The sequence below is a fragment of the Protopterus annectens genome, chromosome 13.part0 (assembly GCF_019279795.1).
Source record: "Protopterus annectens isolate FY-2018-M chromosome 13.part0, PAN1.0, whole genome shotgun sequence".
Lineage (NCBI taxonomy): Eukaryota > Metazoa > Chordata > Ceratodontiformes > Protopteridae > Protopterus > Protopterus annectens.
The window spans coordinates 324,836,366-324,908,454 of NC_056747.1; positions in this window are offsets into that span (position 1 = coordinate 324,836,366).

Below are 72,089 nucleotides of genomic sequence, written 5' to 3' on the forward strand. Positions count from 1 at the left end.
CCCCCATCTCGTTGTTATCTACTCTTCCTCAGTTTGCATACAAAACATAACAAGTTGATCCTTATATGCCTTAAAACACCACACAATTCCTATAAAACTCAGCCATACCTATACCTATCCATGATTCCCCTACTTTAAGTTTTTATATCTTCCCAAACAAGACCACTTTCTGAAATTTGTATGCCAGTTGATGTTATTAAAGGTTTCCACACACACACACAACCTTTGCAGTGCAATTCAAGTTCCTACAAGAATTCCACCTTCCAACTCCTGCAGTGTTTTATCATAACACCTTATATTTACATGTGAAGGTGTAGCTTAAGGCTGTGAGACAAACAAGCCAAACCACAGTTAATACTTAACAGCATGCCCTCTGCTGTCATTTCACCAAGCAAAACTTGATCTGACTCATCTCCCAAAGCTTATCTGCTGTAAATAAACCTGTAGCCCCTATTCTGCCATATAACAACATGAAGATCTGCACCTCCAGACACCTTACTATTAGACACCTTTCTCTAATTGTAGAATCTTGCAATGTGTAGCCTTGTTATAGCCTTATTGCCCAGGTTTCTTTCTGCAGCTCACACCACTTCCTTCAAGCACATCACACACAATTTGTTAGTTGGTCTGGCAGGAGGAATTTAAAAACTGACCAAATTATTGCCCAACTTTAATGTTTAAGTACAATTTTTTAGAACGTAAAGCAAGAAAATAAAATCTGATATCCAGTTAAAAATTACCTGCTATAAGTGTGGTTTCCTTATCTGTCTCTACAATGGGCTCAGTTTAGTGCCTGTCTTCCACAGCCCAGCAACTATAACTATGCCTATAATATAGTCTGCTTATATAATGTGAATATAGAACTTTTCACAAATTGCAAAGAATACAACAAAATGTGAGTTTGTGATTGCATGAAATACATTCAGGAGTACGTGTGACATAAATAAAATGCAAGTTTTGAGTTAAAAGTAAAGCAGGGAAAGCCACGCTTAAAACTATCACTTTTATCATGTAGATAACTAGGCATAGAGTGGACAGTAATAAAAGGATTAAGTATAATAAAGCAGTTACAAAATATATGTTAATAAGTTAAAAAAACAAACAGTTTAGTGAATTTTATTTAAAATACGAGCACTAAATGAATCAGAGGTGGCAGTATCATGGATAAAGGAGCTTTAGTGAAACAAAATAATGAACTGTTTCATGTAATGTGGTTCAACAGTAAGGTATATCACAAGCACTGTATGAAAGCTGGCGAAGTGTCACTAGAGAATCGCAGACAGTTCAGTAAATTGTGTCTTGTGTTTGATACGACAGTGAGGTAGGTGATGCAGAACAGGTATTCCACTAAAAAAAAATAATATCTACTGACACATAACACAGCCTCAGCTGTATCCCTGGGACATTATGCTTTGGTTGATATGCTTAACAGACCTCCGGTCTGGTGGTTCTGTGGTATTTCACTTGCATGTTAAAGATCTCATGGAACATTTCTGAAAACACTAAAAATTCCTCTGGTGAATTAGCTAAATTTCTCCATCTGCTAACAGAAAAAAATAATAATCTCAGGTCACACTGAAAGTTTGCCTGACTAGCTAATAAAAACAAACAATATTAGTACCCTTATCAGCCACATATGCTGCATGTTTGTATGTCTTCTTAATTATCAGGGTCATTAATATATGCAGTAAGCCCCACAATGCAGTATTCCTATTCTAAAATTGTTGCAGGGACTGAATGATAAGCGAAAAATGTGGTAAACGTATTCAAACTAGCTGAACAAGTTTTGTTCTTCTCTTTCCTAACTACCATTCCTTTTAACCTCTGTCAGTACCTACAAAATAATGTTGCACACAGTTCATTGCCAAAAGAATCAGTTTCATGTTAGCTTTGGAGACACTTGCCACTTCCTGTACCTGTATTACCACAACATCCAGAAGGTTAATTGAAGTTGGAAGCCTTCAAACCTGAATTACCACAGACACTTAACTGCAACCTGGTTGCACTGCTCTACTGAGAAAGCTCTGTTAAGCATTTCACCCCTGCAGGGGTTAACTATGCTTTACTTTATATGCATACAGTGTATACAAAGGGTTAGTTCTCTGTCACTGGAACTAATTCAAGGCCTTGAGAACTGCAAGGTTTCTAGACGGTGTCGAATTTCATTTCATATGAGACAAAAAGGAAGATGGATGCTTGCTCCCCCCTCAAAAACACAAAAGCCTCTTCAGAATTGATTTTACACCAAACTCCAATTCATAAATTAGCATCCCGAAAATGATCTCCCACAATGGCTTGTTGGCAAATGGACCGTACACGTATCGTAACTTAGAAAATTAACGAGGGCTTGAGTGGAGCACAGTTCATGTGGAAATGATGAAAGTTTTATATAAAAAAGGCATTCTTATTCCTTTTCACAATCTTCTCTATAGGCATATAAGAAAGAGTATAACAGTTTTACAAATGGGTTCCTCAGTAGGAATTTCTTCAGGGATTCACTGGTTTTGACAGTTGTATTAAAGATGTGAGCTACCCTCTAAAGAGGAGAATGGAACATTATTGTGTTTCAAACAACAAAGACACCGAACACAATACGAAAAAATATTTCTTTCCAACAAAGTGCAGTAGCACTGAATGTGGAGTACAGGGTTATTTTTTTGGTTAAGTGTAAGCAAAACAGCTCTTATACTCGTTAACTTAATGACATTTAGATGGTGAGAAGCATTAAATGTTCTATTTCAACTCAGTTCCAGGAGAAGATCAACACTTTTTATAGCTTTCCTCTACAGTTTTCAGCATACCAGTGTTCAAACATGCCAAAAAATAAATAAAGCTGAAAACTATTGTCATTGAAAATATGTTTGGGAGAGTAGCTTCAGTCCTATTCTCCACTGCCCCCCTACATCTTACATAAAGGTGAATGCCCGCCACCTCTTACATAAGTCTGCTGAGTAAATGCAGGACATCACTTTACAGTACCTGCCAAGCTTCCTCTTACAAGTAGCACATAAAGAAAAAGTTATTAATGAATATAATGTACCATTTTAGGCCAATACAATGCAATATAGTATAAACTGTCCCAAATTATTAACATCCATGGTAGATGGAAGCAGGCAGTGTTATGTGTGGGGTCTCTATAAGATTACCACTGCTGATGTTCCATTTAAAACTTCATAATTTTCTGGAATATGTAAGGCAGCAAAATGGAATGGATATCTTGGAGCCACTTTTCCTTCATTATAGTTTGTGTCGACAATGTAAACTTTTTCGTTCTTTAATTCAGTTTGACTCTCTCTCATCCAAGCTGTCATTTTCCAAGGTAATAAAAGGGATCTCCAAATTGGAGTCTTCCTCATTGAAAACAGACAGACAGTTACTGTAATCTCTCATCAATTCTTTGGTTATCCACCAGTCAGATGGTGCATAGATATGATGCAGCTCTCCATACCATATATGTATTTATTTTTGTTAAAAAAGACAAATACACTATCTATTTTTCACACAGGTCCCAGAGGCCTGTACTATAGGCAAGTTAACACAGGAAAGGTGCGTGATACAGAACCTCCTTTCTGAGAAGCCACATGTGATATTCTTCACTCATATTTACTTAGTCATTTGCTTGCAGATGAGGGGAAGGAGACGTAGGCGACCTTAACTGGTTGGATTTAAGTATCTCACCGTCTTGCTCACCACTGAAGGTAGAGGCAGCAGGAGACTGACCAGTCGATGGGTGCAGTGTTGTCGGTAATGCAGGCATTCTACAAGGCTGCAGGGATGAAGTGAGAACAAGAAAAACATTCTCAATTTACCAGTCAGTCTATGTCTGTATCCCTTTGAATGAGCTTTGTGTCCTAACCTAATGGATGAGATCATGCATGCAAACAGCAGAAATGTAATTCATTGTCAGGACAGATAGGCTCACCTTCTGTGATTGCACGTGGAGATCAGCAATCCAGGAATAATTCAGAGTACTGCTTGACAGACGTTAGTTTAGTTGGTCTGGATACCTAGTGACAATGCCCCTACGATGTCTCCCAAGGAAGGAGTACCAGATATGCCCCACTGGTAGGTATAGCCATGGTAAATCCAAAACACATAGGAAGGATTATATTTCAACATGTTTGGGAACACCTGGAAATCCTGTAGGATGAGCTAAGAAATGTTGCTGGAGCAAGAGAAGCATTGTCTAACCAGACCAGCTTGCTACCACTATGACCATTATCAGGGAAAAAGATTTAGAAAGTGAATGGATTAAGGATATATAATGCCCATATAATTCAAAAAGAAAAAAAAGCATGTTGTATATGATGGATCTAATTTTGAAACACAGCTCAATAAATCTGAATTCCTTCGCCATTATCTGTGAAGTCTGACTTACTGGGACTCAGTTCAGCAACAAAGAACAGTCAAACTGGGCTTGAGCTACAGACTGGATTGTACATAGCTGTTGAAGCTGGAGTTGTAATTATAAAACTGTCAGTATAACATGTAGTCATGTACCACTGAGCAAAGGGAATGCTAATAAAACCTGCAGGAATGCTTCTTAGTCATGTAAAAACCTGCATGTTTTGCACAAAAAAGAAAAAATACTTATGGGATAAACATCCTTCTCCAAGTAATAAGAAAATGTATAATATAGCATATAATAATGTTACAGCAGAAGCCAGGAAGGCAAAGAAAAGTATGAATATAGTTTGTTATATTCACATGCAGGTTAATGAGAAATCCTTCTATAAAAACATAAGAAGCTATTTAGCAGGACAGCTCAGAAACATTCTGAAACAAATTCTGGATAAAATCACATCAGACACTTTGTCACATGATTAATGAAGAGGACTTATTTATTTATTCTTTGTTAACATGGGTAGAGAACTGATCTAGATGTATTGTTTTAGGTTCAGGAGTAATACAAACAAAAGAAAGCTATAATTCTAAGAAAAGAACAAACAACATAATGTAGCAGGCAGAAAATGGTTAATCTGACAGCAGTAAGTGCAGTAGTGTTAACATTGTATATACAGTAAGTACAGTATGCGCTCCCCTCCTGCAAGCGCAGTAGTGTTAACATTGTATGTACAGTAAGTACAGTATGCGCTCCCCTCCTGCAAGTGCAGTAGTGTTAACACTGTATGTACAGTAAGTACAGTATGCGCTCCCCTCCTGCAAGCGCAGCAGTGTTAACACTGTATGTGCAGTAAGTACAGTATGCGCTCCCCTCCTGCAAGCGCAGCAGTGTTAACACTGTATGTACAGTAAGTACAGTATGCGCTCCCCTCCTGCAAGCGCAGCAGTGTTAACACTGTATGTACAGTAAGTACAGTATGCACTCCCCTCCTGCAAGCGCAGCAGTGTTAACAATGTATGTACAGTAAGTACAGTATGCGCTCCCCTCCTGCAAGCGCAGCAGTGTTAACACTGTATGTACAGTAAGTACAGTATGCGCTCCCCTCCTGCAAGCGCAGCAGTGTTAACACTGTATGTACAGTAAGTACAGGATGCGCTCCCCTCCTGCAGGCGCAGCAGTGTTAACACTGTATGTACAGTAAGTACAGGATGCGCTCCCCTCCTGCAGGCGCAGTAGTGTTAACACTGTATGTACGGTAAGTACAGGATGCGCTCCCCTCCTGCAGGCGCAGTAGTGTTAACACTGTATATACGGTAAGTACAGTATGCGCTCCCCTCCTGCAGAGCAGTAGTGTTAACACTGTATATACGGTAAGTACAGTATGCGCTCCCCTCCTGCAGGCGCAGTAGTGTTAACATTGTATGTACAGTAAGTACAGTATGCGCTCCCCTCCTGCAGGCGCAGTATTGTTAACACTGTATGTACAGTAAGTACAGTATGCGCTCCCCTCCTGCAGGCGCAGTAGTGTTAACACTGTATGTACGGTAAGTACAGTATGCGCTCCCCTCCTGCAGGCGCAGTAGTGTTAACACTGTATATACGGTAAGCACAGGATGCGCTCCCCTCCTGCAGGCGCAGTAGTGTTAACACTGTATATACGGTATGTACAGTATGCGCTCCCCTCCTGCAGGCGCAGTAGTGTTAACACTGTATATACGGTAAGTACAGTATGCGCTCCCCTCCTGCAGGCGCAGTAGTGTTAACACTGTATGTACAGTAAGTACAGTATGCGCTCCCCTCCTGCAGGCGCAGCAGTGTTAACACTGTATGTACAGTAAGTACAGTATATGCTCCCCTCCTGCAAGTGCAGCAGTGTTAACACTGTATGTACAGTAAGTACAGTATGCGCTCCCCTCCTGCAGGTGCAGTAGTGTTAACACTGTATATACGGTAAGTACAGTATGCGTTCCCCTCCTGCAAGCGCAGTAGTGTTAACACTGTATGTACAGTAAGTACAGTATGCGCTCCCCTCCTGCAGGCGCAGTAGTGTTAACACTGTATGTACAGTAAGTACAGTATGCGCTCCCCTCCTGCAAGCGCAGTAGTGTTAACACTGTATGTACAGTAAGTACAGTATGCGCTCCCCTCCTGCAGGCGCAGCAGTGTTAACACTGTATGTACAGTAAGTACAGTATGCGCTCCGCTCCTGCAGACGCAGCAGTGGTAACACTGTATGTACAGTAAGTACAGTATGCACTCCCCTCCTGCAAGCGCAGCAGTGTTAACACTGTATGTACAGTAAGTACAGTATGCGCTCCCCTCCTGCAAACGCAGTAGTGTTAACATTGTATGTACAGTAAGTACAGTATGCGCTCCCCTCCTGCAGGCGCAGTAGTGTTAACACTGTATGTACAGTAAGTACAGTATGCGCTCCCCTCCTGCAAGCGCAGTAGTGTTAACACTGTATATACGGTAAGTACAGTATGCGCTCCCCTCCTGCAAGCGCAGTAGTGTTAACACTGTATGTACAGTAAGTACAGTATGCGCTCCCCTCCTGCAAGCGCAGTAGTGTTAACACTGTATATACGGTAAGTACAGTATGCGCTCCCCTCCTGCAAGCGCAGTAGTGTTAACACTGTATGTACAGTAAGTACAGTATGCGCTTCCCTCCTGCAAGCACAGTAGTGTTAACACTGTATGTACAGTAAGTACAGTATGCGCTCCTCTCCTGCAAGCGCAGTAATGTTAACACTGTATATACGGTAAGTACAGTATGCGCTCCCCTCCTTTATTTTATTCTTTTTTCCTTTTACTTAACAAAACAAACAAAAGAAATTGGATATTAGGGCTCGAGGGGGGTGAGGTAGGAGGGTAGTTGGGGGAGTTGAGGGATGGTTGCATTAAGCTAGCAGCAGTGGTAAGAATATGTAGAGAGATCTGAGTTGGGGGGCAAGGGATACTTTCAGGTGATGTCACCAGAAGGAATGGCATTCACATGTGGCAGTTTTCAATATACTTTACATTAGCCAAAATTAATTCCATTCATTCTATACCAATTTTATACAATTTATTGTGTGTTTTGAATAGACTTTGCATCAGCCAAAATTAATTCCATTCATTCTATACCCATTTTATACAGTTTATTGTGTCATGTCTTTTATAAAATCAGGTCTGTATTGAGCATATGTGCTGGCCTTATACAAGCATTGACCTCTTGGGATAATGTTTTGTTGAATACACGCTGTGAATATACAACATTGCCAATACAAGCTTCTTGCATGGATGACAAATTTCTCCATTTCATGAAGACCTGTTTTAAATCAGCCATATCATCCACTGGAACACCACCCAGACAGAAGATGCAACCAACCACCATCAGTCAGGATAAAACAGCTTATCTGTTAGACAGTAGAAGTGACCAGCCATTTTGAAGGAACACCAAAGCAATAGCTAACTACACCAAGGTAAATCAACTCCAGTAAAACAAAAACAGTCTCCAAGAGATCTTGAATAAAGCCAAACTAAACACTTAGTCCAACAGTTAATGAAGATGAAGAAGATTTTTTATTTCAATTCCCAACAGTCTTAGCATCAGCCAAAATTAATTCCATTAATTCTACACCCATTTTATTCAGTTTATTATGTCATTATTTTATCTGACCAGGCCTGTCAATGTCATACTTTAATACATACATACATACATACATAATTAATGACCTTATATAGAGATCCCTCAAGACCATATTTTGTTAAATATAGGCAGTGAATATGGAACACTAACAATAGCATTCTTTATTGCTTAAGACACTTCTTTCTGCTAAAACTAAAACATGAATTTTTGCCAAATATTCAGAAAGAAGATGACATCTTGCCCATATTGAAAGGTAGGGATGCAGGCAACATTAAAAATTACAGGTCCATTAGTTTAACTAGCCTACTAGGAAAGCACTTTGAAAAGGTAATCTTAAATCTAATTTTAAGTGATGTTTTTCTAGGTTATGACATCAGCCAACATGGATTTAGCTAGGGCAGGTCCTGCATTTCAAACCTTTTTAATATTTCTACACTAGTTATTGATGCTTTGGATAATGTTATAGCTGTGGAGATCACCTATATAGACCCAGCTAAAGCTTTTGACTCTATTTCCCATTCTATAATGATTTACTTTGAAGTCATATAGAATTAAAGTTTATATGATACAATGAATGCATAATTGCTCGATTGCTAGACAGCTGTATATTCCTAAGTTCTTTAATATCAATGGGGAATGCCCCAGTGGTCAGTGCGGGGTCCATTCTTTTTAACATCATTATGTCTACAATGCTATCTGAGGTGACAAATTTAACATCAATCAGGTCTACAGGAGCACTTGGATCTAATATATTAATGAGCTGATAGGAACATTATTAAATTCAGTAGCAACACAAAAAAAATATACATGTATGAACTAGTAAGCTGTTGTATCCTTATCCTGTTAACAAGTATGTGGTGCTTGTATCCCTGTTCTATTAACAATTAGATATTAACACTGTGTTTAGCTTCTAACGCTCTAGGGACAATGGTAGGTAACTCCCTTAGTTTTACTGTAAATGCAAATTCAGTGGTCAGGAGGTGTTTTATGCACACATAACATAACATAACATCATAACACAATTCTAAACACTATAACATCTATACAAAGACATATTAATATCCTTGTACAAATCAATTGTATATGGTGCTGGTCTCTGAGTCTATAACACTAAGAATATTGGCAAATTATAGAGAACTCAGAGATACAATTCAAGTCAACATCCCTCTGTAAAGAATTTAAAATGATTTCACTGAATCTTTATTGTATGCTATCATAAACTAAGAGACCATATCTGGACATACAAATGTATGAAGGATGAGATACTGCAAGCTGCTCTAGGAGTAACCTTTATTAACCACGGCTCAGGGACACATAGCATCACTCTACGTTTGTGGAAAGCTGCCAGAGTAATGAGAAGAGCAACTTTTCCCAAAATTCCGTGGCCAAACCATGGACAGAATAACAGCTGAGCGAAGAATGTTGGATGCACTTAAACTTTTAAACAGATATGCACACCAATTATATGAGGTTTGTGCCTTTATGGTGAAATCCACAGGAACAAGGACTGCTAATGACATTTCCTGAGGTCCTAAGCCAAGTTGTAACACTGCAAAATATTATTTTTTGTTATGTTCTGGTTTAACATTCATTACCCAGATGATCATGTTCGTTTCAGTTTCTCCACATGTTTAGAGTGTCTAATACTTTGGCAGGAATGGACCCCATTCCTAAGTCAGGGTACAAGTAAAGATCATGAAATTATATTGCTTGAGTCTTTGATGTTTGCTAAGAGTGCCATAAAGTGTCTTCTTAAATAGTGACATCATCTTACTTTCACCCTGACTGGATGCACTGTGTGGAAATGCAACTTCTGAAGTTTTAACTGTGTGCTAAAAGTGATTAAAAGTGAAATTTTTAATTGCATCCCAAAATTTTAATGCAGTTCAAGCTGTTGTTTGGCTTTTGCAAAGAAATGTTTTTATAGAAGGATAAAAAGGGCAGTGCAGCATGTTGCCGTGGCTGACCCTGCCATAACTTTGACGGTATAATTTTACAGCTAGCATACAGAGCTGATGACATCATTGGTCAAGACTCAAAAGAGCAGAGGAACAAATTAGATACAATACTTGTCATGATGGAACTCGCAGTGGTGGTGCTGCGGTAGCGTTGTCGCCTCACAGTAAGACGCTGTCCAGTTCGATTCCAAGCTAGAGCGTCTTCTGCACGGAGACATGCGTGAATGGGCGTACCTTCGTTGAAGGTTGTGCATCAGGGCTGGTAACTCGACACGTAAAAATCAACTACCAATCATTGGCGGACCGGAGTTCTGCTGTGGCAACCCCTAACCGGGAAAAGCCAAAAGACGCAACAACTTGTCATGATGGAAAGTTTTGAAAAAGAAACATATCAGGTAAAGCTTTCTGGTGAAGGAACACAGAAGGTAGATGGAGTCTGCTTTGAGATACAACAGCAAGAACAAAAAATATATATATATTTTTCTTATCCCATGTGGGATTTTATACAGCATTCTGATTATAGACCTATAAGAAGCTTTAAAAGGTGTAAATTCACAAATGTTTGTAAAATCCTTACTGCCAATCTATTTTCTTACATAATTTCGGCATCAGCCTGTTAAAACAAGTATCTTATGTTTTTATCCTGTGGGGGGTTATTTTTGCTGATGGATACTGTGACCACATGGAATAAAATACTGACTTTGTGAGAAGGAAAACAGTAGTAACAGTATGAGCATAAGCGTTGGTGCAAGGCAGCCATGAAAGCTTTCGTGAACTGGTTTGTACAATGGAAACCTGCATCTTCTTTTCTTTTTCTGGTCCCTCTGAGGATAACTCATATCAGCAGGACTTTTTTTCATTTGAACAAATGTTGACATTTTGTTTAATATTTCTGGCTTTGTTTCCCCTTGCTTGGCATGCATCTATTCCAGGTATCATTAAAATATGTGGGGGAAGGCATGGCCGAAGGCAGGAAGAGAGGAGAAAGGCTAGGACTGCAGTAGTGAGGGTCGGAACTTTGAATGTTGGCAGTATGACTGGTATAGGGAGAGAGCTAGCCGATATGATGGACAGAAGAAGGTTGGTATATTGTGTGTGCAAGAGACCAGCTGGAAGGGGGGTAAGGCTAGGTGTATCGGAGGTGGGTTCAAATTGTTTTATCATGGTGTGGATGGGAGGAGAAATGGCATAGGAGTTATCCTGAAGGAAGAGTATGCTAAGAGTGTTTTGGAGGTGAAAAGAGTGTCGGCTAGAGTGATGTTTATGAAGCTGGAACTCGATGGTGTAATGATGAATGTTGTTAGTGCATATGCTCCACAAGTTGGGTGTGTGATGGATGAGAAAGAAAAATTTTGGAGTGAGTTGGATGAAGTGGTGATGACTGTACCCAAGGGTGAGAGAGTGGTGATTGGAGCAGATTTCAATGGGCATGTCGGTGAAGGGAACAGAGGGGATGTGGAAGTGATGAGTAGGTATGGTGTTAAGCAAAAGAATGCAGAAGGTCAGATGGTAGTGGTTTTTGCAAAAAAGGATGGACGTGGCTGTGGTGAATACGTATTTTAACAAGAGGGAGGAGCATAGGGTGACATACAAGACTGGAGGAAGATGCACACAGGTTGATTATATCATATGTAGGAGGGCCAGTTTGAAGGAGATTGGAGACTGTAAAGTGGTGACCGGGGAAAGTGTAGTTAGGCAGCATAGGATGGTGGTTTGTAGCATGACGGTGGTGATGAAGAAGAGGAGGAGGAGGAGTGTGAGGGTAATTGTGAGGTGGAGTTCAGGGAAGAGTTAAGACAGGCATTGGGTGGCAGTGAAGAGTTACCAAATAGCTGGGTAACTACAGCAGAGCTAGTAAGGGAGACAGCTAGAAAGGTACTTGGTATGACATCTGGACAGAGGAAGGATGACAAGGAGACTTGGTGGTGGAATGAGGAAGTACAGGAGAGTATACAGAGAAAGAGGTTGGCAAAAAAGAAGTGGGATTGTCAGAGAGATGAAGAAAGTAGACAGGAATATATGGAGATGAGGTGCATGGCAAAGAGAGAGGTGGCGGAGGCTAAGGATAAGGCGTATGAAGAGTTGTATAAAAGGTTGGACACTAAGGAGGGAGAAAAGGACCTGTACCGATTGGCTAGACAGAGGGACCGAGCTAGTAAAGATGTGCAGCAGGTAAGGGTGATAAAGGATAATGAGGGAAACATACTCACAAGTGAGGAGAGTGTGTTGAGCAGATGGAAAGAGTACTTTGAGGGGTTGATGAATGAAGAGAATGAGAGGGAGAGAAGGTTGGATGATGTGCGGATAGTGAATCATGAAGTGCAGTGGATTAGCAAGGAAAAAGTAAGGATAGCTATGAAGAGAATGAAGAATGGAAAGGCTGTTGGTCCAGATGACATACCTGTGAAAGCATGGAGGTGTTTATATGAAATGGCAGTGGAGTTTTTAACCAGATTGTTTAATAAAATCTTGGAAAGTGAGAGGATGCCTGAGGAATGGAGGAAAAAGTGTTGTGGTACCGATTTTTAAGAATAAGGGTGATGTGCAGAGCTGTAGTAACTACAGAGGGATTAAATTGATCAGTCACAGAATGAAGTTATGGGAAAGAGTAGTGGAAGCTAGGTTAAGAAGGGATGTGATGATTAGTGATCAGCAGTATGGTTTTATGCCGGGAAAAAGCACTATGTTTGCTCTGAGATTTTTGATGGAGTAGTACAGAGAAGGTCAGAAGAAGTTGCATTGTGTTTTTGACAACTTAGAGAAAGCATATGACAGGGTGCCTAGAGAGGAGTTGTGGTATTGTATGAGGAAGTCGGGAGTGTCAGAGAAGTATGTAAGAGTGGTACAGGATATGTATGAGGGTAGTCTGACAGCGGTGAGGTCTGCAGTGGGAGTGACGGATGCATTTAAGGTGGAGGTGGGATTACATCAAGGACCAGCTCTGAGCCTTATCTTATTTGCAATGGTGATGAACAGGGTGACAGACGAGATCAGACAGGAGTCCCCGTGGACTATGATGTTTGCAGATGATATTCTGATCTGTAGTGATAGTAGGGAACAGGTGGAGGAGACCCTGGAGAGGTGGAGATATGCTCTAGAGAGAAGAGGAATGAAGGTCAGCAGGACTAAGACAGAATATATGTGTGTGAATGAGAGGGAGGATAGAGGAATGGTGAGGATGCAGGGAGTAGAGGTGGCAAAAGTGGATGAGTTTAAATACTTGGGATCAATAGTTCAGAGTAATGGTGAGTGTGGAAGAGAGGTGAAGAAGAGAGTACAGGCAGGATGGAGTGGGTGGAGAAGAGTGTCAGGAGTAATTTGTGACAGATGAGTACTAGTAAGAGTGAAAGGGAAGGTCTACAAGAGGGTAGTGAAAAACATCTATGTTATATGGGTTGGAGACAGTGGCACTGACAAAAAGGCAGGAAATGGAGCTGGATGTGGCAGAGTTAAAGATGTTAAGATTTGCACTGGGTGTGACAAGGGTGGACAGGCTTCGGAATAAGTATATTAGAGGATCAGCCCAGGTTGGAAGGTTTGGAGACAAAGCCAGAGAGGCAAGATTACGTTGGTTTGGACATGTGCTGAGGAGGGATGCTTAGTATATTGGGAAAAAGATGAAGCTACCAGGTAACAGGAAAAGAGGAAGGCCTAAGATAAGGTTTATGGATGTGGTGAGATAGGACATGCAGGTGGTTGGTGTGACAGAGCAAGATGCAGAGGACAGGAAGCAATGGAAACAGATGATCTGCTGTGGCACCCCCAAATGGGAACAGCCGAAAGAAGATGATGATTAAAATATGCTTTTGTTCCTGAAGGCTGGAAGGTTTTCTTTGTTGTTCCTATCCCTAAGCAGAGTGTTGTGACCTCTACTGATAATTTTAGACCAATAAGCCTTACTTGCATATTATAAAGTGTTGTCAGAGTGTTTTAGTAGGAATTGATATCTAATACAATAAATTATGGTACAGATATACAACAAGATGGTTTGGGCTGTTTGTTGTTCTTGCCAAACAAACAATTCTTATCAGTTGGTATGGGAAGCAATGGACATAGTACTCCCTGTGGATGTGATCTACTTATACCTAATTAAGGCATTTGACATGGATTCCCATATAGAGATTTTGGGAATAATGTTAAGTAACAAATGAATGGGTATGTTGTTAGCTGGATTGGTAACTGGTTGAGAGGCAGAACCAGCTGAGTTAAGACTGGTAACATAACCTTAGAAGCAAAGAGTATTTATTCAGAGATCCTTGGACCCCTACTCTTCTCTGTTTACACCAATAATCTAGCTTCTGCCACCAAACATGGCACACTCATACAATACGCAGATGACTCAACCATCATCTGCTCAGCCCAGTCCCTACCCAAACTGCAAAAAGTCACACAGGAAGCCTTTTCCTCTGTTGAAACTTGGTTATCCGATGCCCAAATAATACTCAACCCAAACAAAACTAAACTACTCATCTTCCAACCCACCAAACATACTCAAAACAACTCTCACTTTAATATCACAGCAAAAGACAACACCACTATATACCCATCTGAACACATCAAATTGCTAGGAGTGGAAATAGACAATAAACTAAAATTTGACATTCACATGTCCAGGACCATAAAAAAGTCCACAAAAAACTAGGAGCGTTATACAGAAATAAGCAACTTCTCACCAAAGCAGCAAATATTTCAGTAGCAAATTCCCACCTTATCTCCACCCTACTTTATGCCTCTCCAATATATACCAACCTAAGGCAATGCAATCTAAACAAGCTAGAGACCTGCTACAACAAAATCACCAAATTCGCCACAGGGGCATCCTACTGTAGTCACCACTGTCTCCCATTTGCTGAACTGGGCTGGCTTGAACTCCCTCACCTCCTTCAGTGGTATCAACTCTCACTCACCCACAAACTAGTAAACTATCCACTAAATGTCCCATCCCTCCAGAATCTACTCCAACCCTATCGTACCACCAGACCACTAAGATCCAGCAACAAAAATCACTTGCAGATCACTAAAGCCAATACCTCTGCTGGTGAAGCACTATTCTCTTGCACCATAGCCAAATTATGGAACTTCCTCCCACCCACAATTACCTCCATACCATCATGCACCCACTTCAAAACTTTACTAAAAGTGCACCTAAAAACATGCTGGCTATGCCCTTGCAACTCCCACGCTAATATCACCCACCCCATCCAACCACTACTTTTCTTTCCACTACACTAACTACCTTGATTATAGCAAGCTCAGATGCTCATAAGCCTAGTACTTATTATACAGCAGGAACTTCTTATTGTGACATTTGTTAATGTCTGTTATGTACTTCACAGATAAAGATTCTAGTTGTCTACTGATGTACTATGTTCTTAATCTGTAAATATGTTGTAAGTAATTGCCATGTTAAATTGTTAATCGCTATGCAATCCAATGTAACTACTGTCTGTTTATTTTAACTGTGGAGCTTTTATCCCCGGGCCTCCGCTGAAAATGAACCTACATCCAGTCAGACACTCCCGGTCAACAAATGTAAATAAATAAATAAATATAAATAAATAAGGGATGCCTAGGGGTCCATACTGTATCCAGTTTTATTTATCATATTTATGTGTTGCTTTTTACCATCAAGGGAGTAAGTTTGTGGACTGTTTGAAAACTGGCTCTGTGGTTACAAATGTCTTGGATCAGTATAGCATGAAAACTTATTTGGATAGGATAAGCATCTGATTTAAGTCTTGTGAAATGAAATTCAGTGCAAAAAAGTCATTCGTTTTGAAAACTGCAACTCAGGTTATCCATATGTCTTAAGTAATGTAATCCCTGAAAAGGCTGATTGTATAAGTGACTCGGGTGTTAAGGATTTTAATTTGCTCCACATTTATTGTTAGTGATTAAAAAAGCTACTACTACCTTAAAAATATCTTATGTACTGTAAAGTGTAGGGATGCTGGGGTCTTGCTTCCAATTTTTAAATCTGTAATCAGAATGACAGCTGAATTTGGTATATCATTTTGCAGTTACAATCAATTACACATTAGGAGATTACAAAGAATACAAAGTTTTCACAAGACAAATTGGTGTCAGGCTATAAAGACAGATTCATGAAAGTATCATTGATCTCTTTAAACTATTGGTTGATAAGGGATGAGCATATTATGATTTATAACTGTATGTACAGGCACATGTTTAGACAGGTTTACTACTACGTGGTCAAGGCTTGGAAGCTCAACATGAACATGTCAGAACTGTAGACACTGAAGGTCGGAATACAGAAGACCAGTAATAGCAAAGCCCAAATTTGCCTCCCTTCAGGACCCATGTTAGCACTTGTTTCTGGGTTCGGAGCTGTAGGATGCTTTCAGGATTCGAGGTTGCACCCGACATGGTGCATATTCGGTATTCTGTGTTTTGATGGTGCGTTTTGTTGTTTTTAACTTTTCTTTAACTTGTCCAGGTACGTTCTTTCAATACATGATGAAGAGCTTCTTAACAGGGGACTGTCGTTTATTCCATCGCAATGTAGCGTTCTTTCCGATGTATTAACTGACCTTAGAATGTTTGGGCGTTCAATAGCCCTGAAAATTTTATTTAAATCTAATTCTACAGAAAGAGATTCTGGTGAAGTTTATACTTTTAACTTTAAAAGAAAAAGCTCGTTTTCTCCGGCTATACCAGGGCACGTTGAACTTTTTATCAAATTATGTGAAAAGGAACTCTATGAATATTATATGAGTACAAAGAAAAAATGTATGTACTTCAACATGACGAGTGGTATGAATTCCTCTCTTCATAATCTGATGCATGACCCCTCCTTATCTTTTAGACCTGTAGATAAAGGGGGTGGGGTAGCCATATTTGATAGATCATTATATCTAAGTCTAATGCTTGACATGTTGAAAGACCACACTACATATCAGGAAATTGATAATTCACAACTGTTAAAAATTTTAGCTAGAGTCAAAGACGAGATTTATGACTTACTTATATGTGGTCAAATATCTGAGGGACTATATGATTATTTTGTGATAGAAAAAACGTTCTTACCTGCTATTAAAGGACTGCCTAAAATGCATAAAGGAGTTACACCCCCACCCCTTAGACCAATTGTGGCTAGTGAGGGATGGGTAACAGAAAAGGTGTCAGTTTACTTAGAGAAAACTCTGAGACCCATAGTAAATGAAATTCCGAACATACTGAGAGATACTTATCATCTTTTGGACTCTCTAGATTCCATTGATAAAGTACTAGTTAAGGGGCAACATTTACTGGTTACTTTGGATGTGATTAGCCTCTTTACTTCTATACCTAATGCTGAGGGAGTCCAAGCTGTGAGAGAACTTTTGTCAGCATTCCCAAGTCTAAAAAGTAATGATATCATTCTCATTTGTCAGCTGCTAGATTTAGTCCTTCACAACAATGTGTTTGTCTTTGAAGGGTGTTCATATTTGCAGATATCAGGGGTAGCCATGGGCACCCCTAGTGCAAACACCTATGCAAATTTGGTAATGCATAAGTGGGAAAAAGATTTTGTCTTTACTCACCCGTTGTATAGGAAGATATTGGCTTACTACCGTTTTGTAGATGACATTCTATTGGTTTGGGAAGGTTCTAAAGAAGAATTTATTGATTTTAAAAACCACTTGGAAACTACTACAACATTCCTTAAATTTACAGCACATATGTCATATGAGTCCGTCAACTTCCTAGATGTATGTCTTAGTATAAGTAATGGTAAGTTAGGTTCTACATTGTTTAGAAAAGCCTGCTGGAGAAATTCAATATTGTACTATGATAGTATGCATCCCTGACATATTTTCAAGGGGATAGTTAGGAGTCAGTTCATCAGAATGTCTAAAATCTGCAAAAACAAAGATGATTTAATTTGTGAAGCAGACAACTTGGAGAGTATTTTTCTTGAAAGAAAGTATGAAGAAAAACTAGTGAAAAATATTAGGTCACAAGTCCTGAAAGAAGCAGAAATTTCAAACTCATTGTTAAAGAAGAACTGTATATATGATACGAAATGTAAAAATCCACCCTGTTCTGCAGGGAAGTTAAGTTTCTTCACTACTTATACCAATGATAGTCCAAATATTAGGAGAATAATTAGTAATAATTGGAAAGTGTTAATGACTGATGACTATACACAACAACTAGTAGGCAAGACACCCCACTTTGTTTATAGGAGCAATAAAAGTCTTAAAAGAATGCTCTGTGATAAACCTAGCAGAATAGGACAGAAGCCGGTAGAGAAAGCAGGCACTTACCCTTGCAATCATTGCAACTATTGTAAGTTTATTACTAGTGAACAAGTCTTTATACATCCAGAAATTAAATATGTTTTCAAGCCAAGGTTTCTAGCTACCTGTGATAGTTCAGGACTGATTTATTTAGCTACCTGTGAACGATGCTCTGCATTTTATGTTGGTTTAACAAAACGTAAGCTTAAAAATAGAGTGTACAACCATGTCTATGATATAAAGAAATTAAATGAACTGAATGGTCTAGCGAAACACATACAATGTCATCCAGATCATTTCTTTGTGTTTAGAGTACTTGAAATAGTAGAACCAAATGCCAGGGGAGGAGATTATGTTAATCTATTAGAGCTTAAAGAACTGAAATGGATTTTTAGATTAAAAGGACATTATCATCCAGGTTTGAACCTTTACGTTTCAATTAAACCACACCTTAATGCACGCAGGTAACCCTCTGTAAGGTTATATCATTATAATATCTTTTTTATTTACCTATGAAATGCAGTATCTGAAGTATGGTTCGTTCTTCTTTTCTTTCTTTTAATCAGATAGATGTGCGTGTTCAGTGATGGTTTATACTTTGATGTATTAATATTCTATATATCATATGCCTAACCATTATTGCTGTTTACTTCCAAACCTTATAACACCTCTCCCTTTCCCCTTTCCCTTTCCTCTTCCTTCCCTCCCCCCCCCCTCTTCCCTCTCCATTTTCCTTTACCTCAGTTTTTATAATGGTTTTCAACAATGGTCCTTATAAAGGCCCTAACAGCCTTATAAAATTGTTATATACACATATTTTTATATTTGCACACAGTAATTGGTATATATATATAAGTTAGTTGTATTCATTTTTTAATATACATCTATTTAAAGTATCTACATATTTATATATTTATTTTTGCATGTTCAACATCTAAATATTTATCTATTCATTTATTTGTTTGTTTGGATATTAAGCACATTTTATATAGAGGTTATTTGTTAGGAATATGCTTTTATCAGTTTTTTGGTTCCTTTGGTATATAAGCATCCCACAAAATGATCAAGTTACTTCTTTATCCTATGTCCATAGAGAAAGTTTAGTATTTGTTCCTGTTTTACATAGTATTTTTAAGTTCTTTTTGCATAAGTGCTTTTTAGAGTTTGCCTTTTTAAAGTAGCTGTTTTAAATTGTTTTAAATTGTTTATTGAATTATTGAATGTGTCTAGTTGATTGTGATTAAATAATTAAGTGTTTAAGTCTATGTATATAAAAGCTGCTAGTTTGTTGAAACATTTATGGTCTGAAGAAGCGTACAGGAAGGTACGCGAAAGCGCTTACCACAATAAATTACACAGTTTTAAAAAGTCTTGCTGAGTCGTGTTTAGTCCGCAGTTTATTATTTTACTACCTTAAAAATATCTTATGTACTGTAAAGTGTAGGGATGCTGGGGTCTTGCTTCCAATTTTTAAATCTGTAATCAGAATGACAGCTGAATTTGGTATATCATTTTGCAGTTACAATCAATTACACATTAGGAGATTACAAAGAATACAAAGTTTTCACAAGACAAATTGGTGTCAGGCTATAAAGACAGATTCATGAAAGTATCATTGATCTCTTTAAACTATTGGTTGATAAGGGATGAGCATATTATGATTTATAACTGTATGTACAGGCACATGTTTAGACAGGTTTACTACTACGTGGTCAAGGCTTGGAAGCTCAACATGAACATGTCAGAACTGTAGACACTGAAGGTCGGAATACAGAAGACCAGTAATAGCAAAGCCCAAATTTGCCTCCCTTCAGGACCCATGTTAGCACTTGTTTCTGGGTTCAGAGCTGTAGGATGCTTTCAGGATTCGAGGTTGCACCCGACATGGTGCATATTCGGTATTCTGTGTTTTGATGGTGCGTTTTGTTGTTTCTGATAATTGAGCTTTCAAGCCTTGACCACATAACAGTAAACCATGTGGTATAGCAATTAAGGTCAATGTTAAAGAAAACACTTTGGAGGCTAACAACAAAAATAATTTTGTGAATGTTAAAATGACAAGAATTAAATACTTAAAAGGCTGTTTCACATCAGGTCAGGTTCTTAGTGGAATAACTCCCACTATGAGAGGAGTGGAAACAATGACTACTTCTAAGAAGGGTTTTGATGACTGAGTAAGCATTAGCGCTTATGACCAAATATTGATACGAGGCAAACTCTTTGAAGGCCTATTTTAGTCCCAGAGTTTGCAATTGTCCACATTGAATATTGAACATAATTCAATGTTATGGATATACACACAAGCTGAACCTGTTGTCAGAATGTGCCATGAGGTCATTTTACTTGATTGTATATTAAAGCCTTTCCTGTAAAATCTGACAGCTGTCATATTATCTTCATTTAGACCATACTGTACAAATTACAGTTTCATATCCGACCATACATACTTCATATTATTCAGCTGTAAGTACTATTGATGGTTTGTCTCTGTCATGGAGCAATTAACTTTCTGTAAGTCAAGAGATTTATTTCTCACATATGATGTATCATCATCTCTTATGAACTGCCAGTGTCTGTCATGTCATTATCTGAACATGTCTACTATGGATTTTATTTACTTTGTGACAAAAGCCATGCTTTCTGCAATAACAGTTGGGATTTTCTCCTCAGGATCCCACTGAAAATGGGCTTGTAACTCAGTCAGGCTACCAGATACCAGCATGTACAAATAAACAAACAAATAAATACATTGGTATGAAACCAATATGCAACATAGTTGCACACCATAAAATAGCGAACCCTAGAAGCACAATAAGATGCGCTGGGGATGTACAATACTAGTTAATGAATCTAGGAATAATGAGAGAAATCCAATGCTAAGTAAGGCATCCTGACCCTGAGCATAATTGTTAAACAGTATATATGAATGTGTAGTATAATGCAAGCTGGAATACACTAAAATTATATGGAGTGGAAAGCGGCAGACATATGGATGGATCTATGTACATTGTATATCGACTGTCAGTAGTAGACAGGAAGAAAAACACACCCAGCTAGATTGCATTACCAGCACACCTCATAAGCAAGGGCATAACATCCAAGTCAAGGGATGTTATAACTCCACTGTACTCGACCCTCATCAGACCACTAATAGAGTATAATGCACCCTTTTGCATGTACCTCACCAGACACCTGCAGCAGCTGGAGAGACCTCAGAGGTTTCTCACTAAGAAAATACAGAAACTCCAAACCATGACCTACATGGACAGGCTGAAAGCCCTGTCACTTTACTCTGTATCTTATAGGCCGCTGAGATGTGACTTGTGCCTGGCCTATAGGGCAATCTCCAACCCTACCCTAAAGGAAATGCTGCACATCCACAAGTCAAATGGCACAAACGTGGCTTGCTATAGAGATCTCAACCAAGCCTGTGACATTAACAGAACATGCTGGAGCGACAAATAAGTCTCCCAGAGACTGACACTTCTCTGGAATAGACTTCCTAGTCACATAAAACAGAGCTCCTCTGTGACCCTATTCAAATGCAACCTGGATAACTGGATAGGAGACTGCAAATTTACCCCTCGGGTAGCACCCATGCCCTTATGGGTAGCCGGTGTTGATCACAGATCTGCTCTGTTCATAAATTCATTCTGCAAACTACACAAAAAGAACAAATGGGGATACTTCGGATTAACATGACTAGGCTTGTAAAGGCTCTAGGGCCGCTAGCCTAGTAACCTCCTATGAACCTATAAACCAAGGTCTATTTCATCGATCAGTCAACAGATGTTGTGGACACCTTTACTGATGTGCTGTGTAGTTATACCTACTGGACAGAGCACTCTCTAACTAGACACCAAATATGCAGCAACCCTACAGACATTATTCTGAGTATATCCCAGTCCTCTATGTCAGGGATACTGGACACGGCCCTCATATACATGTTGTGACACATGGGAAAGGACATCATGCTTTCTGATAATCCCATGATGGCTGAAGTATAATGCAAGCATTCTATGGAGTAGGAGGTCTGTCTATGGCAGTAGTGCAACTGACCGTATCTAGATAGTAACACTTTGTCTCTTGGCATGCTGAAGCATCTGCAAATTAAGAAGCTCACTTCGATTAACATCCAGTTTGCATGTAAGTCTGATGCCTTCTGCATATGCTGTGAGATTACCCATAATGTCCACATCTGGCAGGCAAGTGTCCTGGAGCTAGCATTCTCCCCAGATTGCATACCACAAGGGCATTCTTTAGGCAAACATGAGGTGCCATGCTATTCCCAATGAGATGTTACATATCATTGAAATTAAGGGGTACTGGACAGGAATACTCACAGGTAATGTATATGCTTTGTGTGTCTCACATGTATTGCGTGTTGTCCACTACAACCATGGATGATGGCCTCTATCAGCCATCCTAAATGGTATGCTAAGGAGAGGTATAATTGGTCTCATAACCAAATGCACGTAGAGGTGGAGAGAGAGCTTTGGCATCCAGAAGAGTCAGCACATGTGTCTCAGGACGTGTGCTGCAGTATACAGCAAGCAGGCCTTTCTCATGCTTTACAATATGTAGCTGTATTGGATGCTGGAAGTAGGTAATGAAAGCAGATGGCTTAGGATAAATGTCATGTGGACCATAACACAGAAAATCATCAAAGTCAGGGCATGAGAGGAGGAGCCAGAGAAAGCACCATCAATAGCAAAAGTCACAAGATAAGCTATACATATCCATGCAGTGCTGTGTGAACAATATCTGATAACAGTTCCACTGCTAACAGTACCCCTAAAGTGGCCAGCTGTAACGTGCTTAAAGTAATATATTTTGAGAGTATATACTAGTGCCTTGGACAATCAGCAGCATAGCGTCACTTGTGCAGTACATATATGTTGTAAACTGTACATCACGGAAAACACTGATTACACAGCTGTTGTACATCATAATGTATGACAAGTCAATGTACATAGCTGCAAAGAATGACAGAGCCAGCCCTAGCCACATAATGAATTTTATAATCACAGGGTTTGTATTATCACTATCTTGGTCAGTGACACCAGATGCAGGGTCACAGGCAATGCTCTGTGTGTGCCTTACCAGCTCACAATGGCAGTGTGTCCATTGGCATCTGGTTGGTTAAATAAATTTCTCGGGCAGGACAACTATTGTGATATCAGCGACAAACAGGTGCAATAATGCACATTAAGCATTTTTATTTATTTTGCTGTTTCTGTTTAGGAAAGAAGTCTAAATGGGCTGAGCTCATTTTCCAGGAAAGAAAGTTGCAATAAACAAATATAACATACAAGACTTTAAAATACTGCACCAATGATATAATAAAAATGCAGCATGGATCAAAGATCACGCAGCTAATATAGTAAGAAAATATAGCAAAACATGAGAAAAGATATTAACTAAACACCTTATGAAAAATAAAAAAGCAAAAAGCTTGGCTGAATGTGTTGTAGATTATAAAACTAACCCTCTCAGTACAGAGCATCTCATAATGTCAATGAGTCAGTCTATGTTATTGTAACCACTCTATGATAATTGTAACCATAGCAACATTCAGGAAAAGTGATGACCTCAAGGCCAGAACTAGGATACTTATTTACTAACAAATTCAGCTGTGAGAAAAGTTACCAGCTTGCAGAGCAAAATACATCAGTAAACAGACAGTAAAAATAGGAGGATGAATTTGTAGTAAGTGTGGATGAGATGAAGCAATGAGAGAGTTTTGAGAAGGGGCAAGAAGGGCCAGTGAGGAAGTTGAAGGGTGTAGGAAGAGGCTAGCAAGAAACAATTGCAAAGTGGAGCATGTAGTCCTTGAATAATAATTAATGCAAAAGAGAAAGGATATTGGGGTAGTCACTACATACAGTAGTAACAGACTAAATAGGATATTGGCGTAAAGTTCATGGAAAGCCAAAAAGTGATCCCACAAATACAAGATCATTCAGAGCACAAGTATTTCATTAGTTCACTTTTAATGTGATAGGCTGATGAAAGTTTCCTTACTGAAAAGGGAAAAAGCTTCCAAGTTTTGGCCACACACTAAAAGAAACATAATCATTTCCTCAGATGTATGAATTTAGGGCTCAAATCACGGCTAGATTACACATGAGAAAATGTACAGAACTATACCAAACGAGCACACAAGCAAGGAAATGGCATTTAGGAGAGGAAAAAAGCTTCTGGGTAGATCAAAGCTGAGACAAGTTGAAACATTTCTGTGGTTCTAATCGTTTCACTGAGTTTAGGACAAGACATTGACATGACCTTTGTGATAACATCCTAACAAATCTGACAGTATTATAAGCAGTTTCTAATTTGTGTATGTACAGAGAAAGGCTAATAAGGGGCATAAGATATAGCATGCCTTGGTTGGTTTAACCTTCAGCATCACAGGGTATGCAAGAGCATACTCTGATCTAACTTTTGGTTTTATTTTTCCAATGATAACTCTTACATGCACATTAGATTTGAGTGAATGCCCTATACTGGTGATGGGTACCTTTGCTGTATTACTTACTTTAGTTTTAGAAGCTAGTGTATGATTTAATGAGAAACAAAGAGTCTTTTGTGTGTATGTATATGTTGCAAAGATCAACAAATGTGTTTTTTAAAGGAGAAGAACAGAAGCAGAAAATTATCTATAGTGATTAGAGCTCTCTACCTAGCTAAACAAATTAATGACGAGGAGGACATAATCTAAAATCTAAAACCAATTGTGCTGTAGCACATTTGGATGCTTCTTTGATGCAGTGGCAAAATTACAGTTGAAGAGACAAGGTCTTCAGGCCCTTTTGAGCAGCCTGCATTCGAGGAGCTTGTAGTGGGCATTATCAGTCAGCTGACCTGATGAGGCAGCAGTGGTAAGTAAACTGAGAGGATAGTTGCTTCTAGGCGTACTGAAAACACAGGTCCATAATGAGATGGTCATGTACTAAACTGATCATTGACATACCTCTCATCCCGGAAACATAAAAAATCTGGACAAAGGCCAATGAAAAATAGGTACAAATATGTACATTGATTAACATAAAATTTACATAAATAATTATGTAATCCCACCCACTTTGATGGGATTGTGGGATACCAGCTTTCAAACACAAACTGAAGAACCGACAACCAAAATATGGCCCCAGACCCTGTATTAAATGGTAACCGTTTTTTTTTTAAATGTGTAGCAATGATGTTCACTGGGAAGGGAGATGATGATGAACCTTAGGATTTTGTTTCTGGTGACTTGCAGTATGTGGATTTTGTGGTAAAAGTAGGGCATTTAATGGTAGGCAATATTCAAATCTTAGCAAAAGAATATTATAGTTTGCTAGGACCTCCAAAATCATTCTCCGTGACCTACTGATCAGTGGCATAAATAGAGTTTGTGCCGCGCGGGACTGTCTTTGAGTTTGCCGCCCTCCCCCTCACAAAATCATGGTCGAATGGGGCCCCCATACACAGCCCTCCCCCCTGCAGCCATTCCAATGTCCTATTACTTGGTTATTTTGCCCCATTTACCATACACACTGTAATGTGAATACAGCTTTACTTTTACAATGATTATTTGGATTTCATTTAAAACTTTTATTTTACATTTTATAGCACAAACACTAATAGACATCTGCTAAACAAAGCAATACAATCTCACAATGAAAATAGACTTAGCATTAAAACTTCTCTGCCCTTGAAACTCACATTCATTGAAACAGCATTGAAACCCACATTCAAAGAAAATGCATCTGGCCAGTGGTGGATAAAGATTACCTTTGGGCTGTTTTCAAATCATAGGCCTCTTGCACATGAAACATACATGTGTTCTTTGATACACCTTCCTGACTGTATTAAATTATATTCCTTGTAAAATACAGCACACTTGTTAGAGCGCATTTTAAATGTATTGTTTTGAACATTTTTCCAGTAAGCAATGAAACAAAATGCATGAACCAATAATGACAAAACTGCCCAACTCAGAACATTACCATCATAAAACTCTACTCAAACTTCTACAATCCACCAGTATCAGTAAATATGCACAATCTCTGCAGAAGTAAAAGTCATCTAAATAATTCCACATTATTAAAGAGATCTGTAACTAATAAAGAGGTTGCTGCTAGAAAACAACCTTATATTTCATTGTTTTGTCTACAAATAAAATGCCTGTTGCCCTTGAGGAATAAATTGCTTATGTTACATTAAAAAATGATAAGCTAGTAATATTGCAATAAGGAATGGATGGCAAACTGATAACAGGTTCATAGTTACTAGGTATCTCCACCAAAGAGGACATTCTCAGGACTGTAGCATCCACCCCCTTTAAAAGTACAACACAGTTCAGTATTAGTAATACATCTACATACTGTGAGAGTAGAACCCACAGTCTTCCGGATCAAAAAGCAAGTATTCTACCTGTTGTGCTACTAGCAACACAAACAGGCTTGGCATAAGCAGCACTAAACTTCTCTCCCCCTGAGCTATGCAGCAAAAGAAATCTGGAAAAAGTCAAAATTTATTGGGGGGTGGGGACAAAGGTCCAAAACCAGGGACACATTTTAAACATTGCTTGTATAATCTTAGAAAAGTTGCAAGAATAAAATGTTTTGTGTTACCATGCATTTCCTGAAAGATAGGAAGACTGAAATGTAAATGGTTATCATTATTTAGTGAATTCATTTTTCACTGATTTGCCAGAAAACCACACATTTTAAGAGGAACAGACCAAAAGTATGAGCCAAATATTCCAGACATTCTATAAAACTATGGACTTAACTCCTTAAATCACAAGTGGTGGTATAGGTAGAGAATTCAGGTTCTTGCTCCTTGTACCTAATGTACAGTGTTTGAGTCTGAGTAACCCTAACCACCGGTTATACCTAAATGGGGTATTTTAAACACACACACACACACACACACACACACACACACACACACACACACACACACACACACACACACACACACACACACTTAGACTGTAAGCCATGCCTGCAGACTGCTGTTTCTCTTATGCAGACACAGAGCAAAACACTGGAGCACTGCCTTCGAAAAGTAATCAAGCCCATGCAGCACATACCAAAAACAGCTTAACAGATTTCTCTCACACATAAGAAATCAATGCAGCAACAAAAAGACCATTAAACATTTGCTTAACAGAATGTAAGTGATGCCTGCAGAATTGCTTAACAGAATGTAAGTGATGCCTGCAAACTGCCGTTTCTTTCATGCACACACAGAGCAATACACTGGAGCACTGCCTTTGAAAAGTAATCAAGCCCATGCAGCACATACCAAAAACAGCTTAACAGATTTCTCTCGCATATAATAAATCAATGCAGCAACAAAAAATACAGTAAACATAAGACAATTAATGCAGCGAGTAAACAGTTTCTCTTGCACATAAAAAATCAATGCAGCAACAAAAAGACCAGTAAACATAAGACAATTAATGCAGAAAGTAAACAGTCCAAAGGGATGCCTGCAGACTGCCATTTGTTTCTCCAGCACATAAGAAATCAATGCAGCAACAAAAAGGCCAGTAAACAGAATTAAGTAAAGTCCCAGTTAAACAGTCTTTTTTTGCCTTATCTGGAGGAGCTGGGGGAAGAAAGATGCACGGTCTGAATAACACATGGACCAGTCTGCAGCAAGTTAAATTAAGTAATAACAAATGGCTCGGGCATTCTGACAGGTTGTCTGTCTGCCTCGTGAAGCTGATGTAATCGCACACACCCTGCATGTGATGACATCAGGAACAAATTCTTCCAAAAATAAAAACTTCAAAAAAAAAAAAACTAGGAAATTTGGAAATGAAAGGGGCCACTCAGGAATTCATGGCACCCCAATATTTTGCCCTCAGAACTGGTATTTACCCAGAAATTCAGTACGGTTGAGAGGTATAGAGTAACAGCTGAGGTGCAAAGGTTGTTGTCTGATCTCAGGCTTTACTGGGAAGAAAAGCCTCACCTGTGTGGAAGAATAATATTCTCATGTGTTAATGTTTGTAACAAGGTTGTTTGCTTTTAAATATGAGTGATGATGTACTCATGTAAGTGTTTGTCTAAATGAAATGGAATAATATAATAGTTTTTGTAGTGCCACTGGCTAAAATTTTTAAAAGAATACATTGCACTAAAGATGGAATTTCTGTATGCATATTTTTTTACCTACACTCTTAGTGCAGCATCATAACTTTCTTTTCGCTCTTTGCACATCATCAGTAGTTCACCTACAGTCCCGACTCAGCTTCAAAGATACTGCCATATTAATGAATGTTACTAAAAACTGAAGTAGAAATCGCAAACACAGACACGCACACCCTCCAAAACTAAATCCCTCCAACCTAGCCTACAAGAAATAATCATTTTAAACCCAAATCTACACTTACATTAGTAAATAAAATAATTAAAAAGTAAGCTAAAACACAACCTTTATTTGTTATTCACTTCTTTGTAAAAATAAATAAGTTGCACACTGTACATGCAAGATATGTCTTTTCATCCTCCCTACCAAAAAAAACACTAGTCATCTAATTCAACCTCTAATAAATGAAATTCATTCTTATTTAACTGAAAGCAGTTGAAATAAAAGAATGAACAATTAAAGAACACATTAAATAAAATTAACCAATTGGAAAAATTGTGTTACTGACAAAAATTAACCAGATTTTGACTATGTAAACTAACTAAAATTAAACTAATGAAAAGCCTAAGTAACTACAAGACTAACAAATCCCAATATGATCCTCAAAATAATACTCCACTACCAAAATACATAAGAAGTTAAGAGAGTCAGGCAACCCCATGGTGCAGAGGGATAAAGCTCTTTCAGTACCCCAGAATATCTGAATCCCCTAAACTGCATAGTGCACTAGAGTACATATATTTTATAAGGGGTTTCTATTCTGTGTCATCTATTACATACCTAAATATAATGCTAATAGTTGAGCGACTAATACATACTCTCCTGGGTTGCGATTATTTAACCAGATCTGTATGAGACCATAGAAAGGTTTTCTTCCTTCTCATACAACTCAAACTCCTGAATGCCAAAACAATAAAGAAAGGTCCATGTACATTGCTGACCTTCTTCATATGAGTACAGAAACTGCTTTAACATAATTTCTGTGAACACATATAGCCCTTGGGAGGTTATTTGGTCACAAACAAGCAAGTCTTTTAGCTCAAGTTTTAGTGCTACAATCTTTCAACTCGTTCGTCTACAATAAAGCATTTCTTAATTTGGTGTTACAGTTATTGGTCACCAAGCTGATTTAAAACTTGCACAAATAACCAATCAGATTGTTTCAAACCATGTAAGCATTTTATATTTTAATTTCCAATACTGTAGGACCATAGGCCATTCAGTGCAAATGAACAATGTAGCTGCATATATCCCATAATGAAAGTATCATGAATAATACATGTAAAATCCAATGAAATAAGTTAAACTGGTTTACTTTAAGAAAAATTATATTTTCTCAGAGGGTTTCTCAGTGTAGTCTGCAAAGATCAAGACAGCAGGCACGTACAAGTATTTTACCCTCATTACAGACTACTGGTGTATCAGAAATGAGTCTTGCCCAAATAAAGAGCCTGCACTATAAAACAAATAATATCTCCTTGATTTTCACTCACATCTTCCTGTTTCTTCCCTCCATCACTACCTTTCTATCAGATGACCTTGGTAACCAATTTATGTTATCTTCTTATCCCTCCTTACCTGCTTCTTGAACTTCTTTCCTTTACATCTCCCTATCTCTTTCACAAGTACCTCTCTTCTTTCTGGTCCAATCTCTTCTGCTACTAAACCATCTCTCATATTTTGCTAACTATCTGCCACTGCTACGTTCCTTCCTTCTCTCACACAGTCCTTCTTTACATAGCATCATGTACTATACTCTCTTATCTATCTCCCATCTTCTCCCAGTCTTCCTTATTTCTATCACTAACGCACACAGTCTTTGTCTTTCCTATTTCTGCATCTCTATCAGCTCTATTTCCTTAATAACAATAAAGCCCATCTGCTGAAATTCATATCTTGTTCGCTTTACTACTGTGTACATAACTTCCACAGATCTTGCTATTCTAAGCAGCAATAATGTACCTTAAATTGTAATTTCGCCTATATGATAATCTGTACTAGGCCTAAAAAAAAATATGTTTTAATTAATTTCTGTACTCAGGCCAAGAAAAGAATGTATGTTTATCAGCACTGTGTTGGCCTAAAAAGAAAAAACAAAAAATGTATGTTTCGCTCAACTTGCTAATCTATAAATGTCCGTAACTATTATTATGAAAAATGTAAAGTCTGCTAAAATTGTATAATTTTTACTGTTATTGTACTGATGGAGCTCTCCTCCCCGGGGCTCCACTGAAAATGGGTTCCTGACCCAGTCAGACTTTTTCAGTCACCAAATGTCAATAAATAAATAATTTTGTGACTTTGTTGAGAAAGGTTTTTTTAAAAGTATATTTCAAATCAAGAAAAAGAGACTCAAAACAGTAATGTTGAGAAAAGTGCTACCTCTAAAAACCATTGGTCATCTAGCCAAAATGTCTGAGGACAGGCAAGTTTGAACCTTACTGATATTGGTGCCAATGCTAAAGAGTGAATTAGTGTACAATGTAATACCTTCTTACATTTTTTCCTACTAAAATATGTTAATTAAAATAAAACTTTAGCAGGACTTGTCTGTTATCTGTATGATCTGAGGGATATATTTAAAGTCATTTCGGTGGGGATTACTAAAGTCCTGCTTTGATTAGATGTAGCAACCACTGCACATCTGAATCCCAGATTTGGGTTTATTTTTTATTGCATTTTTGTATATCCATTTTATTAAAGTTTTACAAATAAAAACATATAAAACATTCCAGCATAAACACAATACACCGAAGACATAAAACAGATATACTTCATTTTATGACTATAACCATGTCACAATAATCAAGTTATTCAGCCAGCTATATATTATTTTATTTATTCAACTTATTTCAGCTATAACAAATTTTATTTAAATTTTGAAAAAAATATTCAAAAGACTTAGTTAATAATAAAACCAACATTTTAACGCACCACAAGTAGACAAAATGTACTATCTAAATTTTAGCTAACAAAATACCGCTAAGTTAGGTCAAAGTTCAAAACGTAGGTTTCAAAGTATTGTACCCAAAGCTCATTATATTGTCTATAATATATAAATAATGTTTTATATCTCCCCCTCTTTTGAAGGAAGGTGTGCCATTACTGAGATGCATTCTCTGCAACATTACATGCTTCCAAGGCATTTGTTGCTATCTAACATCTCGTAAATGTTCCCCTGTCCTCACTTTCACTGTCCCTGTAGTTTGACCAATATACCACAAGGGACTGGTATATGACCATTTAATACCATAAATCAGATTTTTTTAGAAGAGCAAATGAAAAATTGTGTAACTTTAAACTGCCTTTGATTAATATGAATTTGACTAACCTTACAAATACACTGCATTATCATACATTGCATGAATGGATAAGTCATCTTTCAACTGTTTGATGGGTAAATCTTAAATGACAAGATCTCTGCTAAATGTGATGACTTGTTTTAATGAGAAGGTGTATCAAGGCAGCATAGTTCTCAGTTTGTTTTCACAATATGCCAGTTGCTACATACAATTTCCTTAACCTACTTCAAAAAACTGTTATACAAAATCAAAGAAGACAGGTAAAACTGATTCATTAACTCATCCCTCATTAACTCATTTGTACTTCTGAATAAGTGCATTGCCTTCAGCATATTGCCTTTCAATTTTTCTGCAAGATTGTAACAATACAGAATATAGACGCTCTCTAATAGACTCAAAGCAATTTTGTCTTGCAATGCCCTAGAATCTCCATTATATGTTTTGCTTGGCTTCACTTTGGACATATCTGCAGGCCGTGGGACAGGAGGGGTGGTGAGAGTTTGGAGCACTGCAAGTCATTTGGTGTGCTGAGGGGCTGCAGGGACTGTTCACAGGTGATATCAGATCCATCTTGTGGGCCCACAAGCTGTCAACTCTGACAGCCTGTGTGATGGTACTGGTAAACCATTCAATGGGCAATTAGGCTGTAGTAAAGGCTAATAGCCTGCAGATGTATTTATTTGTATCCTTTGTTGACTCTTTTGTTGGGATAAATCAGTCCTCATGACTGCTTAGATGATGGTCACCACTGGTTGGGAGAAGATTAATCTTCAGCAAACATAGAGGAAAAGTGCATAGAAAAAATCATTGCATGTATTTGTATTTTTTTTTTTTGCCATTATAACTTACCCAAATGGCAATGCTACTCTTAAGTATGGAGGCTAAGCACTTGTCATATGAAAAAAGTATTAATTACCATGGCCTTTCTATAAAGCTTGCTAAATAAGCTTTGCAAGTTGGGAGCTATTATTAACTCCCCATCTGATGTTGACATCTTACAGAATGGCCTCACTGAGACCAACGACTGGTGTCAGAATCATGGCCTTAAGCTCAATGCCAAAAAATGTCTCGTCATGCCCTTTGGGAAGAACCCAGTCCCCATGAATTACCACATTGATGGTAGTCTACTGAACACAGAAGGCATTATAAGAGATCTGGGAACACAGGTTGACAGCATCCTCTCTTTTGATCACCACATTGCCACTGTGGTCAGAAAGTCCTTCTGTGTGGCAAGTCTCATTACTAAGGGTTTCGCATCTAGGAAGAAAGAGGTCTTTGTCTCCCTCTACTCTTCCCTCATTAGGACAATCATTGAGTACAATGCCCAATTTGGCATGTACCTCACTAGACACCTGCAACAACTGGAGAGGCCACAAAAGTACCTCACAAAGAGGATCCTGGGCCTTAAACACTTGTCCTATATGGACAGACTCAAAAAACTCCAAGTATTCTATGTCTCATATCGCCTACTTAGAGGCGATCTCTGCTTGACTTACAAAGCCATGTCTGACCCAGCTCTGTTAGAAATGCTACATCTAAAGAAATCCCAATGCCTCCACACCACACACTCCAGAGACCTCAACCTCATTACCAGAATCAACAGAACGCACTGGAGGGACAGGTTAATAACCCAGAGACGGCCCATGCTATGGAATAGAGCACCTTGCTGACTCTCTTCAAGCGAAATTTTGATGAGTGGATGCGAAATAGAAAATTCACACGGGGATAACTCCAGTGGCTCTACTCGACAAAGGCACTGGGAAGTAAGGTCGGGTGGCACAACGCCAGGGTAATCCTATGGCTAGGCTTGTAAAGGCCCCAGGGCCATTAGCCTAGTACATACCTGTGAACCTATGAACCTATACATGTTTAGCCACTTTCCCCTTGTAAGGTCTCAGCCATAAAATCAACAGTATCCAAATGCACTTTATAATTAAAAAGTGCTCATTGTATCTCTGTTAAAACCTTTGCAAAATTAATGGGAATTAGAGAAATCTCACTGTATAATGAAAAATAAGTCCCCTATATATGTAATGTATAAGATGGTATAGGATATAGGAGATTAATAGACTAAATCCCCTAGAGCATTTTTAAACCTAGTCATTCATGCCAAAGGGTGCATTACTCTCAATTATTGGTCTAATGAGGGCTGAGTATAGTGGCACTATGATCTCCTTATCAACCAACAAATTTGCTCTGTCCTCCAGTACAGTATAAGGAGTTCAATTTACTATTAGTTTGATACATTGTTATGTGCTCCCTTTAATGCTTTGTACATGACTGAAAAATGCCTGCTAGTTATCCTCAGCCTGGGAGGCTATTTTGCCTCAATGTTGGTTTTGGTGGACTTGATTAGTCCCCTGAGTTGCTTCTTGAAACAGATAAGAGAGTTTTCATCTTTTTAACATGGCCCTTCCTATTTTTGCACCAGGTTTTCTTTCTTTTGTTGTATAACCTCTTTATACTGGAGCGTCCACCGTGGGGGCTTGTTTTTGAGTTTGCCCTAAGTTTATTTTGGTTTGGTACTGCTGTTTGTATGCAGTTATTTATGAGGTCATACATGGCTTCTGTAAACTCTTTGCCCACAGTCTCCTCTAAGTTTAGGGGGCTTGGAATTTAGCTGTGCCATCACTTAATAGGAGGTAGTTAGACTTGGAAAAGTTCTTAAAGGTTCTGGAGTTTGCTGGAAGGTCAGGATTAATATTTATTTCAAGGGTAACCACTTTGTGATCTTGTCTGACCAGTGACAACATTACTCTACTGCAGGTTGCAACATTCCCTCATCTTTGTGTGTATCTGATCCAGGATATTTATACCCCTAGGAGGTGTGCAGACTAACTGTTCCAGGGTGTTTGCATTGACAAAATCCGGAAATCTTTGAGCCTACATGTGAGTGGTTGTGTATGTATCCAACTTTATGGTGGGATAGTGGAAATCATTCATGAATATCTTATTGTGCTGAATAGTAAGTGACTCCAGTACATTCAAGTACATGCTATGGTTATCCTAGGTCATAGATGGGGACCTATACCTAGCAAGCATATAGTATAGGACTTTACCTAAGGTTAGTGGGATGTGGAGTAACTCAGGTGTGTCATATTATTTGACCAGTCTTGAGGTGTAGTTACTTTTTATGTAGATTTATACACCTTTACCTTTTGTCTCTTCTTGTGCAGTAGTTGGTCTAAATGTGTGCAGGTCATTATACCCTTGTACTGCTGGGGTACCTTCTGTGGCTTTAAACCATGTCTTAGTAACTGCACACGATGACAGCACACTTCAAGGTGAACAGCCTTCCAGGGAGAAGAACTTCTTGTTAAGACTCCTAGCATTGAGCAGTAACATCTTTAGTTTATCTTGAGTAGAATTTACTATATTGGAAGGTTTATAAGATTAGCATTACCTAAAAAAGGCACTATAGAGTGGATAATGTTTTGGCCAGTATCTGAAAGACTAGTGGGAACAAGTGCAGACAATCCTTGGTAAAGCAGTGTGGCCTGAATATCATGTCCTCCCAAGCCAACAAATATTGAACCCCCTTAGAATGACACCAGTGGCTAAGCCAATTGTTAAAACCAATCATCTTCTGTTTATATTGTGGTATCATCCCTGGGGAAGGTAGAATGATGCTCTGTGCAAGACTCATACCTGCCTTGGACATACAACCTGAAAGCTCTATAATGTCTACCTTCATATAGTCCTGGGAGTTACAGCGCAGGTCATTAATGCCCACATAAGACAGAGTCATACTGGCACTTGTGGTTTAATGTCTTAGGTTCATAGGTTCATAGGTATGTACTAGGCTAATGGCCCTGGAGCCTTTACAAACCTAGCCCATAACATTACCCTGGCATTGTGCCATCTGACCTTATTTCCCAGTGTATCTGTCGAGTAAAGCTGCTGGAGTGATCCCTGGGTTGAATTTTCTATTTCCCATCCACTCATCAAGATCTTGAGTATGTGTGTGATCTGATGGATCCCTGCCCCTGATAGGCAACTGACTGTAACTGTCTTCTTGCTCAGCCTGATGAGGGGGTATCAGTGTGTCTCACAACAGAGTCTCCAATGACCAATATATTGGGTTGTGTGGTAATTTGCCTTAAGGGCTTAGAGGCTGAGATCTTGGGAGATGTGGTTGTATGTGCCCTAGGGAGCATCATCTTTGTAGAGTGTTTAAGTGGTTGCTGAGGGCAGTGTATGGGAGGCCTTTGAGGTTTGGGTAGATTGCAATTAACAGCCTCAGTATACGTGAGTTTGTGTGTCTTATCCACAGCAGGTGTAGTGTGTGTGTTACTTGTGACCTGTTTGGCGATATCAATGTCTCTACTCAAGAGCTTTGCTTCCACAGATGTAGGTTAATTACATCTCTCACATACTGTCAGTCTGCTGAAAAATAAGTGGTTGTCTGTGATCATGAGTCGATTGCTACATACTCAGTATGCCCATTTCCAGTAGAATGGTTACAGAGACAATAGGAAAGTGCACATCCATGGCTATGGGTCTTCTTTTTATGTGATTGAAGAAGGGTGTGCAAGAGAGTTTGCAACTCACTAAATTTGGAGTGGTTGGGCTGATGGACTGGGACTGATCTAAAGCAACACTACTGGGGTTATGCTTCTTAGCAAGCAAACTAGGTGCTCTACGCTCAGCTAGGCAATTGAGAAAATAGTAGAAGTTTTATACAGAAAAATACAACTCTGGGTGCCTGTGTCTACACAGGGCACTGTAAACCACTACTGCACAACTCAGCACAAGTTATAGGAGATACGTTAGACAGGAATGCAATCAGTAGAGTCAAAATGCAATTTATGTGTATATAAGGCACAAATCTCGCAGCAATTCACAATTATCTCCCTACTGTGAGTGATAAGGTCCCCAGACTGAATAAAATATAAATAGTGAAATGCAGTAGAAATGTAATAAGTGAGTCTCAGATCCTGTAGCAATTCCCAATTCTCTCACTATTGTGAGTGATAATACAAAACTAAGGTCCTCAGGCTAAGTAAAAAGCAAACAGTAAAATGCAGTAGAAATGTAATAAATGTGGCTCAGATTCTTCAGTCGTTCACAATTCTCTAACTATTGTGAGTGATACTACAAAACTAAGGTCCTCAGGCTAAGTAAAAAGAAAACAGTAAAATGCAGTAGAAATGTAATAAATGTGGCTCAGATTCTGCAGTCGTTCACAATTCTCTCACTATTGTGAGTGATACTACAAAACTAAGGTCCTCAGGCTAAGTAAAAAGTAAACAGTAAAATACAGTAGAAATGTAATAAATGTGGCTCAGATTCTGCAGTCGTTCACAATTCTCTCACTATTGTGAGTGATATTACAAAACTAAGGTCCTCATGCTAAGTAAAAAGCAAACAGTAAAATGCAGTAGAAATGTAATAAATGTGGCTCAGATTCTGCAGTTGTTCACAATTCTCTCACTATTGTGAGTGATATTACAAGATTATGGTCCCCAGACTAAGTTATAAATGCAAGCTGTTAACTTTTGGTTAAAACAAGGAAAAATTCAGAAAAGAACAATAGACAATTCAGATTAACACCGAACATTGCAGCACGTACTAATTGAACCAGGATGATGGGAAACAGAGGCTGACTCAAACTTTAAGAATCTAGTAGGAGTGCCTTATCAGTTTGAGTTATCAGTGCCCAGTAGAATTATAATTGGAGGGGCTTCCAAAGTCTAATTTAGAGTGGGTGAAGGTAGCTAAAAAGACAGAAAGTCTAAAAGCAAAGCAAGAAATGGGTTGGATTGTAGAAAGAAATCCAAAAAATCAATGTAGTCAGCTGTTTTAAACTCAGAGCTTGTAACTGAAGAGGAATGTAGGTAAATACCTTAAATAAGAAAACTGTTTCTCAGCTCCTCCCACTAATTAGCTAGATCTAACTCCTTATCAATCAATAAATGCAAAAAGAATGTTTCCTATACTGACCATAGCCAACAACTTTTAACAAACCAAGAAAAAAAAAGTTGCAGCAAACCAAATTTTAAAATATAGCAAACTGTAAATAATAAGGCCAATATAAAAAAAATGAAAATTTGGAAACCTTAAATGTAGAAAAATCACAAAATTGGAGCAGTTAAACACCTGCTTTAAACTCTGAGCTCTTGTAGCTGAAGAGGAATGTAGGTAAATACCTTAAATAAGAAAGTTGTTTCTCAGCTCTTCTCACTAATTAGTTAGGTCTAATTCCTATTCAATCAATCAATGCAAGAGGAATGTTTCCTAAGTGACCCTAACCAACAGCTTTTAAGATACTATCCTCAAAATCTGGCATGAACAGTTTTTGTGCAATTGGGTAAGTGATGCCCCGTTATAATACCCATAGGTTCATAGGTAGTTACTAGGGTATTGATCTTTGAGTATGTTAAGAAACCTAGCTTTACAAGCCCATTGTAGATTTTAGTCCTTATATTTTCTGTCCAGATAGCCTAGAGATGGGTAGAACATGTATATGTTTGAAGATTTACATGTTGCCCCATCCATAAGAGACAAGTGTGCTAAACTAAGGGTGAATTGGCAGTTACCTATCCATTTGTCCAAATTACATTTGAATTGGCTAGGAGACATACTTTGCTATATGTAGAGTAGAAAAAGATTCCATAGAAGCAGAATTTTGTATGATATACATCTATTCCTCCAACGTGCTCTGTTAAAGTTATATAAGAGATTGAGATCCCTTGAGCCGGTGTTTATGCCTTTTCTGGACTTGCAAATGTGTAACAGCTCTTATTGGATAGTCTGTTGAGGCTCTATACACAAGGCAGAGGACACCTCTCAGGAGCCCATATGATAATGAGAAGAGGAACAAGGTTTTGAGATGTTTCACATAGTCATGATTTAGGCTCTTGATTTTCTTAGTGATGAAGTGTTGTGGTCATTCCACTTGTGACAAATGTTTGGACAAGTACAGACTAAAAGGGCATTTAATTCAATGATCAGCCTAATGAGTGCCACTTACAGTGGAATGATTACATCTCTGGACCCAGACCCATACCTTTAGATATAAGCTGTGTAATGAACAAGGAGTGCCTTGCAATAGTAGACATTAGATGATCAACGGACTGCTTGTCATTTACATAGCTTCCCAGACTCTTGATTATGAGATCCATTTCAGGGTGTGTTGTTAATGTGATTGTTACAAGGGGAGTCATTCTTGTCAAATGATACGATTATACATTTCTTGACATTTAGTTTTAGTTCATGGTTTTAATACTAGCTATTTGTTTGGAACAGGCTCTCTTAGAATACCATGGTGTCCACTGGGAAGTTTATGACGGCACCTGTTATCTGCAAGCTTGGTTAGTCACAAACCCTTAACATTAGCTTTGACCTCTAAGACATGCATGCCGAAGAGGAGTGATCCAAGGACTGAATCCTGGGGTACTCCGCTAGTGATTGATGTTTTGGAGAAGGTAAAGCTGCCCAGCCTTATTTCCTGGGTTTTGTTTGTGAGGCATTTTTTCTATCTAACAAATTACACAGGGATTTACATTTAGCTCAGAGAGCTTATCTAAGATACACGAATGCGGGATGGTGTCAAATGCAGTGTGTACTGATTTGCCCTCAACCATTGCTATAGTAATTTTTTTGAAGACGTCAATCAGGTTAAATAGGCAGAATCTGCCCCTGATGAATCTGAACTGGCTTGAGTAGAGAATCAGAGAATCTGTAGGTTACCTGTGTCCTTATTTATTAATTTCATAAGGATCCTTTGCATAGCCTTATGGATGAAGCTTGTCAGGCTTTTGGGTTTATATTTCTTTGAGTCCATTGAAGTTCCTTCTTTGTACAAGGGAACGGCTGCTGTTCTTCTCTATTCATTCACCAGGAAGCCTATTTTGAAGCTGATCTTGAAAATCCTTTGTAGCCTCTGCACATCTTTTGTAAAGAAAAAAAATATCTGTCATTAAATAAGAAAATATTTTGTGTAAGAAAACAACGCAAAAGTGACTATATAAAAAAAAATCAAGGCCCTCCTGCTAATATTGCACCATTGGTTTTCTAAACCTCTTTATGTGGGATGAAAGAATATCAACTCATGACATAGGATCATAGGAGATTACTAGGCTAATGCCCTGGGGCCCTTAAAAGCCTAGCCAAGAGTTTATCCCCAAAAAATAAACTTCAATCAGCACCTGTTGCCCCTGTCAGTGAGGGACACAGATGGAACCCCGGGACAAATTTGTAAAGTATCAGTTAATGGGATTTGAACCCTGTATCATCTACCCTTTTTCTCTAAGCTCACTCCACTTCCATGGTTATCTAAACTAAACATAGTCTTCTTTAATGAATGTCACTTTTTCTAGCACCCTTTGATTGCATTTAATGTATAAAAATTACTACTCACATATTTTTGAAAACATCATCCATTAAAAAAACATGATGTTGAAAAGAACCCACCACAGATACAATTCAGCTATCTGGGGGACAAACCTAGCCTTTTTGAGCATTAAGAATCGAATAAAAGATGGCATCCAAATATGTAGACTATATCATTTTAGATAAGAAGGCTAAATGTTTACCCAAAATTAATAAATCTAATAACCTTTGAATATATAAAAAACAAAAAGCCAATAAAACACAAACTAAATGAAAATGCTGGGAAACCACTCCACTGGTAACCAAAAAAAAAAAAAAACGTTTTATTAAGCGCTTTTCATCTCTCCTTATAGGGAGACTTCCTCAGATAAAAAAAACATACAATTCCACAGTTTAAATAAATGTCATCAGTCATGTGATACAAAAACCCACCTCCATTTAAAACGTCCCTTCCACATAAAATTAATCCACATACAAATTATTGCATCTTCTTAAATAAATTACATCAAATAATAACTAAGTTGTTAAATATAATCCATGAATAATTATACTAAAATGTATTTGACTACTGAACTAAAACTCATATTCAACTTTGTTTTTTAATAAACTCTAATGCTAAAAAGTTCAACAAATTATTTTTCATAAACATAAGAATAATTAGTTATTATTTGCTTTCTAAATTTTATTTCAGTTGTCATCTTATTCTGTAAACATATTAACACCCAATGTAAAGGGTGTAAACTGGTTTGGCCCTCCCTTATGCCTATCTTTCTAAATTTTTCAATTTTAAAATGCATAAGATAGAAAAAAACTTCATTCAATCCTGGGAAGTGGCAAGCGTCCATACGCAACTGCCACCTCAATTCAAGTCTCTCTAATAATAATAATGAGTCGGGGCCACCCCTTCCATTCAAGTTGACGCAGTCAATAGTCCTAAATTTAAATGTATGATCAGGGTGTATCTCCACGTGTCTAGCTAAGGCACTTTCTTTTTTTAATTTAGAAAAATAATACAAGTGTTTGTATACTCTTTCTCTTAGCTTTCAGTCCGTTTTCCCAATATAGAAAGCTGGACATTGCTGACACTGTGCCATATATACTACTGCTTTACTCTGACAGTTAAACTTATATTTAGTCACATATTTCTGTTCCTTCAAAGTAAAGCATTGACCAACGTCCATGTGTTTACAAAAATTACACATGTTGCATTTGACCGTGCCTGTTCACGTGCAGGGACCTTTTACTTTGTGTTGTAATATATTTTTCAAATTCTGCCCAAGATGAAAAACTATTCTTGGAGTTTCCTGGAATTTATGCCTATGTGCACTGTCATTCATTATTAATGACCAGTTTTTATTAATGAGAGAATACAAAGCTGGAGCATTTATCTAGTATACACTATATCTAGTAATAAGAGCTGCAGTACTATACTCTCTCATCCTTGGTTCCATATTTGCATCCCTTTCGATGTCACTCACCATTGTGCTCTTAATGCACAATATTGGTTTATAAAAACCTCCAGCTCTCTTATCTTGGACTTCTCTGATCAATTAATTGATCAATTGTTCTGGATAACATCTTACTTTAAACATATTACTCAAATTAGAAGTAAAAATCCAATACTGCACCAAAGTCCTAACACAAGAACCAGTTGATCTATAATAAAAAAAGTAGGAGTACACTTGCTAAACTGTATCACTTTTATTTAAAACACAAGATAAAACACAAGATGAAAAGTGTTTGTTTTATGAGAATAGTATCTGATGAAGGGAATATCCCGAAGCCCTCATCTTGTGTTTTATCATATTACTCAAATTGTTACATTCCGTAACAAATTCCTCGCCTTTTGTCAACATTTGGGCAGCCCTTACTAACTGCCCTTTAACGACTGATCGTTTTTGATGTAAAGGATGGCAACTACTAAAGTGGAGGAATGTGTTGGAATATATTTATTTACGAAAAGTTTGTGCACAATAACTATTGGTAACTAAATCTTTCCTAAGGTTTACGTCCAAGTAGGCTATGGATTCAGTGCTGAAAGTATATGTAAATGTAAAGAACTGGGTTGTATTGTTAAAATAGGTTACCATATATGTAGCTTGCTTTTCATCACCATTAAATATCATAAAAATATCATCCAAAAACCTAGTATAAAGGATGATTCGGCTAGCAATCTCTAAGTCGTTTTTTATAAAGTGTTGTTCCCAGTATGCCATTACTAAATTCACTAGACTGGCACCACATGGTGAACCCATAGCCACCCTGACTTTCTGTAAGTAGTACTTGTTGTTGAAAGTTATGAAGTTCTGGGTGAGAACTGAATCTATGAGTTCACAGATGAGGGAAACTTTGTCTGAAGGTGCTCCCTTACTGTGCATCATGTAGCTTACCCACTCTACTCCCTCTACATGGGGAATAGAAGAGTATAGATCTTTTACATCAACTGTGATAAAGTTGTAAATGGGGTTTGAAAGGAAGGTCCAGGATTCTTTACAAATTTGGCTCTCCTGAATCACATATTTCTTCAACATTTGATCAATCACCTTTGCTAGGGAATACGTGATGCTGTTCCTTGCATCCACTAATGGTCTCATGGGGGGGGTCACTTATACTTTTATTGACCTTTGGTATCCCAAAAAATACTGGGATCCTAGGGGCTGGCATTAAAAGGTAGTTAAAAAGGTCTATATTAATTCTAGCATCTATAAACAGATCGTTTAACCAAGATTTAATTCTAGAATAGGCCCCATTGACCTCTGACCTGGAAACTTCCACATAAGTTTCACTGTTTAAAACATTCTTCATTATTTTGGTGTAATCATCACTATACATGATTGCCAACCCACCACCCTTATCGGGTTGCATGACACATATCCCTGCCTGTTGTAAATCTTCCAACAACAATTTTTCATTTTTTGCTAATATTAGGGACAAACGAGTTAGGCCTAGTACCTTGTTCTATTGTGTTTCATAAATCCAATTCGCAAATCTGTTCGAAAAGGTATAAAGTAGGGTGTAGAGGTGGATAAAATGTACTGGCTAATTTATACTCATTCATGTCGTTGTTGTCCTGACCAAATAATACCCTAAAGTTTAATTTTCTCACAAAAAGTTTAAGATCTATGAGTGTATCTGCAATGTCCATTTTACAAGACGGAACAAAACTCTGACCCTTGGCCAATAAGTCCGCCAAACTCTGTTCAATGTTCATTGTTGTATAATTATATATTTTAAAATCATAGTTAGAGTTATATACAATGTCACAAACATATTCAAACCCCTCTTCCTCATAAATTATCTTCGCTTGTTCCAATTGTTCCTTTTGTTGTTGCTGGGGTTGTTGTTCTGGCGTTGAGGACCATCTCCCTCTGTGGTGTAAAATAAGGGTGATGATTCAATGCCCTGTTCTGAAAATTTCCTTCCATTTGTCCCGCCATTGTTTGTTTTCCCCATTGTTCTGTGTTGTTCTATTGTTTGCTATCTGTGTGCTTCTCCTTAGTTCTGATGTATTGTGTGCAGGATTAGGTTCTTCGATACCCACTGTCTGGTCACCTACCCTATATAGAGGCTCAATAGTCCCATTCTGGTTTTGAAAGGAATTCGTTTGAGAGGAAGGTGGTTTGGGATAAGCTGTACCTGTTGTGTAAGCTTGTCTGTCCCTCTGTAACTTTTGACTTTCATAGCCTTAAGTTTAAGCATATGTTGGTCAATGCTTGAATATATTCTCTCATAATCAAATCGATATCGCTTAATCCACAATCGTGGAATTGTATGTATTTTTGATCTGAGGAAGTCTCCCTATGTGAGACGAAAAGTGCTTAACAAAACTTGTTTGGGTTACCAGTGGAGTGGTTTCCCAGCATTTTCATTCAACCTTTGAATATACTCATACTTAAGATCACTGTCTAATATCTCATATTCCTAAGTGTTGTTCAGTGTTCTGTGACTGTGTTGCCTGTTTAAAAGTACAATATATTCTCATTTATTTGCTTGGCAAGCTGCAGTTTCTCTTAATTGTTTGCTTCCTACAAGAGAGTAGTTGTCAGGAAAGCAGAGTTGCTGTGTACCCCTGTAAGTGTATACTCATCTTTACAGGAGACTTCCCCAAACCTCTGAAACAAATAAACTTGTCGCTGTTTTCATAACCTAATTTCTGAAATCCCAGTAAAGGTACATAAATTAAATTAAGGCAGCAAAGTGGCATCTGCAAGATGATATTATTTGCTAAGCAGAGATAGTGAAATGATCAATGTGGGATGTACAGGGATGGCATTATTAAGTAGTACTTGCAAAATGTTATGAAAATATAACATTTTCTAGGTTTACATTAATAATGCAAAAACAGAGTTCAATACTGTTATGTTGGGGATGGTGTATTCAAGCAGTGGGCAATGTGAAGACATTCTGAAATATAAATGCATTTTTGGCAATGTCGTTATGGCCTATCTATAATTGTATAACCTTATTCATTTCATAAAGACTGTGTGACATACAGGTGAACAAATGCCATCTTCTAGAAAGCATTAACACGTAGTATTGCCACTAATACTATCATCTACTACAAATGGTTTTGAGGGTTAATCTTGTTTTGATACATTGTTAAAGTATTATGTGCATAATTTGCAGAGGTTCGGCAATAAGCAAAAACCTCTCGTTATTTATTACTGGAAGACTGTTGAACAGATGAACAATTCTCCCACTCATATCATGCATCTGTTGTGCACACATGCATAGATACGACCCTTTGTTTCATTATAACACTAGTAGTTTTGGCAAACAAAAAGTATTTTTTCTTTCAGAAACCTGCAATATAAAAATCAGCATTTACAAACAGACCTTTAATACCAACACCAGTGTATAGCACATTGTCTTCCAAAGAACTATTATGTTTATAAATGTTTTGTAATTCATATTGTTTATCAGATGCTATAAATCTGACAAAATATGTTTTCAGTAGAGAATTTTTAGAGAAAAGCTCTCGGGAAGCAGATGGTTTCCTAGAATAGAAGACCTCAGGGAGGTGTTAATTAGCCAGCTGCTGTGCAAGACTGAATTATTTAATTATTGGAGTAATTGTGTACAAGCGCCTGAAGTCCCCCTCCTTTCCCAGTCCTTTAACCTCTCATTTCACAATTATGACAATCCCTTGTATAGGAACCTACATAACCACTACTGCTCAACTTCCACAATAGGTACCTTCCCTCCACTTGACATGTGCCTCTTCAGCCTAATCATTCACTCTAGCGCTTCCCCAGTCTTCCTCCATAGTGCCCATCTAAGCTCATGGATCCTCATACTTCTAATTCTCTGAACTGCTTTGACTCATACTGAAAGCCACTGCATACCTCCTAAAGTCCAGTGTACTCCAACCACCCAACTTTCTACCTATCATCAATCTCCCCCCATCCTCAATCTCCACTTACCTCTCTCTCTCTCTCTCTCTGTCTCCTTCTCTGTCTCTCTTCCCTTTTCATTAAATTCTGTCAGATATTTTCTGCAACTGTCATCCTCTTAATCCATGGACTAATTGAAGTTTACCACTAAAAGATACATAACCATTGGAATAATCATTATCCTAACCACATCCATCATCCCCCTCAAAGTATATATCATCCCCTATCACCTACACAATGACTGAGCTACCTTTTCCTTCAGTTTCATTCAGTTCCTATCTACTATTTCTGCTATTGTTGGAAATACCTTTACAAATAATGCTTATCAGCTGTATGCATTCCAATAAAGAAGCCCCTTCCTCTTACATTTCCCCACTGTAATCTCCACTGATTTAAAAGGGGGAAAGTATAGTCTGGTGATTTCCCCAAACACTGAACAAATTCCCAACACTCACAGTAACAACATATCCACATCTTCCAGATGAATAATGTAATCATCTGCAGACATACTAATATTATTTCAGCCCACCTCCTATAGCTACCCCTCCAAAAATGTGCTCCCTTTTGGTATTCATTTTTCCGTAACATTTAATAGCATTGCAAGGGAGAGTGGGCATCTTTGTCTTGTTCCAGCAAGCTAACTCAGCTTTGACTGGCCAACATCTGTTTACCAAAACCATATCCCAAGGCACCTCATATATTGCCTTAACACCCTTCAACAACTACTACAATATGTCAAGCAAACAAGAAAAAAACTCCCAGTATTAGAAGCCTTATTGATATCCATCAACACTATTCCTTCCCACCCCTAACTTTTCCTTCTGCCCAAAGAATAAAGTTTTACAACTGCCTACAGTGATTAGTTGATGACCAATCATTGACAAACCCTGCCAAAGTGTCACCCACCATCTGAGGAAGGATCTATTGCAACTGTCCCACCACCTAACAAACTGTTTGATATCAATATTTCACAAGCAAATTGGATTATTATCAGGATTTTCCAGGTGCTACTTTCCTTTTGTTAAAACAATAACCATTTCTTTCCTCAATGAAGCCAGCAGAATGCCTGTCTCCATTATGAAGTACTGCACTTTCGCCATGACCTCACAAATCTCTAACTGACCATCCTAGTAATAGTCGATGGGGAAGCTGTTTGGCCTTCTGACCCCTCCCATGTACTTAATTGTGGCAAGCATTTCTCTTGCCCCAAACTTCTGATGCACCTTACAACTCATATTCATTTGCAAACTGTTTCATGCTCAGTCCCAAAAATCCTCCCTGTCAAAGTATTCTTCTTGTAAAGATCTATGTAGAAACTACAAAAACCCATCCTAATATCCACATCACTGACCACTCTCACTCCCTGCTCATCTCTAATCCATTTAATCAAAACCATTTTCCTCTGATCTTTAAGCCTCTCTACCAGCAATGTGGTGTCTCAATCTCTCCTAACCCACTATTTTTCTGTAGTCAGTAGTTCCATTTCCATCTGGCCCTCTTCTAAATATCTCAGCTGTAGTTTCAGATCCACCACTCCTTTATCTTTCTTCTATTAATCTCTGCAATCTCATCAGGTTTATTTACCTGCTTTTATCCTGTCCTATCGTACCCTCTGTAACGAAAATCCATTCCTGTTATGCATTCGCTCTATACTGCCAGATCTCCCACTAACCCCTTTATTCTCTCCTACCAACTGGGACACACACCCTTAAATACACTGCATTCTATTTATCCTCTCCACTTTCTTGTATTCCATTGCCCCCTCTTACTTAGCATCTCATCAAAACATCAACTCATAACAATCATCACATAGCTTGAAATACTTCCCACCATAATCTCTAAATAAACCACTTTCCTTGCTAGCATCCACTAAAATCTATCTATTCTTCCTCTTAACCTTCACCATTTCTCCCTTCAAATATCCGCCACTCTCAACACTTCCATACCTTTTCACAAAGTCTTATGGTTCCTAAAATGAAATTCTACAGCTCCATGTGTGAAATCATCACTCACTATCACCCTATGTCCATCTTCTACCCATCTACTGAACTCTGTCAAAATTTCTCTCAACAGACGTTCCTCATCTACATTTGTCCATAATGAGATCCCATAACTGTATTCCTCAACAACATCTCCCCAACACCTCACTGTCTACCTAGTGGTAATATCCATCACTCACATATCCATCCAGGATAATCCATAATCAAAATAATTACTCCCTTTTATCACCATTCTGTATATACTGCTTCTAAAGACCAAAATCCTTTCCATTTGTCTTACATTTCTTGCCTTTATATTAACTCCTGTATCATTACTATCCATATCAACTCCTTCCCTCAACTTGGTGTGGGGAGCCCTACTTTTTGCCTCTGGCAGTTGATCAATGCTGAAAACATTGTCACTGATAGATCAGTAGTGTCTTCTTAGGAGGTTAGACTTGGAGAAGAGTGAGACAGGGAATGTTACATTTTCCTCACATTCTCTCTTTTTCTCTCTGTCTCTCTTCTTCGAGTTAGTATATATCTACAGATGTATGTCTATATATAAGTATACAAGTACACACACACACACACACACACACACACACACACACACACACATGGACAGTTGAATTTCGTCCAATCCATATTTGGTCGGCATCCGTTTAGTTGACAAAATTTTGACAACAATGCAGATGACTGACAGCTGTGTGAGATCAGACAATTATTGGGGAATGACAAAATGCACTTTAATGACACTGTGCAACTTCAGAGTTAGTATCTATAATTAGAATTGGGTGTGGAAGTATGGGGGGCTTGTCTCTCCTGCAAAAAATTATGTTTTATTCTTTTTTTACTGTTGTTTTTTGCATATTCCCAGGTTATTACTTGGCACATGCATACTAGAGTGTCAGTGTTCACTTTAACATTGTGTGTGTGTGTGTGTGTGTGTGTGTGTGTGTGTGCGTGCGTGTGCGTGTGCGTGTGCGTGCGTGCGTGTGTGTGTGTGTGTGTGTGTGTGTGTGTGTGTGTGTGTGTGTGTCTACTTCACTTCACCTAAAACTCATTTGACTGGCTCCCATTTGATCGACACCCATTTGACCTAAATTTCAACTGACTGGCAACTCATTTGACTGACTCCCATTTCACCGGCAGATTACAATGCTGAATTTCGACATACTAAATCTTAAACCATAGACAAGCACACTTACAATACCAATAACTAACTCTTTCCAGAACTTAAAAACTACATACTTACCCTCTTAACAGAAGCTGGACAATTCATAACCAAACTAGGTGGAGAGCTATACCTCCCCACAACCCCCAGTGTGTAGGGCTGTACCCCCCAATTATATATACTAACTTCAGAATGACACTACAGGGGGAAAAGGGCATATACCTTTAACTTGCCTTACAGTACTCTACATGCTGCCACTTCTGCTGGGAATGCACAAAACATTTGCAAAATTACTTTAGATGCTTCCTATACAAATGTAAAGAGACAAACTCACATTTAGAAGCACTACAACACTACTTCCTACATGACTACTGATATTCTGACAGTCAGCACTGTAAGTTACAGTAATTCATTTTATCACAAGCAAGTCACAGATGAAGGGAAACCCATAACAAGCCTTTATCTGAAATGTCAGTGAAATGAGAGTCAGTGAAATGAGTTGTCAGTCATTTGAAATTTAGGTCAAATGGGTTTCGGGCAAATGGGAGTCAGTCAAATGAGTTTTAGTTTAGGTCAAGTGAAATAGACACGTATATATATATATATATATATATATATATATATATATATATATATATATATATAGATATATATAGATATAGATAAATAGATATAAAGATATACTAATATATTGCCCATGTTTCAGAGTGTAGGAGGGTTGACCTTTCAGAAAAAATGTTATGTTTTGCCACCTTAGGAGTGTCTACATTGACCTCCTCAGGTTTTAATGGTATTTGGATTTGAATAGTCACACACTGTTTAAATGAGACACAATTGTTAATAGTAAACATGGGCAGTTTATCTTATCAGATCTATTTGTATTGCCTGTGCTTGTCCAAGTAGTGAGTGTTTTGTACAGCCATTTACCATTATAACAGTTATAAAAGACAATGATTAACTCCCCCCAGTACCTTCCACTCCCCTTGTCCCTATACCAGCACACCCCTCAGCTATTCACCTCCCCAGCCCATTTCTTGTCATCATCATTACATATACCAGAACTTTTCCACATAACCCCCCATCTATCCTGATACCCCATGAAAATCACTACTCTAAACCTCTAATACCCCCTCACAACAAGAAGTACCTTATCAATACTATAGCAACTCATTTATCTTCCTGCAGTCTTTCATAGAGCAACAGCCACTTAGGCGGTAAACATACTTCTATCCTGCACCCTCACAAACATCCCAACGCATCATTGCCACAGAAGGGTAATAATAATAATCAATACATATTCATATGCTAAAACAAAATATAAGTTCAGCTGCAACATTTTCTGTCCATAAATAACAAATTACACTAGGCTGATACACTACATAACCTCCCAGTAACCCACTGCCACAGGACCTATGCAAAACGTTCTATTGTTATCTGATAAGGCTAACATACTATTGCTATAATAAAAACTATTGAAGAAAAAATATCAAACACTCCAACAGCTACATTATAAAATGCCAAAAAAAAAAAAATAGGTCATACATAAAATTAATTAGCACCTCACAAAATAAACAGTATGAGAGCCCTAACAAGATTGATTTATATCCTGTTATACCTCAGGCCCAAAACCTATATAAAAATCATACAATTATGCTCTGTATAAATTGACAATAATTATAACTGCGGTGGTGGTGCTGCAGTAGCGTTGTCGCCTCACAGTAAGACGTTGTCCTGTTTGATTCTCAGCTAGAGCGTCTTCTGTGTGGAGACATGCATGAATGGGCGTACCTTCGTTGAGGTTGTGCATCAGGGCCGGCAACTCGGCAAGTAAAAATCTACTGCCAATCATTAGCGGACAAGAGTTCCACTGTGACGACCCCTAACCGGGAAAAGCCGCAAGACACAACGACAACATAAATTGACAATAATTGTCACTCTCTCATTATGCCAACACGTGCTTTCTACCTTAACATTTTAAAATACAAACGTACAATATAACTGTGTTGAATGATAACTGTATATGGTAAAGAAAGGAGAAATATTTATGAAATAATGACCTAAAAATAACTCATGTTATTAACCCCTATGGTTGCCTATAAAAGGCCAGTGACCATAATTCACACTGGCCATCATCATGCTTGTCTGTCACTCTCACTCTTTGTTACCAACAATACTTCATTAAATACTGAACCCCCCCCCCCCACTGCAGGACTTTTCCTTTCATCTTCCTGTGGTATTTGGTCTCAGGCTATTGCCCAATTGCCCACACACCACCGTTTGATCTTGACATGTTCCAAAACCAAGCATGCCATACTCAATGAAAGCACCAAAGCCAATAGAACATAAAAAGGCTCAAGCAGCACATTAATAGAACAAGCCACACCTTATTCTCACTTAATTGTCATCCTGTAGAGTGACAAATCTGTTGTGGTGCTGTTGGACAAGTCAGCTCTCAGTGAATCCATTTAGTCATAGGAATAACTGCTTGAATAAATCCAAGTTCTCATTCTTTCCAGCAAAGTGACATATCCTTTTTGGTAGTACTTCATCTATGTCTATTCCATAAATGCTGACCACCGGACTTCTCCTCCTCCATCTACTCCGCAACATTCAATCATAGCTCTTCCTGTTCTTTGTCCTTCAGTTGTTATCTATGTCTGATACCCTCCTACCCTCCCAGGGGTCGTTGACATCCATCTGCCAAAGTGCCTTTTTTTTTTCTTCTTCACTTTTTAACAAATCTAATACCCCCATTATGTGTCACCTTGACATGCACTTTCATGTGGTGCTGGTTGACTAACTCATAAAGGACCATTTTGAGCCATATCCTTTGAAATATAGATAACTACAAATTATTACATAGGAGTATATAACCTCACAACAAAGATGTGTCCTGCGTAAACAATATTTTAATGGGCAATTAAATGTTAAGTATGCAATCCACAGTTCAAGGATATTGTTTTGTTTCTGACATTTGCACTGTTTCTGTTTTCAAATTTATATTGTCACATGGCACTTTGCTACAGTAAATCTCTACCATATCACTTTGCATATTTATTATTATTGTTGTTCTGTCTTAATGGTATCTCACTTGGACTCCACTAAGAAAGGTACTTTCCAACTGGATATTCCCAGTTAACAAATGTAAATAAATAAGTAAACAAATAAATAAATGTGATGCTTGAATATCATGATATTTCAGTCAAACAGCTGCATTTTGTATTAGTTTGGAAGCTGGTTTACAACGCTGCAGCAGAAATGGGAAAAGCAAGTAAGGATCTAATATGGTGTTAAATACAATTCCAGAGTTGTGGATGAAGGGAAGTGATGGCTGTACCACATGTGGTACGTGTGTGGCAAGGGAGAATGAAAGAAAGAGAGAGAGACAGAGAGAGGTCGCAAGGGTAAAAGTAAAGCACTTAGGGATGATAGTGAGGAATAAGCATGCAAGGCAGTGATGGATAATACCCTAGGTGCTTAAGTTTGCAGACAAGAGAGAGAGAGACAGAGAGAGAGAGAGAGAGAGACAGAGAGAGCAAGTGATGCACTGAGACATTTCAACAATGGCTCCCCACCTGTTTTTTGAAAAAGTAAGAGAATAGCATTCTTAATGTGCAAACAATAAACAAAATCTGTAGTTTTTTATTCATGTAATTGAAATAGATTATAACATTGGGTGGGTGGGAGGTTAGCATAGTGCTTAAGTTCTTTACCTTACAAACACAAGGAGCAGGGTTTGATTCTCACATGGGATAATTGGCTAGGCTTAAAATAGCCAACAATGGCAGTTAGCCTAGTACTAATTTATAAATCTATGAACTTATGAACATTCATAAAACAATGGGGCTCAATTTAAATGAAAGATGTCACTTATTTGTTTTATCACTTAATTGTGTGTATTGTCATAATTGTCACCTATTTGATATTAGCATTTATCTGCTGTTTAAATTTGAATGCTATATTAATGAGATTCCAGTCAACTTACATTCAGATAACATATAAAATATATTTGTAGACTGTATTGATGTGTCAAAATGGAATTTGCTTAGATGAAATGGTGTAGTTTTAAACAGCTTAAAAATGTAATTAAAACAAAACAGCTGAATACTTGTCCATTTGTTATTCATTTATTTATTTATTTATTTAGACACCCATTTTCAGAGACCCGAGGAGAAAATCTCCAAATGAAAATTACAGGTAATATGAAAATAGTACATAAAGTAAAATGAGGGTAACAAACAATTTTACAACAGTTCCTAATATATTTATACTAGGACATAGACATAGTAGAAGTATACATTACAAATACAAAAATAATTTATAATAAAGTTTCTTCCAGCTGGTAGACCAAAATTCAGTTGCTAGCAATTATGAAACAAGAGGTGGGTAAATAAAAGGAAAAGAAAGAGTGGAAGAGTTCAACAGGAATAATATATTTAAGGTATAATAAATATTAGGATAGAATGGAGAAAGAGAGATAGAGTGGAATAGACAATTAAAAAAGGAGGGGGAATTAGGAAAGAGGTCAGGTCGATTAGGAAAGAGGTCAGGTTGATTAAGAAGGGTGAGTATAAGAATAGGTCCAGGAATTTAATAGACAGTCTTTTAAAGTTTTTTTTTTTTTTTTTGAAACAGTTTAAGTTACAGATTGATCTTAAAAATAGAGGGGGGGGTTGTTCCAAGCATTGGCTACTGACTAGTCATAGAGAAGTTTGCCAATGGTTGTATTGGATTTGTAGATCTGGAGGAGGTGTTAGTCTGAACTGCAGAGTGTACAGTTAGGAATGTAGGGGCTGATGAGTGTTGAGAGAGCAGGACAGGAGTGGGGTTGATTTAGGATGGAGTGAGTCAGGTGTAGTTGAGGCAGAAGAAGTTGATGGTGTAGTTCGAGCCATCATAAGTTTTTCAGTGATAGGCAGTGGTGAGAGTGGTAGGGTAAATTAGTGGTAAATCTAGCAATTTTATTGTATGTTTGTTCAAGTTTAGTCAAGAGATTTGTTTAGGTTCATAAGAATGGTGGCAGCATATAGTAAAGCAGGAAGCAGATAGGCGTGTGCTAGGGAGAGTAGATTTGTTTGTGAGGAATTGTTTTGTTCCTATAAAGTAGGCCCATTTTTTGATGTGTCTTTTTGATGGAGTTTTGGATGTGAGATGATCATCAATAATGACTCCAAACAGTTTAGTGTGGGGTTCAACCTTGATAGATGTGTTATTAAGGGAGGAGACAGAGAAGGAAGATTTAAGGTGTTGGAGAGGTTTTGGAAGGAATAGGAGGAGTTTAGTTTTATTAGAGCCGAGTAGGAGTTGGTTGGATGTAAGCCATTTTTCAAGTGAGTGCAGAGAGATGAGTAGGCAGGGGGAGATTGTCAAAGGTGGAAATTATAGTTGAGTCATCGGCGTATTGTATTAAAGAATAACGAGGACAGGAGAGATAGAGGTTATTAATGAAAATGTTAAATACTAGCGGTCCAAGGATGGAGCCTTGGGGAACTTTGGTTTGGACTGGGGGGAAAGGAGAAGATGCAGAGAACCATCAAACAGACTGAAGTCAGTTGGAAGAGGAAACTAGAGAACCAGGAAATAGTTGAATTGGAGAGATTAAGGTTCAATAGTTAGGCTAGAACTAGATTGTGGGAGACAGTGTCAAAGGCCTTAGAGAGGTCAAGGAAAATACGTGAGACTAATTTATTGTTGTTTTGAGATCTAGAGATATGCTATGTAAAAGATATTAGAGCTGTAGACTTACTATGATTTTTGGAAAAAAAAACGTGTTGTGTGGGGGTAAGGAGATTTTCCTGTAGTAGATGGGCAAGGAGTTGTTTATGGATGCATTTTTCCAGAATCTTTGATAAGGGAGATAGAATAGCATTGGTCTGAATTTAGAGGGGTCAATGGAGTTACCTCCCTTATAGAGGGGAATCACATAGAATTTTCTCCAGATATCACATTTTTTATATACTCCAGGGATTGCCCTGACGAAGAATGACATCTTAAATTCAGACGACTCAAGCTTCTGCCCATTTATGTGGGTAAACCTGAAAAGCAGTAGGAGAAATAATCTGCTTAGAGTTAAACAGTGTATAATTTGGTGATGACAAGTTAGCTGCTTGAAATAAATTGCTTGCAACACTGGATTTATTTATTTATTTATTTACCAGGAAATTCTGACTGGATGCAGGTCCTTTTTCAGCAGATCCCCGGGGAGAAAAGTCCCACATCATGTACATGATAAATAGATACAAAGTTGCAGCAATAGTAAACAATATTACAGGTTGTTGGCTTTAATACAATAACAAGATATTGATTATCAACAGTATATACAGTAAATGTTGCAAGTTAAGATAGTTTCTTGTTGTTTATAATATTAGTAACAAAGTTGTCAGACAAGATTTTAAAGTATGTAAAGACAACTAGCTAATTCTGACTGTATGAATGAAGAAAAGTCCCTGCCACTGCACGGTTTTATACCCCAGTTTTTTCCCATCTCCAAAAATATGCTAATTGATTTATTTTAAACTGTCCATAACAGGTTATAATACATGTGGACAATCATGTATATGTGACTTGAGCAGACAGTACTGAACTGCCTATTGTGGTTCCCTTAGCAATCTGTACATATTGCACATATTTTACCATTGCAGCTTGGATCATGGTTGAAAAGGAACAGAGGGACCAATTCAGTAATCTTGTTAACAAACAAACAGATAATTTACAAAAATCCCTGAAAAATACTGCTTCCTCAAAGGAAACATCACTTAGAAACAAATACCTTAAATTGCTTGATTTCTTTCATTTTAAACAATCATATTTTATTGAAATTTCCAATATATCACAAGGCTACAGACCACAGCCACAAACAACCAAAATAATAAATTTAGTTAAAAGAGGCCAACAATAGGAAGTACCAAAAATAAGATTGTGCAGAGAATAAGTGTGCTTGGTCATTTAACTGTCACAAAATATATGAAAAATATACAATTCTCAAATATTAAGGCAACTGAATACTTAGAAAACATTGGCCTCCATTATGAAGTTAACTTTATATTCATGTAAAAACTGTCCTAGTGAAGTAGCTGATGTTTTACATGTGTTTTGGAACCATTGTAAAATTAAAATAATCTGATTACATTTCATCTTCTTTATAAAACATAATATAAATCAAATCAAGATTAATGTGGATGGCCTAAATCTCTCTTTAATATTCCTTTACCTAACATGGGAAAGCAAATCATTTAATTATTCTTTATTTTCCACAGCATAGGTAACATTTTATCTTGTTAAATATTGGTTAGACAGATCCAGAATACTGTTAAAAACTGATGTAAGTTTATACATAATGTTATGATTGTCTGGAAGTTTTCTATTAAATATATTTATATCATTAACAGATTTCCTAAATTTAAGTTTATGTTGAACAAAGCATTTTCTAAAGACCATACAGAACTGTTTGTTTTCCAAGGGAAATAAATATATTTCCCATTTGCTACCATCCCTGCTGAAGTGTTTCAAGAAACAGTTCTTTCTGTTTATTCTCTCTGACCCAGTCACTGAGTAGTTCAGAAAAAAACAGTGTCAAATAACTGATTCTCTCTCATATTTGAGCATATTCTGTTTGAAACAGTTGTCTTCTGATTGCAAACTGTATGCTGTGCTTATTTAACTATAGGAATCTGTGAAGACTGGTAGAGATGGGTGAAGGCTGCCAACTTAGCCAGATAGAATTTGGTACATAATTATATCATTTGTAAATATGAATGTGAATCACAGGCTTGTTGTCTTAAATGAAAAAAATTCTGTTACAAAAATGTGGCAACAGTGCTCTCTACTTACCCAGTAAAAGCATGTTGTGACCCTTTGATCTAAAGTCGGCTCCAGCCAGGCTAGATGAAGGCTTCCTGCCTATTGTTTTAAGGCAAAATGTTAATGACCAGAATTTACATATGGAATGTCCTTTATTGCTCTAAGTGTAAAAGAATGTAAATGCAGTTTCTGTCAGCCTGGGAACACCAGGAAAGTGTGAAATGATGTAATGATTTACCAGAACTGCAGTTTCAATTTAAACAGTGAGAACCAGAGATTATTAAGCATTTTAGTCTTGAACATCCAACTCAGCACTGCCTTAAGCTCTCTTTATGTAAGTAGTATGTTAGAACTGTGTTTTCTCCTAGAAGTAGCTAGGAATTAGAAAATATTAGACTAAGTGTTTTTCTGTTATGTCAGAACTATACTGCTGAATTATTTTTAAGTATTTCTGTGTGATCTCTGAACTCTTGACTAGCACTGACTGTGTAGTAGAAAATATTGTCCTGTGATTTTAATTATTTATTATTAAATATTTTAAAACCTTTTAACTGTGGCTGGTTTTGTGTAGAGATAATTTAAGCTCTTTAGATTACGTGTACGCCTTTGGTAAAACTGTACATAGCCACTCTAATAAGCCTTGACTGTAGTCATACTACCAATTGGATGATAATATTGCACAGTAATAACTGGACACCCTTTTAATGGCCTTTGAGTAGCTGATAACTATTAGCTGGGTGGTGGTAGTAATTACTACCATATAGTCTGGGTAAAAGGGGCACAGCTGGAGAACTTGTGCCAGCCTTCCCCAGAAGTGTCTGTGTGGTTTTGTAAACTCTTATCTCAAAGTGTGTGTGTGTGTTTGTGTGTGTGTGTGTGTGTGTGTGTGTGTGTGTGTGTGTGTGTGTGTGTGTGTGTGTGTGTGTGTGTGTGTGTGCGTGTGTGCATGTGTGTGTGTGTGTCAGCTACTTGGGCAGGGACACGAAGCACTGGTTGGACAGAGAGAGTGCTGGAGATTTTATCTTGCCCAGCTAGATTGCGATCTGGACTCTATAGCTGTGCCACTGGGGAGTCTTATTGGGGACCTGGGGAGCAAGGGAGCAACCAGCCCTGGACTGACTGTGATCTCTGTGTGCTCTTAGGGGAAATTGCACTTTACTGTGTGTATTTGTTATCCTCTCCTCATATATGAGACGCCCTCTCTGGTGTTGGTGGTGAGGACTGAGGCTCCTTGATTGCTGGGCCAGGGCATGGGCATCACATATTAATTGGTGGCAGTGGTTGGGATAGCCACATCACATATTAATTGGTGGCAGTGGTTGGGATATCCTCACATATTAATTGTTTGGCAGCAGTGGGATATCCACATCACACATTAATTAGTTGGGAAATACTAATTGGCTTGCAGTGATGTGGGTAGAATGAATCCTGTAGCTTGTGTACAGTGAGCTTGGAAGGTGTTTTGTACTCTAAATCAGCCATGCAGTGAATACTCAGAGTTCAGATCACAATTGTCTTATTTCTTTTGTTAGCTTAGTTAGTCAGAGTGAGCAGGCAGCATGTCAGCAGAGTAGTATGGAAAGCTGACAAGGAGCCAGCTGGTGGAGATGTGACAGGCTAGTGGACTGGTGCATTGAAACCTGACTAAGGCAGACCTGATTACAGCCTTGGTTACAGCTGCATCAGAAAACAGCAACCAGGAGGACAATCAGACTGGCAGTGGAGATATAATTCCCTCTGAGAATGGACAGCTCAACCTTTCTGCAGTGGACTTAAAAATCCAGCTGGAGCTAAAGAGACTTGAGTTGGAGGCCATACATGTGGAATTAGATGCAAATGAGAGACTGCGACATTTGCAGGCTGAGGAGAATGAGAAACTGTTATGTCTGCAAGCTGAGGAACAAGAGAGGCAGTGGCAGCATGAGAAGGACATGCTGACTCTTCGCCAGAGTCATGGAGGTAATGGGGAAGGGAGTAACTGGACCCCAGAAGCACAAAAGGTCAGTAAATTTCTTCCGCAGATTAAAGAGAGGGATAATTTTGATAGTTTCATTCATATGTTTGAGAGGGTATGTAAACAGTATGAAGTTGACCAAGGATTCTGGGTACTGTTCAGACCCCTTACTCCATGATAAAACTGTAACTGTTCTATCCAAAATGTCTGACGTTGCATGTTTTGATTATACTGCTGTAAAGAAATGTCTTTTAGAACTGTTTAAGCTAACACCTGAAACATATAGGAAAAGGTTTTATGAGCATAAATGCAAGGCAGATGAAAATGTGTGTGAATATGATGCTGAATTGAGCACTTATTTCCATAGGTGGGTGAGTGGATGTCAGGTCACCACTTCTGAAGGTCTGGTAGACCTTTTGGTGAGGGAACAAGCCCTTAGCACTTTGCCAGAGGACATGAGGATCTGGTTAGCTGATATACAATGTGCTACTTCAGATGAGTTGGAGAAGATGGGAGACCTATACCTGGCAAACAGGGCAGCCCTGCACAGGAAAGGGACCCCCAGTACTGCTCATGGGTCTAAAGGAACCCATGGTGGGCAGCACAGACTGCCACAACAGAATCTGCCAGTAGCAGGGGAAGCCACTAGTCCAGGTACACATCTAGGAGCTACGGTTAAATGTTTTGAATGCAGCCAGTGGGGCCATGTGGCATACAGGTATCCATGGAGGCAAGGTGGAGAACAAAAGGTGAGAGAGCCAGTAAGTGGGAAAGACAAAATGCCAACAGTAGGTTGTCTTGAGACAACAGGGGTACTAAACTACCATCCTGCAGATGTCCTGAGAGGGAAGGATTTGGATGAGGCAGTACCATGTGCTTATGTGGTAACACGCAGTCAGGCTAAGAGACAAGCATGTGGGTCTGGTAGCCTGGGGGAGACCCAGACAGACTCCATACTTGCAGCCAGGACTGGTGAGGTGGTTACTTCAGGGAGGGAGCTACTCTGTAGCAGTGAAACTGAAGGTGAGCCACAGCTACTTGTGGGTACTGATGGTCCCTTGGACAGAGTGACTGCAAAGGTAGAGGTGGAGTAGTAGTACCCAGGCTGACAGTGAGGCACCACTGTCAGAGGGTGCCAGACTCCCTGTGGAAGGGGAGCTGAGAAGGGTTACAAGGAGAGAGTTGAGACAGGCTCAGCTCTCAGACCCTACATTGCAAGGCCTGAGGCAGGTAGCCAGGGAGGCACCTGATTCTCAAGGAAAGGGGGAATTTGTATACTGAAACAAAGGGTAACTATATAGAGAGTGGACCCCTGTGGGAGGGCTAGAAGGTGAGAGAGTACAGTAGTTGGTAGTGCCTAGAGCCTACCATCTGGTGCTTCTAGCCATAGCCAACGATATTCTCTTTGCAGGTCATATGGGCATAAAATGTACAAAGAGGCGTATTATGCAGAACTTCTATTGGCCTGGAATTTCTAGAGATGTAACAGGGTACTGCAGGATCTGTGAGCAGTGCCAAAAGGTAGACAAGGCAGGAGACAAGGTGAGAGCTCCTTTGATGCCTTTGCCTGTGATTGAGGAGCCATTTCAGAGGGTAGCTATGGATATTGTGGGTCCTCTGAGTACCCCAAGTTCCACAGGGAAACAGTATATCCTTGTGGTAGTGGATTATGCTACAAACTGCCCTTGAGGCAGTGGCTTTGTCTTCCATTGAGGCAGAGAAGGTGGCAAATGCTTTGTTAGAGATTTTCAGCCGGGTAGGTTTCCCAAAAGAAATACTGACTGACAGAGGTGCTAGTTTCATGTCAGACCTGCTGGCTTGTCTGTGGAAGTACTGTAGGGTGAAACACATGAAGACCACCCCTACCATGCCCAGACTAATGGTCTTGTTGAGAGGTTAAACTCTACAATCAAGTCCGTGGTAAGGGCATTTGCAGATCAGTTTAAGAGAGAGTGGGACAAATATTTGCCCCATCTATCATTTACTTACAGAGAGGTTCCCCGGGAATCCACAGGTTTTTCAGCCTTTGAGTTGCTGTATGGGCATAGGGTGAGGGGACCTCTAGATTTAATTTGAGATGAGTGGGAAGGTGAGTGCAAGTCATGGGCTTGGCCCAGAAGAACCTGGCAGAAGCCCAACAACAGAAAAAGATGTGGTATGACAGGAATGCTCAAGCTAGAGAGTATGCTGTGGGACTGCAGGTAATGGTTCTCATTCCTGCCAGACACAAGCGGCAAGCAGCTTGGGAGTGACCCTACAAGGTGGTAAGAAAGGTAAGGGATGTTAATTGCATGGTTGAAGTGCTAGGCAGATGGCAGGGGCACAAATTGTACCATGTTAGCATGACAAAACCTTACCATGTTAGGGAGGCCCTTGTGCTGAGCATTTGCAGTGGATTGCAGGAGGAGTCTGAGGGAGATCTGGGGACTGATCTCCTCAGTGAGGCTCGGGCTGACACCTTGGTGGAAGGGGTAGCAATGTCCCAGCAGCTATCTCCTACCCAGGTTTGAGAAATCCGAGCAGTGTTGCAGGAATATGGGGACATGTTCACTGGGAAACCAGGGTGCACCCACCTGGTGCAGCACCAGGAGGATACAGGACCACAAAGGGCTATTAGGCAGGCCCCTTATAGGGTGCCTGAGAAAGTCAGACAGACTCTGAGAAAGGAGGTACAGGTGATGTTGGAACTAGGGGTGATTCAAGAGTCCAACAGTCCCTGGGCCTCCCCAGTGGTGCTGGTGCCAAAGAAGGATGGCAGCACCAGGTTCTGTGTGGACTACAGGAAATTAAATTGTACACAGAGTCGGATCCTTACCCCATGCCTAGGACAGATGATGCCCTAGAGCATCTGGGTGGGGCTAAGTATCTTACAACCACTGATCTTACCAAGGGTTACTGGCAGGTGCCCTTGACCCCCAGTGTTAGAGAGAAGTCAGCCTTTGTGACTCCTTTTGGCTTGTATGAGTTCACAAAGATGCCCTTTGGGATGAAGAATGCCCCAGCGACTTTCCAGAGGCTGGTAGATCATATCCTAGTATGAGCCAGAGGGTTTGCCCTTGCTTACCTAGATGATATTGCCATCTACAGCCATTCCTGGCCAGAGCACCTTCAACATGTCAGGGAGGTGCTGGGCAGACTACAGAGGGCAGGGTTGACCATTAAGCCGAGTAAATATCAGGTGGATATGGCGGAGGTCTCCTACCTAGGACATATAGTGGGGAGTGGTAAGATAAGGCCAGAACCTGCCAAAGTGGAAGCCACTCAGGTATGGCCTGCACCTGTTACTAAAAAGCAGGTGAGGGCATTTTTAGGGACAGCAGGGCACTACAAAAAGTTTGTCTCCAGTTATAGTACCATAGCTGCTCCCCTCACAGACCTGACAAAGAAGAACAGGCCAGATAAGATGTGGCCCCAGGATGTGAGCATGCATTTCAGAAGCTTAAAGAAGCTTTGGGAGGACCCCCTGTGCTAGCCAGTCCATATTACAGCAAAAAAATTGTTGTGCAGGTGGATGCTTCAAACCATGGGGGTGGGGGGCTGTACTTAGCCAGATTTCTTTAGAGGGGGAAGAGCACCCAGTGGTTTATCTCAGTTGTAGGCTCCAACCCAGGGAGAAATGCTATGCAGCTGTAGAAAAGGAATGTTTAGCCATAGTGTGGGCACTGCAGAAACGTCAGCCTTATCTGTATGGAAGGAAATTAATTATGACAGATCACAACCCCCTAACATGGTTAAACAGAGTCAGCCACCAAAATGCCAAGTTTCTAAGATGGAGCCTGGGGTTGCAAGCATATGATATATCAGTGCAGCAAAGCAGTGGGGTTAGCAATGCCAATGCATATGGACTCTCAAGACAGGGAATGGGGTGAGGTACACTCAGATGGACCTAACCCTCTCAAGTAGCATTTCTCAAGGGTCACTTGAAAAACTAGCTTGAGTTCTCTGGGGGGTGTGAAGACTGGCAGAGATGGGTGAAGGCTGCCAGCCTAGCCAGATAGAATTTGGTATATAACTCTATCATTTGTAAATATGAATGTGAATCACAGGCTTGTTTTCTTAAATGAAAAAATGCTGTTACAAAAATGTGGCAACAGTGCTCTCTACTGAACCAGTAAAAGCATGTTGTGACCCTTTGATGTAAAGTCAGCTTCAGCTGGGCTAGATGAAGGCTTCCTGACTATTGTTTTAAAGCTAAAGTTAATGACCAGAATTTACATGTTGAATGTCCTTTATTGCTCTAAGTGTAAAAGAATGTAAATGCAGTTTCTGTCAGCCTGTGAACACCAGGAAAGTGTGAAATGATGTAATGTTTTATCAGAACTGCAGTTTCAATTTAAACAGTGAGAACCAGAGATTATTAAGTATTTTTGTCTTGAACTTCCAACTTAGCACTGTCTTATGCTCTCTTTATGTAAGTAGTATGTTAGAACTGTGTTTTCTCCTAGAAGTAGCTAGGAATTAGAAAAGATTAGACTAAGTCAGAACTGTACTACTGAATTATTTTAAGTATTTCTGTGTGATCTCTGAACTCTTGACTAGCACTGACTGTGTAGTAGAAAGTATTGTCTTGTGGTTTTAATTATTTATTATTAAATATTTTAAAACCTTTTAACTGTGGCTGGTTTGTGTGGGGATAATTTAAGCTCTTTATAGTACTTGTATGCCTTTGGTAAAACTGTACATAGCCACTCTAATAAGCCTTGACTGTAGTCATACTACCAATTGGATGATAATATTGCACAGTAATAACTGGACACCCTTTTAAGGGCCTTTGAGTAGCTGATAAATATTAGCTGGGTGGTGGCAGTAATTACTACCATATAGTCTGGGTAAAAGGGGCACAGCTGGAGAACCTGTGCCAGCCTTCCTCAGAAGTGTCTGTATGGTTGTGTAAACTCTTATCTCAAAGTGTGTGTGTGTGTGTGTGTGTGTGTGTGTGTGTGTGTGTGTGTGTGTGTGTGTGTGTGTGCATGTGTTTCAGCTACTTGGGCAGTGACACAAAGCACTGTTTGGACAGAGAGGGTGCTGGAGATTTTATCTTGCCCAGCTAGGCTGTGCCAGTGGCGAGTCTTATTGAGGACCTGGGGAGCAAGGGAGCGACCAGCCCCAGACTGACTGTGATCTCTGTGTGCTCTTAGGGGAAATTGCACTTTACTGTGTGTATTTGTTATCCTCTCCTCATATATGAGGCTCTGGTGTTGATGGTGAGGATTGATGCTCTTTGATTGTTGGGCCAGGGCAGGGGTGTCACAGAATCAATCATAGAATGTTGGAAGAGATTGGGAAGAGAGATTGGATAAGCCATTCACAAAGAAACAATGAGAAGATATATGCTTGGCTCCCAAATATACAGGAAAGTCTAGAAGTTACTTGGATGTGTTGGCATATACCCCAAGCAGACTCCAAAGATTTTTTTCTTTGGGTAGATTGCAAATGTTGGACGTGTGATGGGGAAAAAAGAGGTAATTGGGACCATATTATTTTGGGAATGTAATAAGATGGCAGACTTTAAAAATTCCCTGCAGACTACACTGTCAGAAATACTGTGTGAGCAAACCAGTCTAACTAAGGAAATTATTTTTTTTATCTGTGATACATGATCTTATCTGCTTATACATAGTTGGCCTCCTGCCGGCAGTGCAGAACTCATCTGATATATGCATTTACATTTTTGACAGCTTTTCTTCTGTGTGTCATTTCTTAAGGTGTGTATTTCATGTGACATTAACCACATGCAAAAGTAATATTTTAACAGCAGAAATGATAAAAAATATCAGTATGTGCAGCCCTTTTCTGCCTTCATAAAAATTCTCTACATCTACAAAAAATATATAGACACTCGGCAATATAAACCTTGGATCTAGATGACTGGCATTGTTGAAATGACACCCTGACCCCATGTGCAAAAATGGGGAAAAAGAGGTTGTGGATTGATATATATATATATATATATATATATATATATATATATATAGAGAGAGAGAGAGAGAGAGAGAGAGATACAGCAGTCAGGTAAGTTCCGTTTCTTTTTCTTTTTTTTATCATATGTTCGATGTTTGAAACTTCGAACATTTTATTTCAATTAATTAATGTTCAATGTTTTCAAACATCAAACATATGATATAGAACCCATTGTGATTCACTGCTGGAGTACAAACTTGGGGTACAACATGTGTGGACATTAGCATCATACAAATAGTGTACTAGAATCATTTTTCTTTTAATTCCTACCATCCTAACAACATAAACACATTAGCATTCTGTATAGCTTAGATACTTTGTGATTAGATAAAATAAGCTTTAGATCAAATGTATTATATCCTTATATGAATATCTCTCTCTCTCTCTGTATATGTGTGTATGTATAGCTCTATATATATATATAGATATATATATATATAAATGATTACCTTTAACCACCAAACAGCAAAGGCTTGAAAAGCAACCAAAAAAAAAGATTGATCTTTTAAGAATAAAACACAAAATAATGGAAAAAAAAACACTATTTTGTGCAGGTGGGAGGGTTGCTCCCTGCCCTGCCCTTTTAATTATATAAACCAACTACAAACTCACATAAAAGTGGGGAAAGGGCAAGTTCACAAACTCCACTGTACTGCAATCTTACTTACAGAGTAGCCGGCAGCCAGTAAAACAGAGAAAAAAGACCATTTGCTCATTTGAGTGGTCGTTCTTGGTAACCGCTACTATATATCATACATACATGTATAAAATATATATATTTACATATATATATATATATATATATATATGTATATCGATCCTGGTAACTTTGTCAAATGGTAGTTTGGTTGACATCTGTTTAATGAACACAATTTAGTTAAGTAAACAGATAGCTGACAGGCATGTAAGATCGACAGTCCCCACGTAGGGGAATATACCCTTTTCCCCAGGAAATGTGTGATCTCAGAATTAGAATATATAATTAGCAGGGAGTGCAACAAATGATGCTTTCTTTATGTTTTTTTTTTTAAGTTTTGCATGCAACGAGATTAATTTTCTCTGCATATGTAGTAGCATGTGGATGTGCATAATGTCAATCAATTTGTTTCAACATTTTGCATGTCAACTTAAATGATGAACTTAAGTAGATCAATATATATAGATAGATAGCTAGCTAGACATGTATGTGTATATATGCATATATATATATATATATATATATATATATATATATATATATATATATATATAGTTATAATATGATTCATTTAATTATCACAAAATTGAAAGCAAAACGTCTGACATGCTGCAGTGAGGAATCATACTATCTAAAACTCAAAACATGTAACACAATAAATATCACAAAAACAAAGCAGTATACTTATATGATCTTTACATGTAAGCCCTCCATAAGTCTGGCCTCTAATTTGTCTTATTAGTGGTAGTGTGAGATACTGCGGTGGTGGTGCTGTGGTACCGTTGTCGCCTCACTGTAAGACGCTGTCCGGTTCGATTCTCAGCTAGAGCGTGTTCTGCGTGGAGACATGCGTGAATGGGCGTACCTTCATTGAAGGTTGTGCGTCAGGGCTGGCAACTCGGCATGTAAAAAACAACTGCCAATCATTAGCGGACCGGCGTTCCGCTGTGGCGACCCCTAACCAGGCAAAGCAGAAATTACACAAACGACACAAAGTGGTAGTGTTACAGAATTTTTTTTAAGGTGTAGGATTAACTCATTACATCCAAGTGATTCTTCCAGGTGCATTTGCAGTTAACTCCTACTGACGCCTCTAGGTGTCAAATATTGCTTGTTCATATTTGTATCAATAATTCTAAAACCATACTATGTACAAGGTTTTAAAATATTTCATCTTAAAGCTTCCATAATGGCAAACTCAACTGCATTAATATTTGACTTCTGTCCTAGTGCAGGTATAGAGATAATAACTTTTGTTTTCATGATAATAATTTATATAAATATAGTTTTCACATTTTTCTATATATCTCAACAACCAAGTAACACAGACAGAACTCCTTAGCTTCACATGAAAGCACTCAGCTAGATGAATAAAATGATGCTGACTGTATGTGTGTAACTTGAGTGATTGCTGAGATATTGTAAGTTGTTTACAAAATATTACAAACTCAATAGTTACTGTGTTTACTGTGAATTATAAAATTCATTTTAAGATCTAGAACCTAAAGATTTCTACTACTATAAAAATGGTTTGTGCTGAAGGGGTTGCCATGTACATTTCTTTCATATCCCCTATGGTTCCAGAGATATGAACATCTGTTTGAAATGTGAGGACATATTTTGATTCTGTCAAAAGGCTTAAGCTCCTCCCATTGGAAGTTGCAATTTAAACTTCCTGAGCTCCACTGAAGTAAATGAGTAGATATTAATAAGAAGGGCAGGGGGGCTTCCCCTTCAATAACCCTTACTCTAATCCCAGCCCGCCAACATTCATGTGCATATACCACATTCATACACACACACACACACACACACACACACACACACACACACACACACATAAAACACACTTACCTGTTACAAAAAAAACATATAAACATATATCTAACAAAATGAACATTTGATATACTGAACAGTCAAATAAATGACCCTACAGTTCATTCTGTTGTACAAATTACAGAATGAACAGAACCCGTGTGTGTGTGTGTGTGTGTGTGTGTGTGTGTGTGTGTGTGTGTGTGTGTGTGTGTGTGTGTGTGTGTGTGTGTGTGTGTGTATATATATATATATATATATATATATATATATATATATATATATATATATATATATATACACACACACACACACACACACTAAAACATATATCTAACAAAATTAACATTTGATATACTGAACATGCAAACAAATGACCCTACAGTTCATTCTGTTGTGTAAATGACAGAATGAACAGAACCCATCAATGTGTGTGTGTGTGTGTGTGTGTGTGTGTGTGTGTGTGTGTGTGTGTGTGTGTGTGTGTGTGTGTGTGTGTGTTCTGAATTGTAATGCATTGCTTAATTATATTTGATGCTGCATTTTTATGGCTTAATATACATTTGTGCTGCATTGTCATGACCCTCTGAGTGGACATCAGTTTTAGATTATCACCGTCAAGAAGAACTGCAAAGAATCCTCCATCAGTGAAAGTTCGAATCCCACCACTACTTACCAAAGTACCTCAGGTCACTGTATACTAGGCAGACAATTTGAACCCCACCACTGCCCTACCAGTACAGAGAGAAATCTCACTGAATATATGTACTACGATTAAGCACTATCCCTTGCTTGACAAATCTTTTCTCATCTGTAATGGCTGCATAACCCTTGAGCTCAGAACTATTAGTGAAATGAACAGAACCAAACATGAGGAACATTTAATCACACTTATGAAGTTCCAAATCAGGAAAAGATCTTCAGCTTCAGTTTTAGGAGCAGCTAAAGTTTGAAGTAAAGCTGTCAGTGCCTTATGCAGTTCAGCCCTGTGTTTTCTTTGCTGCCTTTTTATCTTCTGATGGCAGCTGAAAATAAATGGTTATGCCATACTCTCTAGTTTAATAATTAGCATTCAGTGAAGTGCTGTGCTTAATAGCAGCTTAGTGCATATTCTATCTACTGTGTCTGTTGCCCCTAGCCACTCAGCTCTGCTGTTGTATAATAGCATTACAGTTCAGCTTATTTCTGTGCGATAATATATTTAAGCTTCTGCAGCTTTAGTGGTTTCAGCTGCACATAGTTTGAGATTTCCTGAACAAAATTGCTATTATTGGTCTCTTTTTACAAGCTAATTACTGCAATTACTTTTAAAGTCTTAACAGAGAACTGAACAGTCTGAGTCAAGTCTTATACTCGGCAAATCAGCCCCTTACCCTACCTCCCCAAGTAATTAAATGCATTACCTTGCTACTAGACTGCCCACCCTCCAACCTGATTGAATTGTTGGCTAATTTCACCACTAGTTTGCCCTCTGTCCATTAGTCTATGTTTTCCCTCTGTTTTCCAAGTACTATGGTTTATATACATTGCAGTTAAGAAATTCTTCAGCTAATCACAAAACATCTACAAATTTAATTTAAAACACATTTCATTGAAACACATCAAATCTAAAACTTCATATACAGTAAATACTCCTCCAAAACTTCTTTTTTTTTGCAAGTAGCAAGCCTTCCCTGCATCCCTTACACCCCATTAATTAAATATATTAATTCCATGGCTGTACAACCACAAGACAAGAGAAAACATCACACAAAGTTAATCACTGCTGATGTACAAACTTGTGGGAAGGCATTAGCAAGGTACAAATAGTGCACTGTGATAATTAGTCTTACATCTCCTACAATCTGAACACCCTAAACCACACCAGCATTAATTTTCTATAGCCCATGACTCTTTTCTATCAACTCTGATTAGACCAAATGTGTTTTAGATTAAATGAGTCTTAGATCAAATTTTTAGATATTTTCACTTTAAAGTAAATGAGTCTTAAAGGAAAAGTCATCTGTATGTGTGTATATATATATATATATATATATATATATATATATATATATATATATATATATATGGCTCTATGTCTGTTTATCGAAAAAAACACTTTTTCAAAAAATTAGAAAGCCGAACCCACTTTAGTGAAACTGCACTTAAACGAAAGTGCACTTTTATGAACACCGATTCACCAAAGCACAGTACAGTAGAGATAAGAAAATATATCCTTTTCCTCACTGTAGTGCAATCTTGGAGTTAGTATATATAAGTAGCTGGGGTGTGGGGGTGCAGGGGGGTTTGCCCCACTGCAAAAATGTGTTTTTAGTGTGTTTTTTTTTCCGATTCGGTGTTCGCGAAAGTGCTATTTCGTTTAAGCGCACTTTCGCTAAAGTGGGTTCAGCTTTCTGTTTTTTGAAAAAGTGGTGTTTCGATAAACAGAAGTAGACCAATATATATATATATATATATATATATATATATATTTATATATATATATATATATATATATATATATATATATATATATATATATATATATATATATATATATATATATATATATATATATATATATATATATATATATATAGTTTGTTTTTTTTAAAGATTATTTTTAATATAGTTTTATAGGCTAGCTGCCCTTTCCGGACATTTTATGCCTAACCAATTTCCCTTTTTGTGCTCAAATTAACTTACCCCATTTGGTTAGAGATCAGCCTTACCCATCTCATGGTCGATAATTAAATATTACCCCTAATGAGAACAAAATTATATTTTATTCCTAATGAGAATAACTATGATCGTACCATAGGTAATTTAAAGGGACTTAGTGATTTTAAAGCCAATTCTTTAATATTCAATGAATCTCCTGCAGAGAAAATAAATCATACAGATCCTTTATCACTATCTCAATATACAGTACCTCCCTGAGCCATGATTATAAAGTGTTTATATCTATAATGGCTAAGAGAATGGTGGAGGTGGGTGTTACCAAAATTGATAGATATGGATCAGTGTTGTTTTGTAGAGGGGAGGCAAACTTTTGACAACTTTAACAGAACAATGATGATTCAGAAGGATGCAGAATGTAAGAAAATACCACTGTTGTTGGCGAGTCTTGATGCAGAGAAAGCATCCAATAGAGATAGCTGGGATTTTATGAGTAGGGCATTAGGAACATTTGCATTCCCTGACCCAATAATAAGGTTAATTAGGAAGATATATGAGGGATCAGAGGACAGGGTTCCTCTGATAACTTCTCTTTGAACAGGGGAACCAGGCAGGGGTGTCCAGTTCCCCTTTGTTATTTGCATTATATTTAGAAACATTGGCAAAGAAAATAAGGAACTCTGAAATTCAAGGATATAATTCATATGGTAATCAACAAAAGATGGCTTTAATTGCAGATGAAATTATTTTGTACCTGATAAAACCATAAAAGGACATTTCAGTGTTGTGGAACATTCCAAGACAGTTTCAAGTCTTTTTGGGATATAAAATTAATAAAGATAAAGCAAATGCAATGTCTGTAAACTATGTATCCAGGCACAATTGATTCAGCAATGCCCATATTAATGGGGAAATGATAAAATGAAGTACTTAGGAGTACGGATTAAGGGATTCTGTTATGACAGCTTAAGGATATGTGGGAAGACACTGAATAAAAGCTAATACAAAAACTGAGAGTTTTATGGATAACAAGGTACAAGTAGTGAAAATGTTTTCAGTCCCTTTAGTTTTATACACAGGTGAGGCATATATTTATCAACCAGAGGAGAAACTGTGAATAGCAATTAATAAAGAGCCGCAGAATTTTATCTAGGAGGGTAAACGAGGAAGAGAGGAAGAGTCTATTGGGATAAAGTGATCCTTCCAATAGAACAAGGTGGTTTGGGATTACTTGATTTGAAAGGATATTTCAGAGCTGCACAGTTAAGGCTCCTGTAATGTAGCAGAAGCAGAACGCTGTAATTTAAGGTGGAAAGGGATGATGCTGACACAGGGGGAATGTCAAGAAATAAGGAGAGCTTGGGATTTAAGAAGAATAACAATAGCCATACAGATTATTATATTCACAAAGTAGCAGAAAATATTCTAAACTAAATTATCATGGGAACAGAGAAAGGAGGTCCTGCTGAAAAGGGTGGCTGCAATTAGGGATACAGAAAATAGTCAAGAGGGGGATAGAATTTACTGGAGAGAACTGGCAAAGAAACCAAGGTATTGGGGGCAAATAATTAGAAAGAGAAAGTAATAGGATGGGAAGAGACAAAGAATACATTTGGACCGCAGGCTGGAGACTACCTTCTCCATCGAGGATTAATATCAGAGTATAGACAAAGAGAAAGGAATAGGGGGTCCTAAGTGAAAGAACAATTATGGTTGAGATTTTAGTTGAATCTAGAACAGAAACTGCTGTCAAAATAGAGATAATTAGTAAGGCATTTAAATATTGCATGATAACTATAGAAATCAATCAGAGGATGTTAGGAGGGATTCGGAAGAGAGAAGCCAGTCACAAAGAAACAATGGGAAGATATATGTATGGCTCCTGAATATACAGCAAAGTCTAGAAGTTGCTTGGATGTGTTGGCATATACCCCAAGCAGACTCGAATTTATTTTTTCCTTGGTTAGATTGCAAATGTTGGAGGTGTGATGGGAAAGAAAGAGGTAATTGGGAGTATATTTTTGGAGAGTGTAATGTATTGGCAGACTTTAAAAATTCCCTGCAGACTATACTGTCAAAAATACTGTCTGAGCAAATTGGTGTAACTAAGGAAATGATTTTTTTGCTCTGTAATACATGCTCTGAACTACCTAGACATAGTTGGCCTTTCTGAGTTTAATTCTGGTGGCTACCAAAAAAGCAATTACTAGAAAATGGAAAGCAAAGCCTAAGCCAACAATATTAGATGCAGTGAATATAGTAACATAAATAAAAGAAGTAGAAGTAGGATTTTTAGAAAAGGGTAGTACAAATTACATAAAAAAATTGGAATTGTGGGAACAATACATGCAGAATAATGTTTTATGAGAAGAATGATGTTTAAGGGAAGGCAGGAACTGAATGAGCTATGTAATGTTCAATTGACAATGACTATAGAAAATTATATTTAATGTATAATGCTTGCACACAGTACCTCCCACACTGAAAATACTCATCAGTTTAAATATCTATGCCTCTGTTTAAAACTTTTTTTCACTTTCTCTTGCCACCTCAATTCATTTACTTTGAAAATGTCCACCCAACAGCTAGAAGTAGAACTTCCAACTTCCAAACCCTCTTTTTAAATATTACCTAAGTGAAAGGCCGTTCATTCCCTAACGTATTTTGATCTATATACTGTGGGGTACATTAGT